The sequence below is a fragment of the Haliotis cracherodii genome, unplaced genomic scaffold (genome assembly GCF_022045235.1).
Source record: "Haliotis cracherodii isolate W230 unplaced genomic scaffold, xgHalCrac1.p SCAF_6, whole genome shotgun sequence".
Lineage (NCBI taxonomy): Eukaryota > Metazoa > Mollusca > Gastropoda > Lepetellida > Haliotidae > Haliotis > Haliotis cracherodii.
This window is the reverse complement of record NW_027266319.1, coordinates 56,534,777-56,606,865: the sequence shown is the minus strand read 5'-3', so window position 1 is coordinate 56,606,865 and position 72,089 is coordinate 56,534,777.

Here is a 72,089-nt window from a genome sequence, read left to right as displayed (position 1 = left end):
AAACAGTTGCCATGTCTTACACGGAAACAAGGCATTCATTCATAATCTTTGATCAGCCGAATACCCGATGTGATTGAGTAGATGGATTTAAGGTCGTGTTTCGCAGCAGTGTGTTGTAGTGCCATGATGTGTGTCCTCTGGGGAAAAATCTAAAACAAATTGTTGACGTACGCAAAACTCCATCTCTTCAAGAATACTAATGTGGTATTACTCACCTGTGAAAAGATCAACCATTTAATGAGAATACACCTTTATTAATACCTATTTCCTCGTCATTCAAAGGGGCCGTTGGATACAATGAGCAAATGTACTCTTGAATCATGTGTTGATTCTCGCGTCCAGACACGTCTCACAATTTTTTAAATGCTTATAGCTAAATCAAGAAGTCATATGTCCCATCCGACAACACAAAAGTTCTATTTGAAGTCATGCTGTATAAATGGATCTTTACTTTTACCATTGTCGACCCCGTCGGCCGTGCGGTCTACCCCAGCCGACCGTACCGACCAGCCGGCCAAGTCACGGGTATCTAGATGTCTGCTTTGGTCCCGTCAGAGTACCGCAAGGCCATAGTCCCGAGCTTAGACCCCATACGGTCACCGCACGGACTCCACAGTAACCCAGCCAATCGTCATGTCATAGACTAGGTCAGACAAGATAAAACGGAATGTTTTCAAATATCAACTATCAACCTAGCTGCCAAAGCACATGGATCTTCCCATTCCCAGAAGCGTTCCTTGGATAGGAAGGACTCGTCATAAAACAACCTCTTAAGAAGAAGTTTGTTCCCTCTGGGGTACATTCCCTCCAACTGGGTCGTAGGGAAGCCAAGCGTCAACCTTCTCAGGATTCTTTTCGTCAGTCCGACTACAAGAAACAAGGATCCTATCACCGGGGAAGATCTGGTGGCAAAAGTGAACGCAGATTCTGACTTCCTTTCCACCCACTCCATCGTTTCGACCTGGTTAATGTCTATGGACTGCAACTTACGTCTAAGCCTTTCAACATAATGCCAACTCTGGTGCCAGTTGGAGGGCGTTTTCTGTCATACGTTGAAAATTGGAAGCAGACTACGCCCGACCGATGGATTCTAGACGTTGTTGCTCACGGATACAAACTGCATTTTAAGAAAAGGCCTCCAGAAGATTGATTCATCCAGCCCATTACGATGATTCAATCCCTATCAAGTCAACCCAGCAGGTCTCTAAGGTGGTGGATGTCTCTTCTCGGCATACTAACGTCTCTACAGGATATGACCTTCAGTGGAAGGTTGATGTTACGCCCTCTACAGACATGGATTGACTCACTACGATTCCACATCCTAGAGTTCAAGACTCAGTTACCTCCCAACTGTTTACAGGACCTGCAGTGGTGGACTCACAGAGAGCATGTGATGAGCGGCATTCCTCTGTTTCTCCGACGCCCGAACACCATCTATTCACAGACGTGTCAGATTCGGGATGGGGAGCCCATATGGACGATCTCACGGTACAGGGATATTGAAGCACCGGAGAGAGGATCATTCATATCAACTTCAAGGAAATCTATTACGACATCCTAGCATGGAGGATACGTCTCTCCAAATCATCCATCCTCAAAGCCACGGACAACACAACAGTAGGGACATACGTCCAGAAAAAGGGAGGAACCAGATCCAGTTCTCTGATGATGGAGACAACATGATTGTTTGCCTTGGCAGACTCAATCAGTTGCCGGATGGAAGCGAGACATACCCCCGGGTAGCTGAACATCCTTGCCGACAGCCTTTCCAGCTAGGGGAGAATAGTGATCTTTGCTTGAATAACCATGTTATGGGACACACCGCACCTAGATCTCTTTGCCACCTGCCAGAACCATCAACTTCCGGTTCATGTCAGTCCAGTTCCCGACCAAACGGCTCACCAGATCGATGCGTTATCGGTGAATTGGACACGTCTATTTACATACACATTCCCACCATGATCCCTCCTAGACAATGTCATCCACAAGGTGGAGGAGACAGATTGCATGATAATCTTGATAGCACCAATCTGGCCCAGAAGAGCGTGTTCCCCAGATTATGAAGTCTATTAATGGAATGACCTCTACAGATACCTCTCCGTCGAGGTCTGTTATGACAGCCCAAGTCCAACAATTTCCACGACAACCTCCCCGCCGACATCTAACCGCCTGGAAGTTGGCGGACATCCGGGTACTCTGAGCTTGCCTCGGAAGCTGTGGCAAGATCATGGGGAAGACAACAAGGTATTATAACTAATACAATATCCATCCCTTTGGTAGTGGACTTTCTACTACATCTACGTCAGGACAAAAAATTCCGACATGGGACGATAGAAGATTGCAGATCAGCCCTTCACTCTGTACTTAACGGACAGACTTTCATTTGGAAACCATCCCATTCTAAACAGACTAATGAGATCCTTCTTACTAGAAGATGTGACTGCCTCCGTGGTCTAGTGGTAGAGCGTCCACCTGGAGATCGGAAGGTTCGGGGTCCGCTCCCTGACCGCGTCATACCAAAAGACATTAAAAGATACTTGTTGTTACACTGCCTGGTGCTCGTCCTTAAGGGGCTAAAACTGGTCGGCTCGGAGTCAGTATTCTGTGTACTGTGCTAGCACTATAAATCGGCATCAGTCCGTACTAGTACAAGCAGCCACAGGGACACACACGTCTCTAAATAAGTACAATAATCTTGAACGCGACGTTAAACCCTATTTCACCTCACGGAAATCCAAGATGGTCGCCATCCGCCACCTTCATGAAGTGGCTCCCATCAAAAATTGAAACCTATGGTAATGGAGAGCACCTAGACAAATGTTGTGCTTATATCCGGCAATACTCCATCATTTTGCTAAGCTGCCTGACTATAACATGTATATTATTTGATTTCTCAACAATCGCATATGTTAACATCTTGGAATTCATTTTACAAACAATAACACTTTCAAAACCTCCATAAAAGCAAATTGTGAATCTGCCTTTAAGGCAATGTACCATGTATTACGCAAAAGTAGAAATTTAATCTATCAATAAAATACCGATTAGCAAAAGATATAAAGTTGTATATCAAGAATCCTATATTAAATGTTATAAATGAATTCTGTACAAACAATAGTCATACATACATAACATTTTCGGAAGTATTTTTTAATGAAACGGGCTCTAATTTTCATTGATTAAGCCAACAAGCAGTTCTTCCTAATGCCATAAGATTTTTCTGATAAAGCAACTCAAACATGGAATGCAGAGATTGCAATTCTTCTAAAGGTATCACATATCGCATGTTTAAAACAGAACTCGGCTTTGCAAAGTATATATTATTTATATCTTTCTCTTTGGCTGTAGGGGGCACGGGTGGCCCAGTCGTGTAAGGCGCCGCGATTCGCCTATGATTGTGGGTTCGAATCCCGGTTCGCCCCGATTATGTTTTTAGGTTTGTCAGCACCATATACCCGTGCTCGTGGGTTTCACCGAAGTGGTAAACGTCTAAGACCTGCATCACTTCGGGCTTTTCTCCCACATTAAGCTGACACGCCGTGATATAACTGGAATACTGTTAAAAGCGGCGTTAAACCCAACTCACTCACTCACTCACTCTTTGGCTGTAAATTTCCTTTTGTTTTGCATCATGCCATCATTCAGTTAGGCAGGTGGCACAAAACAAAGGAATGACTGTGAAAACTTTGCGTAATGAGCGATGTTGGTGATGAATTCCATTATGTGTTTCTTTGTCCTTTTTTACACATCAATCTTTGTTAAATACATGAATGTGATCCTTGAACTTCCACTGTACATTTTCCGTTTGTATCAATACACTTGAATAAAGAACATCACATAGTGATTTTCGTCGTCATTATTTCTATATGATGTCCTTAAATGTCTTTTCTAGGAAACTGATCTATTTTTCTAGCCGCGAATAGCTGAAATTTTGCTCATGTGGCTAAAAGCAACATTCAACTCACTCACTCAATTTCATATGCTAAAATGCCAAATTTATAGAACTTTTTTATTGTAAAAAAATAGTGTTATAAAAAATCTTTGTACATTATGTAAAGGATGTTGTCGCTTTCATTTACATGGAAAAGTTGACAGTTTTCATGTAATGTTATTATGAAAGCGAAAAAAACCTTTCCCTATTCAATAAAAATCACTCCGAAAAGCAGAGTCGTTTGTATGATTCCGACTATAGCATGAGCATGTGTTTATGAATCACTATCAAATAGTGAATGATACCAGGTGTTCTAGTGAGTGAGTGAGTTAAGATTTTAAGTCACAGCGGCAATATTTCAGCCATATCGTGACTTTCAAAAGTTATATGTAATAAATACACGTAAACCATAAAGACCTGTCAACAAGGGACAGTAAAATAACTAGACTTATCACAGATTAGTATTTAAAACTAGCAGGGAAGCATAAAAATACATCACTAGACAGGACAATACATTATAAAATGGGCTATAGATCGCTAGCCACTGACGGTAGGTCACCATACTGGGGACCATGGGGACTTACAGTACCTTTGCTACCTGCATGGACCCAGGTGTTCTAGAAAAGTCCCACCGGTGCCACACTTCACATCACATTCCACCATCTAATGTCAGAGGACATTTAGATTTGAAACATTCCATTTGTTGTGTATAACACTGTAACATTAACAGAAGTCAGACAGGATATGATCAAGAAAATAAGAATAATGTATGAAGATTATTAGGCGAGTGTGTGTGTTGAATACAAATTGAAGCCTTAACCCAGAAGTAAGGCAGGTCCTACAATGTTGGTTGTCTTTCATTGTCATTTCATTTAATACTGATGCAATATTGCCAAAAGCAGCGTGAAACATAATTGTACTGACTGTAAGAAAGTGTGAACCGTCAACTGACGATATACATTTGGAAGAAAAGTTTTGGAGCTTGTTCCTGAACAGTCTCCAGTGCATCTAAATAATATATATTTGTGAAAGCATTTGGCATCGTTCTACAAAGTGCTAATGCTGATGCAATATTGCCAAAAGCAGCGTAAAAAATAATTGTACTGACTGTAAGAAAGTGTGAACCGTCAACTGACGATATACATTTGGAAGAAAAGTTTTGGAGCTTGTTCCTGAACAGTCTCCAGTGCACCTAAATAATATATATTTGTGAAAGCATTTGGCATCGTTCTACAAAGTGCTAATACTGATGCAATATTGCCAAAAGCAGCGTGAAACATAATTGTACTGACTGTAAGAAAGTGTGAACCATCAACTGACGATATACATTTGGAAGAAAAGTTTTGGAGCTTGTTCCTGAACAGTCTCCAGTGCATCTAAATAATATAAATTTGTGAAAGCATTTGGCATCGTTCTACAAAGTGCTAATGCTGATGCAGTATTGCCAAAAGCAGCGTGAAACATAATTGTACTGACTGTAAGAAAGTGTGAACCGTCAACTGACGATATACATTTGGAAGAAAAGTTTTGGAGCTTGTTCCTGAACAGTCTCCAGTGCAACTAAATAATATATATTTGTGAAAGCATTTGGCATCATTCTACAAAGTGCTGTCAAGTAAATATTATAATGGCCCTGTTTCTGTCTCATTCCTCATGTCAAGCAACGGGAAATGAGAGCCTACGCGTGAGTGTCCTGAGCAATGAAACATGTTTGTTCTGTTATTGATATTTAAATGTGACCATTTAAATAAGAAGGATAACTTCCTGACGGATATGATGGTCAGCTAATCCCTCTGCTGGAGCTCTCAAATCACATATGATACCATATTAAATCAGGGGCCTAGCGTTTGATAGTGGGGGCTTAGGGAGTGGTGGTTACGAGCTGCTGGGTTTAAAATATAATAACTGTTTCCCAAAAGTGACAGCAAAGGATGATTGGTCCTCAAGTAAAACCACAAAAATATCGTTCACTGGACATGTTGGATGCTAAAGATACTGTGTTTTATGTATGCCAATGTTTGGATCTAACTTTCAGAGAAATGCAATTGAAATTGTTTTCAATCGCAGACTGCAAAAATAGTCCGTCTCAAACAACGTCCAGTTTTAATGCGTCCTATTGCAGCACGTTCAAACACCTCTTAAAAGATGTATAGCTCCTTGTAAGCAAAATCTTTAAGAGTATAATGGCACGTATAGAGAAAGAAAACCAGAGAACAAGTAGCAAAACTTCTCAATCCACCTGTCCTAACAGGAAATTCATACGGCTACTTTGTCCATCCAAATCTTAATCGCCTCATTCTACAAGCAAGGGGGATTTGCAGATGATAGTCTCCATGTCATTACTTAACAAATTATTTGAAATTCAATGTTGTCAAGATCACTTTCGTGTGAGAGATATCAGAAGTTCTGTTCGTGAAGGTTGGTGTTACCAGGAGTAAGGAGTTTTACCTCCTCTCTCACAATAACGCATCGCAATAGCTCTTCGATCTGGGAATGCACAGCACAGTGTTTAGTACTGCTCAGCCGACTTAAGTTCTCACAGTGAAAAGAGTTTGGTCAGCAATTATTCCTTCCTGCACTCAACAATAGAATGATGCTTATAAATATCAACAAGAGAAACATGTCCATTCTCGGTGGTAAGCAGTGATGATAGCGGCTTACTGTCTAGGTGTGGAGCAATCTGTATCATTGACTGGCACAGTCGATACAGATTTAGTGCTACCGTGTCACTTCTTCATATTGCAAGAGACAAATTTGGGGATGCTATACATGCGACTTTTTTTATCCTTGAACAACTTTTTATTTGTTTCTAAGACGAGGGGAAAACGTTGTGGTATAAGTGTTTCGGATCAATTCGACTTTGATGAGTAGTCAGTGAAGCTTAAAAAGGGTATAAATTACTGTTAACAAATTAACACATTTACACAGCACATAAGATCGGACATTTTCTTGATCAGCAGTATTCATTGATCATAGTAACATGAATATGTTATACTGTCTACAACTTGCCATACCCTGGCATTATCATTGCCCGCAGATATCCGTTGTAGAAAGTCCGCCATTTGGTCACAGCAATGCGGAATCTAATGACATTTCTGGATTTACAAGTGGGTTTATTGCATCCTTTCGTGAAACGTATTCATCATCCAAACATGTCTTGAATATCATATCCAATAAATTCCATAATGAATTTTTTTTTTTTTTTGCACTTTAATACATATTCTCGTTTTTCTTTTATGAACATGAGTTCTAGTAAACATGTCTTATTATCCAAAGATATCTTCTCAAGAATGTCTGTACGATAAACATTAGTGCTCTGAAGACCAGGTAGCCGATGACTTCACAATCAAATAGTATCACGATTCACACTCAAGACACTGGTTATTACAGTTTATAAACTGATAAAAGTTGGAAGTAAAATAAAATGTTCGTGTCTTTTGAAAACAGAAATATACATTCCAGTCTATAAAAGTATATAACTTGAGCGAACAGCACATCTAGTGTTTTAAAGTTTTATCGGTTCGTGTTCATATATTTGAAATCAAAAGACGCTCGTGTGAGATTCCCTACTACATAGCCAGGAAACGGATTCTAGTGCAATAATAATGGTTTCTTATGACATGCACTACAAAAAGAAATTTGTGAATATCCATTTCGTCATATTACGTCCAGGTTATACCATCAAACATTTGCGCTAGTGGACAGGTTGCAGACGTCGACATTGTAGAATTAGAAACAATATCCGGTATAAGGCTTCCAAAGTGCATGAGGCTTTGGTGATGTATGTATTGTGGCACTGTGTTGGGAAATAGTCTTTAATTGGCTTCAGCATGTCTCACAAGTTTGTCTGTTGATGGTACATGTATTCCTCCTCTTCTGTCTGGGTTAAAGTGACACTGGAACGAGATACTATCAGTCCTCTAAGCTTTACAAGTAGAGAAAAGTCGACAAAACTGAGAGGAGATGGTGTCGTCTCCATTAGCTCTCTACTTCAATGTAAGTGTTGTAATTTCCAACATGGAAATTATCCATTTATTTCAATGAAAACCCAAATGCGGTCTTGATTCCTGACGTAAAAGATTTATTTGTTTCAGGAACTGTAATCAGAGTTGGTAAGCATGTTTGGATATCGGTGCAGATGGCTAAGTGAGGTTGACATAATGTAAGAGATATATTTGTGGACTAAAGTAGGAATAAAAGGATAATGGTTCCACGGTCTATCACATGTGCCTACATTTATACTCAGTACAACTATGGGCTCCTGAAAATCCGGGCTAGAATAGGTCTTCAGTAACCCATACTTGCCGTAAGAAGGCGACAAACGGGATCGGGTGGTCAGGCTCGCTGACTTGGTTGATACACGTCATCGATCCCATTTTCGTTGATCAATGCTCATGATATCAGTCACTTGATTGTCTGGTCCAGACTCGATTATTTTACAGATCGCCGTCATATAGCAAGAATATTGCTGAATGCGGCGTTAAACAACAAACAAGCAACAAACAAGATTTCTGTCATAGTTAAAGATGAATACCAATCGTTTACTTTTGAATAAAATGTTTCAAACGGATCCCCTGCTCATCTAATCAGGAAGTACATTATGCTATAAGGGCGACACTTATTGTTCCAGGCAGGATCCTAACGAAAATCCAATCCGTCTATTTGATGGCATCCTTCCTATCTTGCCTGTTATTGTGAAGTGGCGTGGATCTTATAAGAAACTCAATCCTCTCTACACTGCTATCAATCAGGGATAGTGCTTTGATTCGATCTATTTGCCACATGAAGTTCTTCATAATGCAGACAGATAGACTCTAATTGACGCCTCGTTTCCTCGCATGCTCGTTTGTTGATGGTAGTCCTTCTCTTCTGCCCTTGTGAAAGCGACACAATGCTGAAACCTTAACCTACGTGCCACCCACTCCTTCCGCGGTAAACACAGCTGTAGTCGTCTCAGTCTACAGCAATCAGGACAGTCGCTAACCAAAGTAACAGTTGTGATTTCGAACACAAGCAATTCATTCATGATCTTTGATCAGCCTAATTCCCGATGTGATTGAATAGATGATACCACTTTTAGCAGCTGTGTGTTTCAGTGGCATTAGGCGTGTCCTCTGAAGAACAATCTCAAAACAGTGTTAATAGTAACAAAACTTAACCTATTCCGAGCTACATATATTGGAATCATTGAACAGAAGAGAAACGTTTTATTTCTCACCCCAGAAAAGATCACCCTTCGATAAAATTACACCTTTATTAAGCAGCGTGTACAGACAAGCTGGTCATTTGAATGGGGGCGTCGGATGCACTATGCAACTTGACTCTGCAACATATAGTTTGCTCCAAGACAGGTTATCTACTGCAGATATAACTGTCTAAATTTCACATTTACACAATGTGCAAGCATCTCAACTTTCGCTTGATTTTTATACCTTACTTGACTTTGTCCTGAGTTTTTTCGGTAAGCCTTTGATACACCCCTGGAACAAATACGTTTGAATAGAGAGGGTGTACAGATACACACTGTTGTACTGTAGTGTTATAAAGGTTCAGAGACTAAAAAAAATCAAGCATCATGATCATCACAACATTCATCGACCCGTGAAGATCCGGGGAGGATAAGTCTTCAGCAACCCATGCTTGTCTCTCCGTGAAAATCCGGGGAGGATAAGTCTTCAGCAACCCATGCTTGTCTCTCCGTGAAGATCCAGGGAGGATAAGTCTTCAGCAACCCATGCTTGTCTCTCCGTGAAGATCCGGGGAGGATAAGTCTTCAGCAACCCATGCTTGTCTCTCCGTGAAGATCCGGGGAGGATAAATCTACAGCAACCCATGCTTGTCTCTCCGTTAAAATCCGGGGAGGATAAGTCTTCAGCAACCCATACTTGTCTCTCCGTGAAGATCCGGGGAGGATAAGTCTTCAGCAACCCATGCTTGTCTCTCCGTGAAGATCCGGGGAGGATAAGTCTTCAGCAACCCATGCTTGTCTCTCCGTGAAGATCCGGGGATGATCAATCTACAGCAACCCATGCTTGTCTCTCCGTTAAAATCCGGGGAGGATAAGTCTTCAGCAATCCATGCTTGTCTCTCCGTGAAGATCCGGGGAGGATAAGACTTCAGCAACCCATGCCTGTCTCTCCGTGAAGATCCGGGGAGGATAAGTCTTCAGCAACCCATGCTTGTCTCTCCGTGAAGATCCGGGGATGAAAAATCTACAGCCACCCATGCTTGTCTCTCCGTTAAAATCCGGGGAGGATAAGTCTTCAGCAACCCAGGCTTGTCTCTCCGTGAAGATCCGGGAAGGATAAGTCTTCAGCAACCGATGCTTGTCTCTCCACGAAGATCCGGGGAGGATAAGTCTTCAACAACCCATGCTTGTCTCTCCGTGAAGATCCGGGAAGGATAAGTCTTCAACAACCCATGCTTGTCTCTCCGTGATGATCCGAGGAGGATAAGTCTTCAGCAACCCCTGCTTGTCTCTCCGTGAAGATCCGGGGAGGACAAGTCTTCAGCAACCCATGCTTGTCTCTCCGTGAAGATCCGGGGAGGATAAGTCTTCAGCAACCCATGCTTGTCTCTCCGTGAAGATCCGGGGATGATAAATCTACAGCAACCCATGCTTGTCTCTCCGTTAAAATCCGGGGAGGATAAGTCTTCAGCAACCCATGCTTGTCTCTCCGTGAAGATCCGGGGAGGATAAGTCTTCAGCAACCCATGCTTGTCTCTCCGTGAAGATCCGGGGAGGATAAGTCTTCAGCAACCCATGCTTGTCTCTCCGTGAAGATCCGGGGCTGATAAATCTACAGCAACCCATGCTTGTCTCTCGTTAAAATCCGGGGAGGATAAGTCTTCAGCAACCCAGGCTTGTCTCTCCGTGAAGATCCGGGAAGGATAAGTCTTCAGCAACCGATGCTTGTCTCTCCACGAAGATCCGGGGAGGATAAGTCTTCAGCAACCCATGCTTGTCTCTCCGTGAAGATCCGGGGAGGATAAGTCTTCAGCAACCCATTCTTGTCTCTCCGTGAAGATCCGGGGAGGATAAGTCTTCAGCAACCCATGCTTGTCTCTCCGTGAAGATCCGGGGCTGATAAATCTACAGCAACCCATGCTTGTCTCTCCGTTAAATTCCGGGGAGGATAAGTCTTCAGCAACCCATGCTTGTCTCTCCGTGAAGATCCGGGAAGGATAAGTCTTCAGCAACCGATGCTTGTCTCTCCACGAAGATCCGGGGAGGATAAGTCTTCAGCAACCCAAGCTTGTCTCTCCGTGAAGATCCGGGGAGGATAAGTCTTCAGCAACCCATGCTTGTCTCTCCGTGAAGATCCGGGGAGGATAAATCTACAGCAACCCATGCTTGTCTCTCCGTTAAAATCCGGGGAGGATAAGTCTTCAGCAACCCCTGCTTGTCTCTCCGTGAAGATCCGGGGAGGATAAGTCTTCAGCAACCCATGCTTGTCTCTCCGTGATGATCCGAGGAGGATAAGTCTTCAGCAACCCCTGCTTGTCTCTCCGTGAAGATCCGGGGAGGACAAGTCTTCAGCAACCCATGCTTGTCTCTCCGTGAAGATCCGGGGAGGATAAGTCTTCAGCAACCAATGCTTGTCTCTCCGTGAAGATCCAGGGAAGAATAAGTCTTCAGCAACCCCTGCTTGTCTCTCCGTGAAGATCCGGGGAGGACAAGTCTTCAGCAACCCATGCTTGTCTCTCCGTGAAGATCCGGGGATGATAAATCTACAGCAACCCATGCTTGTCTCTCCGTTAAAATCCGGGGAGGATAAGTCTTCAGCAACCCATGCTTGTCTCTCCGTTAAAATCCGGGGAGGATAAGTCTACAGCAACCCATGCTTGTCTCTCCGTGAAGATCCGGGGAGGATAAGTCTTCAGCAACCCATGCTTGTCTCTCCGTGAAGATCCGGGGATGATAAATCTACAGCAACCCATGCTTGTCTCTCCGTTAAAATCCGGGGAGGATAAGTCTTCAGCAACCCATGCTTGTCTCTCCGTTAAAATCCGGGAAGGATAAGTCTACAGCAACCCATGCTTGTCTCTCCGTGAAGATCCGGGGAGGATAAGTCTTCAGCAACCCATGCTTGTCTCTCCGTGAAGATCCGGGGAGGATAAGTCTTCAGCAACCCATGCTTGTCTCTCTGTGAAGATCCGGGGCTGATAAATCTACAGCAACCCATGCTTGTCTCTCCGTTAAAATCCGGGGAGGATAAGTCTTCAGCAACCCATGCTTGTCTCTCCGTGAAGATCCGGGAAGGATAAGTCTTCAGCAACCGATGCTTGTCTCTCCACGAAGATCCGGGGAGGATAAGTCTTCAGCAACCCATGCTTGTCTCTCCGTGAAGATCCGGGGAGGATAGGTCTTCAGCAACCCATGCTTGTCTCTCCGTGAAGATCCGGGGAGGATAAGTCTTCAGCAACCCATGCTTGTCTCTCCGTGAAGATCCGGGGCTGATAAATCTACAGCAACCCATGCTTGTCTCTCCGTTAAAATCCGGGGAGGATAAGTCTTCAGCAACCCATGCTTGTCTCTCCGTGAAGATCCGGGAAGGATAAGTCTTCAGCAACCGATGCTTGTCTCTCCACGAAGATCCGGGGAGGATAAGTCTTCAGCAACCCATGCTTGTCTCTCCGTGAAGATCTGGGGAGGATAAGTCTTCAGCAACCCATGCTTGTCTCTCCGTGAAGATCCGGGGAGGATAAATCTACAGCAACCCATGCTTGTCTCTCCGTTAAAATCCGGGGAGGATAAGTCTTCAGCAACCCATGCTTGTCTCTCCGTGAAGATCCGGGGAGGATAAGTCTTCAGCAACCCATGCTTGTCTCTCCGTGATGATCCGAGGAGGATAAGTCTTCAGCAACCCCTGCTTGTCTCTCCGTGAAGATCCGGGGAGGATAAGTCTTCAGCAACCCATGCTTGTCTCTCCGTGAAGATCCGGGGAGGATAAGTCTTCAGCAACCCCTGCTTGTCTCTCCGTGAAGATCCGGGGAGGACAAGTCTTCAGCAACCCATGCTTGTCTCTCCGTGAAGATCCGGGGAGGATAAGTCTTCAGCAACCCATGCTTGTCTCTCCGTGAAGATCCGGGGATGATAAGTCTACAGCAACCCATGCTTGTCTCTCCGTGAAGATCCGGGGAGGATAAGTCTTCAGCAACCCATGCTTGTCTCTCCGTGAAGATCCGGGGATGATAAATCTACAGCAACCCATGCTTGTCTCTCCGTTAAAATCCGGGGAGGATAAGTCTTCAGCAACCCATGCTTGTCTCTCCGTTAAAATCCGGGAAGGATAAGTCTACAGCAACCCATGCTTGTCTCTCCGTGAAGATCCGGGGAGGATAAGTCTTCAGCAACCCATGCTTGTCTCTCCGTGAAGATCCGGGGAGGATAAGTCTTCAGCAACCCATGCTTGTCTCTCTGTGAAGATCCGGGGCTGATAAATCTACAGCAACCCATGCTTGTCTCTCCGTTAAAATCCGGGGAGGATAAGTCTTCAGCAACCCATGCTTGTCTCTCCGTGAAGATCCGGGAAGGATAAGTCTTCAGCAACCGATGCTTGTCTCTCCACGAAGATCCGGGGAGGATAAGTCTTCAGCAACCCATGCTTGTCTCTCCGTGAAGATCCGGGGAGGATAGGTCTTCAGCAACCCATGCTTGTCTCTCCGTGAAGATCCGGGGAGGATAAGTCTTCAGCAACCCATGCTTGTCTCTCCGTGAAGATCCGGGGCTGATAAATCTACAGCAACCCATGCTTGTCTCTCCGTTAAAATCCGGGGAGGATAAGTCTTCAGCAACCCATGCTTGTCTCTCCGTGAAGATCCGGGAAGGATAAGTCTTCAGCAACCGATGCTTGTCTCTCCACGAAGATCCGGGGAGGATAAGTCTTCAGCAACCCATGCTTGTCTCTCCGTGAAGATCTGGGGAGGATAAGTCTTCAGCAACCCATGCTTGTCTCTCCGTGAAGATCCGGGGAGGATAAATCTACAGCAACCCATGCTTGTCTCTCCGTTAAAATCCGGGGAGGATAAGTCTTCAGCAACCCATGCTTGTCTCTCCGTGAAGATCCGGGGAGGATAAGTCTTCAGCAACCCATGCTTGTCTCTCCGTGATGATCCGAGGAGGATAAGTCTTCAGCAACCCCTGCTTGTCTCTCCGTGAAGATCCGGGGAGGATAAGTCTTCAGCAACCCATGCTTGTCTCTCCGTGAAGATCCGGGGAGGATAAGTCTTCAGCAACCAGTGCTTGTCTCTCCGTGAAGATCCAGGGAAGAATAAGTCTTCAGCAACCCATGCTTGTCTCTCCGTGAAGATCCTGGGAGAATAAGTCTTCAGCAACCCCTGCTTGTCTCTCCGTGAAGATCCGGGGAGGATAAGTCTTCCAGCAACCCATGCTTGTCTCTCCGTGAAGATCCGGGGAGGATAAGTCTTCAGCAACCCATGCTTGTCTCTCCGTGAAGATCCGGGGAGGATAAGTCTTCAGCAACCAAGGCTTGTCTCTCCGTGAAGATCCGGGGAGGATAAGTCTTCAGCAATCCATGCTTGTCTCTCCGTGAAGATCCGGGGAGGATAAGTCTTCAGCAACCCATGCTTGTCTCTCCGTGAAGATCCGGGGAGGATAAGACTTCAGCAACCCATGCTTGTCTCTCCGTGAAGATCCGGGGAGGATAAGTCTTCAGCAACCCATGCTTGTCTCTCCGTGAAGATCCGAGGAGGATAAGTCTTCAGCAACCCATGCTTGTCTCTCCGTGAAGATCCGGGGAAGAATAAGTCTTCAGCAACCCATGCTTGCCGAAAAAGGCGACTATGCTTGTAAAGAGGGGACTAACGGAATCGGGTGGTCAGTCTCGCTGACTTGGTTGATGCATGTCATCGTATCCCAATTGCGTTGATCGATGTTCATGATGTCAGTGACTGGATTGTCTGGTTCAAACTGGATTATTTACGGACCGCCGTTATATACCTGGAATATTGCTGAGTGTGGCGTACAACATACAAACAAACAAAAACACAACATTCATCGCCGCGCCCACCTGCGACCTTGAACATCGTGTTGCAAATGAGAGTACCCACCTTGAACCAAGAGGCCCGTCGATAGAAAAAGTCATCCTCATGTCATCCTCATGGCATCCGATGCAATCTCGAGCATCGTTGGTACTCCGTAATTGGTGTTGCTTATGCATCATTACAATATATTTCATAAGACGTAAACCACCTGTTAACTCGAGTGAAAACACATGGCCAACGCGACATGAATCGATGAAACGAGCGTCTCTCGGTCTCCCATCGCCTACTCTAAACAAAATTTGATAAATTTAAACAGTAAACTAGATTTTTCAGTTCAATAAAGATGTTTCTAATTTAGTCATCTTTGTGTTTATAATATATTTTTTAGAATCTGCATCGTATCATTTCTAACACCAGCGATCATATGTTTCAATGGTTAATTTAGATTATGTGCAAAGTTTATGTGAATAATAAATAAATTACTGCATACGATTCCGTTAGATACCAGTTTATAAGAACTCGCTCGTTCATTCGTTCGATACGTTTTGAAATACCTCTGTTATTGAATGTTGTTGGCAGGAAATAACGAATGTAAGGGAAAAAGTGCATATCTTTTCTATCAAAGGCCAGATAGCCAATACCATATCGTTGCCACTCTAAGCAATAATCGGAAGTGCAGATAAACATCACTTTTGATCGATTCGTAGATATTTCACAATGCCACGCAAAAGGGAAAGGACATCAAGCCATATCCGGTACCTTCAATGTCGCACGTCAATTCAACATAAACAGAAACACTGTATGACGCTGATTGAGACGCTACCAACCACGTCAAAAACCAACCACGCGTGATTTCCCCTCGTCAAAATGGATATTCGAACCACACACCTTCGACTCAGGTTCAAGACAGCAACTCTCCCATCCTGTATCATCCCTGGGAACAGAACCGATTCTGTAAGGACAGTCTACGCATCTACGGCTTCCGTGCCTGGCGTCCGGCCAGAAGGCCAATCATGACGGCAGGACATGAACGTCAACGTCAACGTCTCCAGTGGTGCAGGCAACACCTACGTTAGACAGAAGGTCATTGAGGAGGGTCCCCTTCACTGATGACTCACGTTTCCTTCTTCATCGATCCGTTTGTAGGACACGAGTCGACAGGCGTCGAGGTGAACGTTACATGACTCCCAGTAAGGGCGCTATGATCTGCGATGCATATGAAATGATGGATAAGAATTTGAAGGCTGCGAGATACCGGACTTTTGAAAATGGCTGTTTTACCATTTTTATGCAGCTGAATGAATGAGTGTGATTTTACTCCACTTGTAGTAATATTCAAACAATATCTCGGTCGGGGACACCTGAAAATGGCTTCACACATTTAACTCATGTGGGGAATCGAACCCAGGCTTTCGGCGTGACGAGCGAACGCTTCAACCCACTAGCCTATCCCAACGCCCTTATTTTTGCAACAGAACGGTTCTGGCCAAGGAGTGACCCCACCTGCTGCCAGCACGATAACGCCAGACAACATGTAGCTAGAGCTCTGCAGCAGTATCTGATTCAGACCAATGATGATGATGATGATATAACGTTATATAACTGTAAACCTGTTCAAGGCGTTAAACCCAACACTCACTCACTCACTTACTCACTCCTTAGAAATGGAATACCATTCCAAAGACACTTCTTCAACGTGTAATTGCTTTAACGGCTTGATATTGTGGGAATATTGTTTAAAGCGGCGGAAAATCGTATTCACTCACCCATTCAATGCGGCGAATATTTCAGGCCTGCATCGATGCACAAGATGAACACACTGGCTACAGACGTGAACAGATGTGACCTCGCATCAATGCCATCGTTCACTCACTCGCTCACTCACTCTGGAAAAGCAAATGTTTTGACTGATTCTCCATTTCTTTGCGTATTGTCACAATAACCTTTGCCTAAATGCGGATGACATTCCCGTGTTTCTTCAGGTGAACAAATGACTTGCTTTGCATGTGTTTGAAAATACTCATTACTCATAGAAATACAAAATGGTCCATAGTTGTTGTCACACCTTCTCCAGTCCCACCTGACCATCCTGTCTGTTGAAAAATCAATGGCACAATCTATTAAATAATGGGATAAACACGGTTCCTTGTTTAATACCGCCCCCGTGGCCCAGTGGTAGAGCGTCCGATCGCAGAGAGAGAGAAGGTCCGGGGTTCGATGCCCAGCCGCGTCATTCCAAAAGACGTTAAAATATGGTACTTGTTGTTACCCTGCCTGCCTGCCAGAGTCAGTGTACGGTGTCTGAGTGGGATATTCATGTTAAACTGCGACATGGAATATCACTGTGCTAGCACTATAAATCGGCATCAGTCCGGACTAGCAGAAGCAGCCACACACACACACACACACACACACACACATGCACGTCGCTATATAAGTGCAATAATCTTGGACGCGACGTTAAACCCCATTTCACCTCAACTCATCTCCTTGTTTAATTTTGAAATATTCTTATTTTCCGGCACGTGGGACACTACCAGTCAGGAATAATAACCCGACACTCGGTAGACTGGGAAATGATAACCCATCCGCACTGTAGTAGCCTATCTACGAAACGCAATGAGCAAGGCTGTTGGGAAAATCTTCCTGTTGTAGACCAGGTAACAGTACCACATGTTGTAGGTATCCCAGTGCAATGTATAGACACGATGGATGATTACATATTGGCTGGGTTAGACTCAGACAAAGCTCGTGTTCGTGATGCTATAAATCAATTGAAGGTAGATTCCTGTCTGGGTAGTCTCAGTGTAATCTGCTTCTATTGTTTCTATTTTTTTCACGCCAACCAGACACTGTTTCAGATGAGCTAATATTCCTTCAGTCGATTTTGACCATTTCAATGACTGCGGGTCTAATGTGTACTTATAGGCTGACGTTTGCACGTTTCCGACATTATCCAGATTCGTAACAATTTGTATAAATCACCATGGCAGAGCTGTAGTTATGTAGGGGGACATTGTATAGAGCAACCCAAATAACACGGACAGTTGCTGGAGAAACAGTACTTCGAGTGACTATCGAGGTCTTTTTCAAAATGAGAATAATAGTGCATAGATAACACAATGGTATTGCAATATTAATTGTTTAGTGACTTTTATTCAGCAGAGATTTCTTATTACCATGGAAATGTTTTTGTTGATTTTATTTAGCAGAGATTTCTTATGATTCTTGATATGTTTTTTGTCGCTTTAATGTGGCAGAGAATTCTGATGATTATTTAAATTGTGTCTTTTATTTAGCAGGGAGATTTTATGCTCATGGAAATGTTTTTTGTCGCTGTTATTTGGCAGAGATTTCTGATGATTATTTAAATTGTCGCTTTTATTTAACGGGGAGTTTTTAGGCTCACGGGAATAGTTTTGTCGCTTTTATATCCAGTCTAGCGGGGTTTCGGTGATGCGGAAGTAGAGTTTGATTTTCCTTTAAGAATGAGTCGGCATGATTAATCTTCACGTCAAGCACTTAACCAATTTCTCAACCAAGGTTGACACGCCTTACTGGCATCAACGCCTATCTTGAGATACGCAGACACACACACCAAGTCAAATATGATCTTTAATTCTTCAAATCCGACAGACAATGTGTTCTTCAAAACCCAAATTTCGCCTGAGAAGGATTGTGTTTCTAATTTGGAGGCATCCAAGAGACAGATATGGTTCTGACAAACCAAGTGTCTCAATAGGTGGGCATCTGATATTTGAACGAGAGGCCAAGGGATACTTGTAGCTGGACGTCCCCTTTTGATGAAAGGGACTCGATCGCCGTGTTGGAGAGTCTGGCCGGATTATCAAGATATATCACTGTCAGCGCACAGGACCACAGCGACAACCACACGTGCAATATACCGGATTGTCTACCTTAAAAGACGTTCGACCTGTGCCCATCCCTTATATGTTCTGGAGGTGTGGGGGTTTGTTTGAGACAGATTATTTTTTTAAGTCAGCGCATCAAGACAACAACGTTTCAGTCTCTGAAACATATCATTATTTTGCACATCAACCCTAGTTAGTATGTTGTGATATTTGTCAACGAGTTTTATCCGTAACTGAATAAAAAAAATTGTACGAATATTTACCGTGTTAAAGTGTTTAAATATACACATTTGATAGTTTATAAGGTACATATAAGATCAGATTTTTATAACGCGTGGAATATTCGTAAGGTCTTCTGATTCTTGTGGACAACAAATAGGATGTCGGTCTCTTGCATGATACATTGTAGCTCAGTGGCTACAAGAAAACAATATTTAGTCTCTCTGATTCCTCAAGTCCCACGCATTGGCAGACAACAGACGGTGAAAGAAGGAGGCTATTTTGCCATGTTTGTTCTGGTTTTCATTGATTGATTGTTTCATCACAACAGTGTACATGTTGTTTGTTTGTTTGTTGTTTACCGCCACACTCAGCAATTTTCCAGCTATATGACGGCGCCTGTAAAATAATCGACTTCGGACCAGACAATCCAGTGATTGACAACATGAGCATCGATCCACGCAATGGGGATCAATGACATGCATCAACCAAGTCAGCGAGCCTGACCACTCGATCCCGTTAGTCGCCTATTACGAAAAGCATAGTCGCCTTTTACGGCACGTATGGGTTGCTGAAGACCTTTTCTAACCCGGAATCTTCACGAGTCCTGTGTACATGTAGTGGGAAGTGATCACATTTAAAAGAGAAAAATTAATTAAACAGATTGTTCCTTTGCCAAACTTTCCTATTTTCCATATTGTGTTCATGTTGAGTTAATTTCTCTATTTAAAATGAATCAGTTATTTTTATCGAAGGATTCAAATGACAATTTGTCACCCGAGAAGATTCCAGGGTAGAATAGGTCTTCAGCAACCCATGCTTGCTGTAAAAGGTGACTATGCTTGTCGTAAAAGGCGACTAACGGGATCGGGTGGTCAGACTCGCTGACTTGGTTGATGCATGTCATCGATCCCAATGGCGTGGATCGATGCTCATGATATTAATCACTGGATTGTCTGGTCCAGACTCGATTTTTTACAGACCGCCGTCATATAGCTGGAATATTGCTGAGTGCGGCGTTAAACAACCAACCAACCATCCAACCAACCAACCAACCAACCAACCAATCATTACCCCCGAGGTAAAAAACATTTCAAAGCACATATTTCAGATTGCACAGTGCGTACATTTCACTTTTCAGTGATTCTTGAATTTGCTTTCAAAATAGAAGACTGTATTTCATCAGACTTCACTTGAAAATTTTCAGCAGGAGCTATCGGTGACCTCCAGCTGCGATGTTACTGGAACACGCTGTCTACTGCGCATGCACAGTTATCTGTCTTGTGCTCAGTTATTTCCCAGTTATTATAATGCGTTACGGTATTATTGAAACACTAATGCAGCCTTTACAATTTGACAACAGCATATCACTTTGTCCTGTACCTGTACTGCAGAAACAAAATGAACGGGAAACTATTTTTGAAGCCCCATGACTTCACTAAATTCCTCTGTGGTATGTTTGCTTAACAGACATTGAAACCTTAAACCTTTTCTCAATTGCTGTATAGACGGAACTGGAACTGTCCGTTTTTGTTGATTCCCCTTTAAGTTACGTCTGTGGTAATACGTGAAATATTACACTCGCTTCAAGCTGATAAGAAGTTGACGTTCCTCTTACAACCTCGGGCAAACTGTAATTGTTTCACTCCGGTTTGGAGATGATATTAAATTGAATCTCGTGTGATATCCTATAGATATTTTGTTACGTCTACAATGTTGTTAAAGCGACGGTAAACCCACTCACCCAGGGATGTCCAATTATTTTCTTATTGATAAGTTGTTGAATGGAAACTCATTAATTATATGACCTTATCAGTTTATTTCTAATATATCACAAATACGTAGATTGTGGATATTTCGTGGGGTGTTCTTAATTATTGTATATTTGATCTTCTAACAAATAGCACTGGCCATGAGTTTTATTGATGCTCGAGAATCAAATGAATCATGCATTTTGGAAGCGGCGATAACCATCTTTTTCCGTTCCAATAAGACATTCTCTGACGCCATGCGCCTCTATGTCTGCATGTTGTGTTGGATGGAAGTTATCAACCTATTGCATTTAAACTTGTACAATAAACATATATATATATATGTTCTGAAATAAATAAATCTGTCCCGGTATAATCAGGTTTATTGTCAACTATATATACTGAGTCAAATTAAAAACTTAACATTTTTAAAAGTAATCCCATATATAATATACAACGGACAAATGTATCAGAGGAGGTAATTTTTAATCATTAATGGTGGTAACCATAATTTGTTCCAAGCACCTACGGTATTCGGTAATAACATCAACAGTTTAAATCATAAGTCCCAAGCACGAGAATATGATGGCACACAAGTTCAGTAGCGTGTATGGCCACCATGTGCGTTGACAACTGCCACACAACGCCTCCGCATGGACCTTGTGATGCTTGTGAACACATGATTGGGAAGACGACGCCATTGTTGCTGCAAAATGGTGCCAAGATCTTGCAAATTCTGTGGTGGTTCTGGAGAGTGCGCAGACTTCTGCCAAGAGCATCCAAGACGTGTTCGATGGGATTGAGGTCGGGAGACCTTGACGGCCAGTCCAAGACGTTGACTCCCGCATTCTGAAGGAAATTCCTTGTCAAAATTGCTGTGTGGGGTCTTGGCATTGTCGTGATGGAAGATCAAACCGGGTCCATGTGCTGCCATAAAAGGCAGAAGTTCTGTGGTAGTACCTGGTCGCGGTGAGCAGCAGCGTTGAGATTGCCACGGATGACAAGAAGCCTGAAACGTGCATTGACACAGAAAGCACCCCACACCATGACACTTCTGCCTCGAAATCTGTCAACTTCCTGTACAGAACACTGGGCGTAACGTTAATGGCGGCACCTCCACACCCTCGCCCTACCATCAGCAAATCAAAGATTAAATCGGGATTCATCACTGAAGACGACTTGATTCCAATTCCTCTGAGTCCATCGTAAGTGTCGCTGTGCCCATAATTGACGTTGACATCTGTGTAATTGAGTCAGAATCGGCCCGCAGTATGGCCGTCGTGCTTGAAGGTGAGCAGTTCTCAGACGGTTTCGAACAGTTTGCGCACTCAGTCTACCCCTAAACAGTTCATTTCTGGTTGATGTAGCCGTCAAAAATCGGTAACGGAGATGACGTAAGACAATCTGACGATCCTCTGCATGTGACGTCACACTTGGTCGACCTGGCCGAGGGCGATCAGCGGTGGCACCCGTTTGCTGTAGACGCGTCTGTAAATCATAAACAGTCCGTCGACAACAATCCATCGTCCTTGCGACCTCAGCTACGGACGTTCCCGTCCGCAACATGCCGATGGCATGTTCACGTTGCACATTTGAAAGGCGTGGCATGACAAATGGCCATTTCTTGTGTTTTTCCTTTTTTGTTAACAGCTGCTAACAAGAATGGCTGAAAACACGTGCGGTATTATGGCCACGTGACCAGTTGCACGTGAAAAAAACACTTTTGCCACTATATTGCTGTGCACATGATTTTGATCGATTCACTGGTACAAAGACGGGTGTTATCTGAAGATAATACGTGGCCATTTCTGTTTAAATACACAATAAGGGCCCACAATGATAACTGGCCAAAATGTTAAAATTTTAGGATTGTGAAGTTTTTAATTTGGTTCAGTATATATGTGCTCTACAACCTTTGGTGATAACTCAAATTCAAGGTTAGTTAAGTACACTGGTCATTGTTATATCCCGTGCTCCGTTTTCAGTGTCTCAAAAGGAACGTGGTATATGATCTTGTGTTGGGAACCTATTAGCTTTGTCAAAGGGAAAGAAATGCATGGGCGAATACGGCTTTTTTTAAAAGGGGGGGGGGGGGGGGGGGGGGGGGTGTGCTCAATTAAGATCTATTTTGTCTTTGGTGGTAAACAGGAAATCAATAAATGACACTGACGTCGCTGAGAACGGATCGTTGCATTATATTTTCTTCTAATATATTAAAACCGAATCCGTGGTCTTGTGTATAGAGCGTCTGTCCGGAGTTCGGCATTTATATTAGTCCGGACTAGTACAAGCAGGCGCACGCACGCACGCACACACACGGACATGCATGCACGTCACTATATATGTGTGATAATCTTGAGCGCCACCTCACCTCACCTAGTAGAATTATAGGTCTTCTCGTAAGGGTCAGGGTCGCTGACTTGGTTGATGCATGTCATCGTATCCTAATTGATTGGACCGATGCTCATGATGTCAATCACTGAATTGTCTGGTCCTGATTCGATTATTTACATATCGGGTTCGATTCCCGATATGGGGACATTGTGTGAAGCCCATTTCTGGTGTCCCCCGCCGTGATATTGCTGGAATATTGCTAAAAGCGACGTAAAACCATACTCACTCACTCACTAATTACATATCGCCGTCATTAAGCTGGAATTATTATTATGTACGTACAGATTAATTTTTTTAAAATGCAGCAAAGAGGGTTTGGTTGATCCTGGCACTGTCAGACAGGTCAGGCATTATTATTAGTATTAGTAGTAGTAGTAGTAGTAGTATTATTATTATTATTATTATTATTATTATCATTATTATTATTATGTACGTACAGATTAAAATATGAAAAATGCAGCAAAGAGGGTTTGGGTGATCCTTGCGCTGTCAGGCAGGTAAGGCTTATCATCAGCTCAGGGCCCTTGCCCCCTCTACACGCAGCCCAGACAGCGAATGGGATTTCTCCCAGGAAGGGCTGCCTAGTCAAACCCATCCATACCTTTTCATGGAATGTGAAGACTCCCCAACACTGCAACCTTCTGCATTACCCAGATTGTCAGAAGGGCTGTATTCCTGGTAGCAAACCCGGGTACTCTCCCAATCTCTAACAACAGATTGGGAGGTACCAAACCTAAGGCACCAAGAACAATGGGGAGTCGGACAATTTGGTACTTGGGATGCAAGCGTGACATTTCGAAAGCGAGGTCTGCATATTTGCAATGGTTTCCCTGAATCTTCTCAATCACATAAGTGTCAAAAGGGACATAAAATGCAATGATATAAATGATGTCATTGGACTTATCAAATAGGACAAGATAAGGTTTGTTGGCCGGGATAGGTTTAAGGCTGTATACGGGCCTATTCCAAAGAATATTGTATTTGTCCTTTTCCATGACGCCGTCTACATATTCTGGGTCGTACCATGTATGGACCTCTGTGTCAAAGCCAGAAACATGGCGAAGACGGTAATTAGATGATCGCGCCACGCCATCATGTCGCTTAAGATACTGTGTTTGTGCCACAGCTAGACATCAACTGACAAAGTGTTGGATAGTCTCATTAAATCATTCCATATTCTACATTTCATATTTTCATTTTGAGGCAAAATCACACATTTTATCATTAGTTTTATTATAATCATCATTATTCCTTCTCAGACTTGATTCTCCGAATAGGACCACAGGGAACAACCCTTATCGAGACTATATTACACATGTAGAGAATAAAGTTCAGGATCTGGTATTCGTTAGTCTGATAAGCTGTCCACCAGAGTCTAGACTTCTGACGTGCTGGTTTTGATGACTTGGTCGTGAACGATGCGTGCACCACCTAAGGGTCATGGAACCTAACAATCCATACCATTAACTACACACTGTCAACGTTGGGACAGTGCCATGTTTGGTTCGATTTTTTATCAACATATCTGGGATTATAGTAGAAAATAATTTCATTTACGTAAAAAAGATATATTTGCTGGTACACACTGGTTGGTAACACACTTATCACTGAAAGTTAGATGCATTGTTAGTCTCAAGTAAAATCCAGGCATCCCTCTGTTTCAGAAGTTTGACAAGCAGTATCAGACTGTCACAACATGCACTGGATTTGTTCCAAAGATCAACACTGAATCATTCTGTGAACTGGAAGATCAGTAGCTAAGAATTGTTGTATATGATTATTTACGGGGTGGCAACCAGCAAACCTGTGTACACCACTCTGAATATATTCTATCGTACCCAGACGGCGTGGATTGATCATCCACTACTAATGTCCCTGATTAATGCTTGATTGCAATACATGTACCTTGCAGACCTCCATGATGTCGACATGAACATCATGATCATCCACCCCTTAAATATGAAGAAGTAACCGATAAGGTCAGATTGGAAGAAGTTGTATTTGCTTGGTGAAGGGATAAAGATGGCCGCCATGATACCAACATATTACAAAGTGAAATACCCCGGCCATTTTATTTATTTATTGTTAAGTATGAAAAACAAAGCTAGGTTTAAGAAATATGCATGTTCATATCATGAACTATTCATAAACATTTACAGTTACCACCTTCTCATTTTTGGATGAATGTTTTTATTAATGTTTGAATTGGTAATAATGTTACTGTGGAGAGAGAGAAAACAAAAATATATATGATCTTACAGAAAACTTGGATTCGCTTTTCAAAAAACAAAAGAGTTCCCGCAGGCAGGATATTAAAACGACGAGAACTCCAACAATCAGAAAAAACAATCGTTCCTTCCATCCCTAGGTTATAGTCCAGATTTCATGATACAGATTCAGTGTTTTTATGTTTGAATAATAAAAATGTTGATCTTTACGTTTTTCCGACTTTCTTTGGTGGTTGTGGAAGATAACTCTCGTTTCTCGTAAGGTTTTTGTCAGTTTATTGCAGAACACTTCATAAAGGTATCCTGGCGGGATTTATCGTGTCAGTAACATTATATGCATTGGAGTCATCACATTAATTGTAATGGACATTTCCAAAAAATGTCAAATTGCATCGCTCAACCTGTCAAAGTTTGTCAATCTAAAATAATGTCAAGATAACTTCATCCCCAGATGGTGGCTTGAAAATAAGTTTTAAAACTTTATGCAATGAGTCTCTTTCAACGTATCTGCATTGCGTACAGTGGGAATCTCACTCCAGTAGTCCCTGATTGAGTTGTTCATCACTATTAAACATTGTTCCAGCTATATCATTCATAGAATGGGCTACCATCACAAGGCCTTTGGCGCATTGGAAGCATTGCATTGATCTCTGAGCTTCCCAAGCCCTCTTTTGGTAGTCATCCATGTATATTTCAGAAGGGTTATACCAACTCGTAATACTTGTTTGTTTTAAACATATTTTATTGACATATATTGTCAGCGGGATTGGGCAAAAGGTGGAAAGGGCCAAGTTACGTAAAGTAATATTTTAAAGTAAGAAAAAGAAATATATTTACATGAAAAACATAAACATATTTTGTAACATCATGTTTGCAAGAGTAACATAAACATACATAAAATGCCTATATGAACACATTTTACTTGTATATACACATAAATACAAAAATACAAGAGCACAAATACAAATGCAAACCTACATATATAATTACACATGCATACACTTATATACATAAGTCCTCAGCAATACTTACCTGTGGTTTCATTCAACAGAAGCATCCTGTCCTGAACTCCTCCTAGATGTGAGTGTATTGTCTAGTACCATACACATACGACTATATCACATGGGGATAGAATACAAAGGATGTGATATTTACCCCAGTACGTTTTGGATCAAAATACTTTCAACACACAAACTCACACACCGAAAAGGCAAACCAGGAAATAACAAACACAAGGAGAAGAAAAAAGAAAACAGCTCCCTTAACAGTAATAATTAATTAGAGACATTAAGTGACAAGTCATAAGTTTTTTCATGGTGTAATAATATCAAAAACTAAGTACCACCACCTGTAGCCATGGACTCATCGTCGGTATCTCATTTCTACCTTTCACACAACAGAATATGTTTTTCATATCATTTTTTATGTCTCTTGGGCACCACATGATTTCATTTAATAGGCGCGGAGTGAACGGAAGAACAGCATATATCAGATTTACACCTTATGCAATCAATTTAGTGACAGTGCATCGACTTCATTAATGTTAAATGTAGGTCTCAAGTGTCTAGGCTAATAGATTACTGACCGATTATATTCAGACTCTCTCTGTGTGACGTTACAAAATGGGTTAACTGAAAAAATGTCGGTCATAGAACAGCGTTTGTTTGAGATAATAAAAAAACACCTTCGGTCAGCATTTCACGATACATGCTACTCAAAGAAGTTAATGAACACCCGATTCTTTCATATTACTATAGTTAATCTGTCATGCCGTGACAGATGGCACATGGTTAATTTGATCAGAGGGTGTTAGGGTAATTCATTACCAATGAACTAGAGCTGGATTCGAATCCCCAATTGAGTACAGTGTATGAAGTCCATTTCGTGATGCCCCCGCCATTGTGCGCCTAGAATATGGCTAAAATGGGGGTGAAACAATGCTCACCCCCCTGCAGATTTGATCACGATACTTGAGAAATTGTTAAATTGTGAAGGACATTCTGAGTTAGCTTCTTTGGAACCACCCAACAATGCGTCTTCTCTCCATGTCATTTAACAAATTTATCAATCGTGATCTATTCCCTTACACCTTTAAGACAAAGCCAATCAGGAGAAATGATTTTTAAAAAGTGGATATTTTTTTATATGCCATCCACGCAAAAAACGTTCATGACAAACTAAATGCTGTAGGTGATAATCTATTAAATTAAAAATTAGAACTTTATGGCTCTTGATTTTTCGATCACTGACAAACTTTGAAATCTCACCCACCAGCCAAATAACAATAATTTACTTCATACAGCTTAAAAATTGCATTTATGACATTATTTATTCATGTCAATATTTTCCCTTTCATTCATACAACAAAGAGGCACCATATACAATGCACAATGCACTCACTACCATATTCGTGATTTATATGTAATGCAATGCAATTTCTATGTTGACTGTTTTCATTTTGACTTTGAATAGCTGTATTTCATTTGGCATTTACATGATGAAAGTGTCAAAGTAGGTCACAATTAAAGGCTGTTGAACCCAGAAGAACCTACCACTGTCTCAACGAGGACGCATTTGGACAAACAGAGACTACTCGAGGGGTATCTTTAGTCTCGGTGTTGATGTAGAGTTGATTTTGTGTGTCGCGTACAGAAGGCTTGGTGAATGAGGGGTAAAATTCAAATTGTGCAGCCCAATTCCTTGAATCTGTGTCTGATTGATCCAGGCAATCAGTGTAAAAGTGTCAGCGAAGTGGCTGTAAATGGTGTCCAAAATGTGATCAGAGGTGTAATCAGAGATGTAACATTGGGCTTAATCGACGTTCGCGAGCACTGGTAATGTTATCTATAACACATCGATCTCACTCCCACTTCACATTTGAGATGTTTTGTCGTTCAGCAAATGCACAAAAAATTCCATGACTGTCCTGATTTACACCAAGATGAGCCATTATAACGAACCACGGCTACAACGAACTAAAATTAGTGGTCCCTTTGAGTTCGTTATAACCGTAGTTTACTGTATATGAACCGAGCATCAGAAGGTTTGTATTTCCCCAACAACCAGAAAAAAACTTAATTCTTCACGCATCGAGATACACACTTCATTCGTGAAGCATATAACATAGGATTTGCTGTTGTGAACTTCAATTGTCAACATACATCATCAGTGATAGTCTTTGATGTTGCATATGGGGTTAGAAATGTTGCTGGGCGCATGAAACGCACATAACACGAATTCTTCATTTAGTTTCCCATTAACTTAAATCAAGTTTATCTTGGACCACATGGCCATTCGATATGTGTGAAAAGACGATCGTTTCACCTTGCTTTGATGTTATCAGTCATTATTCCAAAATGTGTCTCGGCCCAGGATAAATGGGGCATATCAAGATTCACTGGAGCAATGTCTGAAGAAGAAAACATATCTGGTAAATCTTGTAACCCCGCCAAGAGGACACCATTGTATGTGTTAATAGAAAAAAATGGACAAGCATGTCCCTTTTGTTGATAAAACCATTCTGTGTGTTTAAATTATTTTATGTTGGAATGTAAGACTTACTTCGACCGTAATAAGTGGTGTGTCATCACAAGGTCTTGTTTTATACGTAAGAGTTTAATCAAATCTACTTCTGGCTGTATTTACTCAAAACTTACCCTAAAAATAGAAATATAACGTGAATCGTTGTTTTTAGTACAATTTGTAAATGCTACAGATGCGACTTCGTGTGTTGTCATATATTAACCTACGCCACAATGGTTCCACGATGAACCAGCGTGGCGAGGAAAAAGTTCCTTTTTAGTTCGTTTGTTAGGTTCTTTTCACTTAGTCTACCAACAATGTATTTATTATTTTCCTTAGTCCTAGACTTTCATTTAAGGTGAGTTGAAATGGTTTAATGTTGCGTTAACTATTATACTATAGCACTTATATAACAGCTTGAGTGGCTCCTTGTACCAGTCCGGGCTGATGCCGGGTTTATAGTGTATGCCCACTGAGACACCATGCTGTAGTTTTACAAACATGGGCACCTCACTCAGACACAAAAGTATACGGTCTCGGAGCCGACCACTCATACTAGGATGATTTTAATCCTGAGCACAAGGCACGGTAACAACAAGTACAATATTTTAACGTCTTTTGATATGTACGCGACCGGGGTTCGAACCACCGACCTTTCACTCTCTTGGCAGATGCTATATCCACTTCACCACGGGTTTGTTTACTTAAAACCCATGGCAGTGTTGCTACATGTTCTTGGTTGAGAACATTTCAAGACATGGGCAGTTACACGTCAGCCTTTGCCTCACCTTAATTATAAAACCATTGAGTGGACCTCACGAAACAAGGGGCTATTCAGAAGTCTTCTGTTTCGCCACAAAACCCACACATTTAATCCTAGCTTCAAAACGAACGGGACCACAGGCTATTCTTCATTTAGTCGTGACCTTGAGTGCACCTATTGACGCCTTGCTGTGTTCATCTCGGTTTAGAGCACAGTCACACGTTTATAGTGAGTGAGGTTTTACGCCGCTTATTCAATATTCCAGGTTTATCACGGCGGGGGGCACCAGAAATGGGCTTCACACATTGTACCCATGTCAGGAATCGAACCCGGGTTTTCGGCGTGACGAGCGAACGCTTAATCCACTAGGCTACCCGACCGCCCCAACAAGTTTATAATGAACCGTTAACAGCGTTGATACCAACACATAAGGTAGTGACGACAGGACTACAAGCACTATGGCTGGCATGACTGAGAAGTAAATCAGCATTTTTTATGGGCCACGGTCCGTGGAACTTAGGTTAGACCGTTTGTCCTTTTTCTTGTATTTTCAACATTTGTTCACCTTTGTTTGTATTGATTCAAACCCCTGAGCCCGCAATACTTCTTCGTTGAACAATATTTTCTCAAGTCTACATTCGAACACATAACCATCAATTAGAAACGATACAAGGCGACTATGCTTGTCGTAAAAGGCGACCAACGGGATCTGGTGGTCAGGCTCGCGGACTTGGTTGATACATGTCATCGATCCCAATTGCGTGGATCGATGCTCATGATGTCAACCACTGGATTGTCTGGTCCAGACTCGATTATTTTACAGACTGCCGTCATAAAGCTGGACGGGGCGGTCGGGTAGCCTAGTGGTTAAAGCGTTCGATCGTCACGCGGAAGACCCGGGTTCGAATCCCGACATGGGTACAATGTGTGAAGCCCATTTCTTTGCCCGCCGTGATATTGCTGGAATATTGCTAAAAGCGGCGTAAAACCAAACTCACTCACTCACTCATATAGCTGGAACATTGCTGAGTGCGGCGTTAAACAACAAACAAACAAAGAAACGATACAGCTACCTGAATCTGGAAACCAGCGCCTAACAAGTAATGGATGGTACTGTACGTACAAGCGGTAATCAATTAATGGGGATATTGCTTTAATTAAAATAAGTGACCATGTCAAAGTGGACAATCTATTACGACCGCTAAACCCTTTCCCGAAGGCAAAGCTTGGGCTGTTATTGATGGAGTGACCTTCTCACTTCGACTGATGACATCTTTCAATCTATCATGTGTGGGACATACGTGCCTGGCGCGTGCTGTTGTATATAGTGATGAGGGAGTGGTTGATAGTGTTCCATGATGTTAGTACTCATGCCGTTACTTGGTGCACTCGGCACCGACTGTTGTTTTGGGGTGTTTGGGCTGTGGTGTGAGTGAGAGAGTGAGTTGGGTTTAACGCCGCTTTTAACAGTATTCCAGTTATATCACGGCGTGGCAGCTTGATGTGGGAGGAAAGACCGAAGTGATGCAGGTGTCAGACGTTTACCACTTCGGTGAAACCCACGAGCACGGATATGGTGCTGACAAACCTAATCGGGGCGAATCGGTATTCGAACCCACCAATCATAGGTTTCTGGCGTGCCCAAGGGACGCAACTCTGCACAGCGAATCGCGGCGCCTTAGACGACTGGGCCATCCGTGCCCCCTTGGGCTGTGGAAAGGGTAAGGGGAAATGTGGAATGTGTTCATTTCAAAACATCCAATTTTTGCTCGGTCACACACACACACAAACACACACACATTCTGGTGCTCGGAGTAAGTATAAACCGACATGAGAATGGACTAGTCACACATGCACGCACGCACGCACGCACGCTCACGAACGACACTGTCAGCTATGATGCCACACCTTCAGACAGGTCACCAATATTGTGCCGGGGAGTCTTTCTAATATGACTATACAATTAAACCACGCAACATTCTTTTGAGGACCACTCTAATTAGAATGTTTAAAATAATACCAGTATATGATTGGCTTTCTACAATTTCATAAACAAGATTTGAAGCGTTTGGGAAGACATAATTTTATCATTACACCCACAGTGTGTCCAAGCTTAATTATACATCAAAGGCAAGATTAATGGTCAAGAACCGAATAGTCCTGAAGAGGTGATCCAGTTGTGGGTGGTCATCAGTAAAGGTTTTGCTCTCTGGATAATACCTATCCATGTTATGCAATGGATATACTAAATGTGCAAAATTTATTTCAAGGACAATCATACAAAGAAGTTCCTCTCTGACAGAAATGTGATGGCGTAAATAAGTGACAACAAACAATTTCCTAATCATAGTTAGTATTGTTTTACACCGTTTTTAGCAATATTCTAGCAATATCATGGCGGGGGACACCAGAAATGGGCTTCACACATTGTACCCATGTCGGGAATCGAACCCGGGTCTTCGGCGTGACGAGCGAACGCTTTAACCACAAGGCTACCCGACCGCCCCATTCCCTAATCATAAGAAATCAAGACTAAAAGCCTTGTACGACTCCGACTATATCACAGGCATATGCCTACGAGTCATTGTCAAATAGTGATGTGCCAAGTATTTGCGAAACGGTTGGTAGGATATATGGTACAAGTCAAAATGGGGTTGGTTTTTTTGGATGGTTCGTTGTTTTACGCCGCACTTAGCAAAATTCCAGCTATATGACGGTGGCATGTAAAAAAAAATCGAGTCTGCACCAGACAATCCAGTGCTTGATATGAGCAACGATCCACGCAATTGGGATCGATGATATGCATCAACGAAGTCAGCGAGCCTGACCACCCGATCCCGTTAGTCGCATCTTACAACAAGCATAGTCGCCTTTTACGACATGCATGGGTTGCTGAAGACCTATTCGACCCCGGAACTTCACGGGCCTCAAAATAGGGAATACCTACCTCATGTTTACCAATAAAGCCTGTTCAAACAATATCGCTTTGAAAAGAATTTCAGAGCATGAGCGCTTCACTCGCGAAGACGTTATGGACGTTATTGACAAGTGAAACCAAGGGTACAGACAAACTAATGATTATACCCGGTCGAGTTTAAGATTCGAACCCCGGACAGCATGGCTATAGGACACGAATCTGGGTTTCTTAGCACGTATCTATATGTATCAGATAGCTACGCAATAAATGACAGAGAACTATGAAGAACGAAGCGTGGCTTATTTGACGATAAAACATTGTTCTATCATGACGTCATTTCTGGAGAATTGAACATGCGCTCGCAACGTGATGACGTCGTATATACGACGACGATATTGGTGAGAGGGGAGTGTCTAGTGAGTTGTTCCCAATACATGTAGCTGGGCAACGAAGATAAACGCGATAGCCTAACGATAGCATCCCAAAGCGGGAGAGATATGACAATCGGTATTTGGAGAAAAGATTCAGGTGATCGAAGCGATGGTCGTGAGAATATGCGGGAAATACCCACCTTTGTATAAAATGGACTTGTCCGACATTACCGAGGTCGGATTTTATTGAAGTAGTCATCATTATCTAAATACGGGTAAATGTTTTTAAGGCTTGTATAATTTATCGTCATCCTTAAAGAGGCTGTACACAATGATGATATCTCATATAAAAAATAAACAACTCCCACTCGTCGTTTATTTCTTGAATAATGGTACACAAGCTCAGCAAATAAATTAATATTATCAAAGTTTGTTTGCTCGATTGTTCTATAACGCCCCACGCAGCAACATTGCATCTGCATGGCGCAAATAATTGGGTCTGAACCATGCATTATCATATATATAGGTCTAACTTTTCATTTTATCGCACAAAAGCGTTTTGAGAAAGACAAGTAGCTGGAATGTCCGCCAAACACAATTTTAGCCCCTTTAAAGACGGGGGCCGGTGAGCCAAGTTCTAAAAGCGTTCGCAGACAGACAGACAGTTTATTCAGTATGCAAGGCCAAATGACCTAAAGTACAGTTCAGTTTTAACAGATACATAAAAATCAACGTGAACTTGAACATAGTATAACATATTCACCTGAGTCTAAATACATGTTTCAAATGCATTGCTAAAGATTTGATAACATCTTCATTGGTCGAATTTAACAAAAATGATTAATTAATTGCTTTGTGTGTAAAATCTAAATTGGATAGAAACTTTGATCTCAACGTTATATATTTTCACATATAAAAAGAACACGAAACTCGTCTTCAATCTCCTGGTTGGTACAGCTAGTACATATGCAATTTACAAAATCACTATCTATGGTTCTACGACATCTATTGACAAGGAAGTTATATATATTCTTTATTTACAAAGAGCTCTGGGGGCACGGGGGGGGGGGGGGGGGGGGGGGGAGTCGTCTAAGGCGCCGCGATTTGCTGTGCAGAGTTGCGTCCCTTGGGCACGCCAGAAACCTAGGGTTGTGGGTTCGAACCCCAGTTCGCCCCGATTATGTTTCTAGGTTTGTCAGCACCATACCCGTGCTCGTGGGTTTCACCGAGGTGGTAAACGTCTGAGACCTGCATCACTTCGGGCTTCCCCCCCACATTAAGCTGACACGCCGTGATATAACTGGAATACTGTTAAAAGCGGCGTTAAACCCAATTCACTCACTCACTACAAAGAGCTCTCAATAGAGATTTATCTCGTGATATACATGTACCTTAATATTTTTCTGGTTGTAACAATGATTTGATACTAGCATAATGCTTGAGACGGTGGGGGCGGTCGGGTAGCCTAGTGGTTAAAGCGTTCGCTCGTCACGCCGAAGACCCGGGTTCGATTCCCGACATGGGTACAATGTGTGAAGCCCATTTCTGGTGTCCCCCGCCGTGATATTGCTGGAGTACTGAGATACCATGCCGCATTTTAACATGAATACCCCACTCAGACACAGTATACTGACTCCGAGCCGACCAGTCCTTGTTTTAGACCCTTAATGCCGAGCGCCAGACAGGGTAACAACAAGTACCATCTTTTAACGTCTTTTGGTATGACGCGGTCGGGGACCGAACCCCGGACCTTCCACCCTCCGAGCGGACGCTCTACCACTAGACCACGGAGGCGGTCTATTGCTGAAAGCCGCTGAACACTATACTTACACTGAAGACACATGTGGAAACACACTACAAGCGTTGATTGTGGTGCAGGGAAAATTTGATAAGTAAGGATAAAATAAGATTCCAAAGATTGCAATTATTCGTCGTGTCCCCTTTGGGGGTACAATTTCAGAATCCCGACTTTACGTTTGTTAAGCTGTCTATGTGATGTTCTGTTTAAGGGTCGTGATGACCTAGAGAACTTTCCAACTTGACAGACTGAAGATAAATTGATAACCCACAAGGGACCGGATATGTTTCAATGAATACTTCATTTAGCTCCCAGTAGAATTAGATGGTTTATCAAATTCGGTGTTTCCGCTGTCTGCTTTATTCGATTGTTATGGTAATACGTCTTCTTCCAGTCTGCTGGTGCTCATTCCGTCCCATGTCACAGTAATAATGTTATGTTTGTTACCCAGTGGTTGCTTGTATGTTAACATGGCAGCTCTAAACCAGCGTGTGTAATTGAAATATTGTATAGAAATTCTCTTGATGATCATGTAATGCAAAGACAAATACCTCCGTTTTGGGGAATGTAGTTGCACTTTTAAAAGTGATAACAAATGCTTAAAACAAACTGAAATTCTATTTCAAAACATCATTAGAAATCTGCCATCACCGTAATTTGTATTTTAAAATCTCTGCCTTCGTACGTTATTTGTTTAAACAAAAGCTGTAATGGTGTGACAGGATTTCTTGTTCATCACTTTATTGTCTGGTTGGTTTTTTTTATTTACATGCCGCCATCGCATGGCAATGGTACCCATGTGCGGTGTCGGGAAACAAACAATATTTTTTTATGCAAATTGTGTGATTGACGGAAGCTGCCGGAAGTGCAGGGGATGTTTACTCCTTTAGCGAAGACCTTGTGTCATCACTGATTTTTAGTGATCCATTCCCATTTTTCTCCGCTATCTTGCCATTAAACGCCAAATGGAAACTGTCATCGTCGGATAATCGAGACTAGATTCTGGCATGCGTTGATTTTTATGTGTAATGAAAGGAAACACATGTTAATTATCACATTTGTCCATCCATTCATTTTAATGCTTCCATTCACCTTCAAGAGCGATTAGGGGCGGTCGGGTAGCCTAGTGGTTAAATCGTTCGCTCGTCCCGCCGAAGACCCGGGTTCCGTTTCCGACATGGGTACAATGTGTGAAGCCCATTTCTGGTGTCCCCTGCCGTGATATTGCTGGAATATTGCTAAAAGCGGCTTAAACCATACTCACTCAATCAAGAGCGATTAAAATATAGCTCTTAAGACAACCATAAGATGTAAACAGTAACTTCATATTTGCATCTTATGTCTACGAAGGAAGGTTCCTATGACTGTCTGAATGTAATATCATATGCAATGTACTAGTTCTTTGTATTATCACATTGCGAGACTTGAATTTTTTATCTTATCACAAAAGACAGAGAGTAGAAAGGCAGGACTGGACGAAAGACAAATGTTCCCAGTAAAGCAATACCCTTGACGTCTGTAGATAATAACATAGAGATAATTCGGATGCAACGGTTTTTATCGTTTTTTCATATGTCCACTTCACCTTTCATTCCGTATAACATAGTTTGGTTACACCACAGCAACCGCTTTTTTGCCAGTTGGGATCGTGTTTTGCCTGTAAGCCTGTAAACTTCGAATTTCAAGATGAAACAACGTTTACCGCTTAGTTTTGGCGGGTTTAGCTAACACATATGTATTGGCATTCACTGAACATAATACTGTTAGACATTCTCATATTTATGTATGTTAACTTCAGATACAGATACGTGGGTCAAAAAGGGTCCTGAGTACCCTACGCTTGTAAGGAAAGATTCCATTGAGGACCGGGTGGTTATAGTGTGCTACGTGGTTGATTTGTGTCGTGGGTCGTTGGTCATGATATCAACCACGAGCAAGTTTCGATTTTGAAACCCTGGTTTTTTTAACCCAAACCAAAATAGACTCGAGGATAAAGATACTGATATTGGTCGCGACTGTGTTATGTATTTGTCTATTAAAGAGAGAGACTGTTTAGAATTAATATTAAATTATTAACAGAAGAACTGTTCGACATGTCCAACACCTCAAGAGCGGTCGGGTAGCTTAGTGGTTTAAGCGTTCGCTCGTCACACCGACAACCCGGGTTCGATTCCCGACATGGGTACAATGTGTGAAGCCATTTCTGGTGTCGTGATATTGCTGGAATATTGCTAAAAGCGGCGTAAAACCCAAGCCTTATGTCTTACTCTTGTGCTGGGTATCGTTGACGATCTGATCACGACATGAACAAACAGATAATACGGGAATACCAAAATGTGTAAATAAGAAATACGCGACGAGTGGGAGATGTTTATCGTACAATAAAACACTGCAGGGCGAATAAACCAAGAAGGGCGCATCCCCGAGTGGTTTATTTTCCATGCAGTGTTTTATTGTACGATTAACAACGACCACGAGTCGTTTAATTATTTTATGTGATATCATCATTGAAACCTCTTTAAGTATGATATAACATGTGCAGTACAAGCTTAAAAAATATATACCCGTATTTTAAATATTGATGACTCCCTCAATAGAATCCGACTTCGGCAATGTCGGACAAGTCCATTTTATGCACAGGTGGATATTTCCCGCATATTCTCACAATCCTCATGTCAATTACCTGTACCTTTTCTCCCGATATCGATTGTCATCTCTCTCTCGCCTGTTGGTGCGATCGTTCGGCCATCACGTTTATCTGCGTTGCCCAGCTACATTTATGGGAACAACTCACTAGACACTCCCCTCTCAAAAATAACATCGTCCTGTATTTGACGTCATGAAGCTGCGAACGCATGTTCGAATCGTTCTCCGATGGGGGTCAATGGGTAGCCTAGTGGTTAAAGCGTTGGCTCGTCACGCCGAGGACTTGGGTTCCATTCCCCACATGGGTATAATGTGTGAAGCCCATTTCTCGGTTTCCCCCGCCGTGATATTGCTGGAATATTATTCAGAGCAGCGTAAAACCATACTCACTCACTCACTCACTTCGATGAACAAGGTAATCTTTTTACCTGATAAAAACTGCGTTGAAATCACTAACATAAACGCAGTGCTAACATGTTTCAGAGTTTCAGGGCTCTGTAATTGCTGCTTCATGAATATGTCACTGCCAAGAGCAGGTGCTGTCTTAGCGGCCGTGTGCGAAATTCACATAGGTCAAATGCACAGCTATCTTCCCAGAAATAGATTGTATTCAATAAAGGGCTAACAGTGACATTTTTATTGTGTAGTGATCGAGACATTAAGCTGATTGCCATCTCAATAATCTAATTTTGATACCATTTGTCTTGACACAGGCCATTGCAATATTGGTGCCAAGGTGTGTGTATTTCCATCAGACTTCTAAGGAGCAAGCATCGTCTTTTATGGTATAATCACTGCACAGAGGATCCATATCACAGTGCTGAGAACAATCGTTACCATCGCCTGTGATATGTATGGGGACGCTAAAAGATGTCGTTTTATTGCAACAGCTACCGAGCTATGATAGAATGCTCACAAACCTTGAACGTTATGAGGGGAAATCAGGTGTGTGTTATTATGGATTGCCTCGTTTTACTTCAAAGGGGCTATTACATTTGCTTTGAGTCAGAGCATAGTTGTGTTTCTCGTCATCGGGACGTTTTAGTATCTTCTAACCCTATCAGCTCATCAGGAACCTTATTTTATGAGTTTGATTTTACTGTTCTTTAAACCTTTCAGCAAAGTTTCATTGATAGGTTGAATAATGACGTCAACGTGGTTCAATAAAACTGAGTCTCACTCTAACATCTCAAACGTCATGCTATGACGTCAAGACATGTGGTTCACTTTAACCTTGTTTCTGGCAGTAAGACCTCCAACGATTCCAAGTCAAGTAATTACCAATTTAGCAAATATTATGTTTCATCAGCGGAATGTACTTCATTCAACTTCATTTTCACGGAGACTAAATGTTGCCCTTTGTTGTTTGCTAATTGTCATATGGTCCCTTGACAGATGTTGATGTACAATTAGCTAATGAAATGTTAATCATAGATCATTGATTTTAGATTTGAGTTTCTCCCAACTGCTGAACCTCAGCGATGGCTTTGTGTACATTCTGATCTAAATATAGTACACTATTCATGGTAAAACATAGCATCCCTTAACCCTGCCAGTAGTTGATATATTATTTCAACATTCGCTGGTGGTTGAGTCGAGTCCCAAATGTGCTCCGGACTATCACTTGAGAGCACCATAAAATGGCTCAGGGTTCGAAAACGTATGATGCAAAAGCGTATGATTCTGGAATAGGTTTTGTCACTTATATGCATATGTTATTCGTGTTTCCATACAAGTGGAATACTGTTCAGAACACCCTCAACTCACACATAACACGAGGAGATTCTTCGACAGGCAGTCAAAACCCTGCCCTGACTATAAATAGCCTGTAAGGTGGCGGTGTTTCATTTTCGAACAGTGACTGGCAATGTTAACAGTACCGAGTGTCCGGAGAAACTTTTTGAAAACCGTAAAACAAGAAAACCATTGACCGCCAAACTTCGTATCAACTTCAATTACAATCCCTGGATACCACAAATGGCTCCATATCTAGACATAAGTCAATCAATTTTCTGTAGTTTTATCTTTTAAAAATCGAATCGATCGTGTTTGGCGTCTGCATCAACCACAGTTGGCGGAGCTAATTTACGGTTGCGCTATAAATAGCAAAGCACATGGTCATGTCTACATGTGACACATTCAAGGCATTTGTGGTCAAAGTGTATTGTGTTGTATATTTTTACGGCAGAACAGCAGCAGAACATCGGTTTCGGTTAATGTGACAGTAACGATATATAAATACGTAATTGACGACTAGAGTCTTTCAGTTCAATCCAAACTTTACCGATATTTTTTAGTTTTGGCCATTTGCATTCAACAATTGGATCTTAAACCACACAATAATCAGATTATATTTATATAACTTAAATTATTACACAGATTTTTCAACTAGTGTTTAGGAAGGTACCAAATTTGAAGCACCAGAATATTTCTTAGTTTGATACAATGTATGAATATGTCACGTGTATCAAAATAACAATGCACATAAGCAATTGATAAAAAAGTAACGAAACATATAAAAGGCGCATCCAAATGATATTGTACTTACGATAAACGAAAACTCCAATACACACATATTCCAAGACAACTTTAAATATGGATTTCATTTTCATTCATAGAATTTTCACACACCAAACTGAGCTTTATCGTTAGATCCACACTTGTCCAATGTATGGTTTTTCGGAGGATTTGGATACGAATCGCGCAACAAATTTTAAAACATAATCTAGGATCCCAATCCTTTATCTGCTTCAACGTTTAATATTCGTTTCTTCAAGTCCCAGTATCTACGATCTCTCCAAACACTTCGTCCATTTAGCTCAGTCCAGAAGTATTGGCAACACTGTTTTCGAATCGACGAATTTCTGCAACATGGTGTCAGACTTAGTGCGATTGCCTGTGCTGTGTCACGCATGGTTGTAAAAGAAGTTTTGAACATACATATTCTGCTTCATCTGGTTCCACAATAAAATATCGCTGTGACACTGATTCACTTATCCCAAGAATTGGCACTGAAATTGTCAAAGTTTCTGTTGCACTTGCAAAGGCGGGAAAAGAGGCACCATCTTGTCGATTCGAGTTGACGATCGGAATGATGTCATCTTGAATTGGAACTTTCTCCACCATAAAGTCACCAATGTCATAATCGAAATGACCAAAGGCACCCTGATCATCTCGAACAACTCTCCGTCATATTAAGCTTCACATGAAAATGTTTTGTTGTTCATATTGAAGACAAGCGAACACGTCTTGACAGATGTAAGCAGCAATACCAATTCGGATGCGCTCAAGGGGCGTGGTTGCTAGGAGATCGCGTGGCCAGAGAGGGCGAAAACAAAAAGTTTAAGAAAGTAAATCCGCAGTGCAATCAAAAAGTAACATGTGCACGATGTGTTTTATTGACAAAAACATTTCATTTCTAAAAATGCAAATTCATTTATGAATTCATCCCAAGGTCATAACCCTAATCACGTGGTGGGTATTTGGAAGGAATCTTGTGATGCCGCCGTGAATGAGGGTGTGTGTATAACACTGTTGAAATCAACTGACCAGGAAGATTGTCGATGCATTGACATTATCAAAGATGCTTGTCATGGATGGAGAAAACTGAGAGAAACCTTACAGCTTCGAGACCAAACATGTGTTCATGCCGAAGTACTTTCCAAGAGAGGATGATCTGTGTAGCCAGCGACCTAAATAAGCTTGATGAAAACAATGTTGAAATCCATGGTCAGGCACATGACAGGATTAATGTGAACAAATAATTACCTGAACATCGTTTCGAAGTAGGTGAGGCTGTCCGTATTTTATTTATCTCCATTTCGACGTAAAATAATATATAATTTCATTTCGTGTCTCAATTTTTCCTGCCGCTGTGGAAAAATTGCTGCACCAATCAATTAAAAGAAATGCTACTAGATCTTACATTGCTCCGTCACAAAAGAACCAGGTCAACTTTATCTTTCTTCAGTTGATTATTAAAAAATTGTTTTTGAAGCATACTGACTCGATCTACATCATAAATTTATTCACAGACTAGATTCTAGTTACTAGTGTTTAAATATAAACTTTTTTTCATTATTGAAAGACATTTGTTGATATTTAAGTAATCTGTTATATTTCATTATCCCGCCCTCTAGTTGCATGTAGTTAAGGATTGAGGGGAGAAACACACCAAAAATATGGATGGCCTTACGCAAATGACACTTGGCATGCCAATCATCAGAGAATCTGGGTCACTGAATGGGACCCGCCAAGTTTCACGGATCGAGTGACTAAGGCATTAGGACACCACAGGATCACGATTGGGGCCGTGATGCATGTTATGGGTTTTTCATCAATTACCTTATTCATCATGACAGACATATTTCGTTCTCGTCCACAGAATAGGGCAGAACTATAATCTGTGTGTTGGACTGTGTTGGATAAATCGTGGACATTCCACAGTATCATTTTATGGAGATGTGAAAATGACATGGCAGGTAGGTTTTGAAACCCAAGACCTACGCGTTTGTTGAAAAGTCTTTGAATCGTTTGATGGATATTTATTACCATTTTCACTTACGTCCTTGTTGTCAAACGGCCCACGTGGGTGGCTGGTTACATGACGTCATCCGTGTCCGCATTTACCAATGAAATTTGTGTGTTGTCATGATTTCATATTGACCTGTCAGATCACTCGTATATGCTCCGCCCACTTAGAGAGCGGTTGTCACTACTGCATATGCCCCTTTAAGGTCAGATCCGGACCTAGGTTAGTACCTGTTATAATGTTACAAATAAATCTTATTATCTGAAATGTCAGCTTGAAACACAATTTGTATTGTTTGATAAATGACGAGAATTTGTGACAATCATTTCTGTTATTGGATAACAGTCTTTACCTAGCCTTAAGCCGTCATCCTCTTCTACAGAAGCTTTTAGCTGTGTCCCCCACGACAGTCAAGAACCACGGGACAATAAATTCTATTCTCAGCTCTTAGTAATAAAACATGTTCCTGTTTTCCATTCCATAAGCTGCTTACATGAATACCAGATATTATACCCTAAACCAAGAATTAAAGACCTCTCCTACATCTATATATCATACTAATTAGATATTGTAGCAATCGTCCATATCAGAGGCCGACCATTGTTGTACGTCACTATATACTAGTGATGCTTGCTCTTACATCCCACTTTTCTTTGTTTTCATATGGTTTTGTAGCGAATCTTAAGTTAATGCGTATAATTGTGTAAATATACGATGATATGACTTGAGGACTTTCTTTATGTTTGAGGAATAATCGACTGACAGTTATTACGATGTTACTATAACTTCACCAGAGTCGAAACATTCCTGAACTGAGTATAGAGAGAGTACTTTATATGTGCCAGAATCCCGGATCGTTGGTTTGAATCCCAGATTTGCCCTGATTACGATTCCTGGTTGGTCAGCACAAACAGGTTGCTCGTAGTTTCACCAAAGTAAATTGTTTAAGACCTGTATCACTTCGAGCTTTCCTCCCACCTTAAGCTGACACGAGGATACAACCGAAAGTGGTCCTAAGCCCAAATCACTCGCTATAATGAACTAGTTTTTATTGCTCTGCTTGCATACATCAAAGTAAGCATATACTAATACCAGACAATTAAGAACTCATCACAGCAAATGCAATGAGCCATAAATATCCGGAACGAGACTCGTCATTTCAACTTTATATTGCCCTACTGTAAACGGATAATAATTCGCTTCTACATGGATGTGTATGATGGAATAATCGGTGAAAAGCTACTCCCGCTTCCAATCTGGACCCACATCTTTCAGAAAGGTTTCTGCCTGAACTCAACGGTGGTCTCCTATTATGGAGAAAAGTACCCTTGTGGTTTCAATAGGACTATTAATGCAGGGGTTTCCAGCGTTCTCACGTCTGTGCTTCATTGCTTCCATTGAAGTGTGTTGCTTGTTGTGTACTTCAGTGTGGAAGAGACATCTAGACAAGATATGATGAGGGCCCTTTTTGACACACGTGATCTGCATAATTACATAAATGAGAGCTAGACTTTTTTAATTTCAATACTTTCATGTACTGAACTTACAGTGTGTACATAACAACATTAAATGTTTTGGTAATTTAAAGTTAAATCAAAAGGCTGATTTTGATTTTGGGTGATTCCAGATAGCTTTTTTTTGGTAATAATTGAACATGAGCAAGTCTTTAACCCAAACTAACTTTCTCAGGAGATGTAGATAAAGACAGTGCGATCATGTGGTAAACAGGTCATCAAGGGTCACGGACTTCCTCATATTTAGGGGGGCACGGGTGGCCCAGTCGTCTAAGGCGCTGTGATTCGCTGTGCAGAGTTACGTCCCTTGGGCACGCCAGAAACCTATGATTGTGGGTTCGAATCCCGATTCGCCCCGATTATGTTTCTAGGTTTGTCAGCACCATACCCGTGCTCGTGGGTTTCACCGAAATGGTAAACGTCTGAGACCTGCATCACTTCGGGCTTTCCTCCCACATTAAGCTGACACGCCGTGATATAACTGGAATACTGTTAAAAGCGGTGTTAAACCCAACTCACTCACTCACTCACTCCTCATATTTAGATTTTTATCTTGTAGTTGTTAAAATATACCCTTTTCGCTCTTTGTAGCAATTCATCAAGTGAGAGATCTTAAATTGGGCAAGTTGTCAACTATTTTAACACAGCCGATCATTTTCAAAACAACGTTTCAAAGTATTCCTTAATGTTTAAATGCAGTGTAAACTGTTACTGTTACGCTAGGCTCATCCAGTGTGTGAAATCATTTTTCAGCCGGACCAGCCACATGGTTTCAGATGTATTTAGCCATTTTTTAACCATATCAAATAAAGGGAGACTGGGTGCAGAGAAGGAAAACGTTTACAAACTTCATCGAGGTTAGAACTTCAGTCTGTATCAATAACCTATGCGATAACCTTTGGAAACACAATGTGCCTGTGACAATATGATACATTCGGATACAGCTTAGAAAACTTAAGAACTGATATTATTGTCTTTAGAAATCAGTCTTTTTTCAAGAAATAGTTTTTTAGACTTGTTTAAAGACAGAACGGTTTATATTTTAAAACTGACTAGATTACAATTAAGCCTCTACTCACTGTGGCTATTTTTAATGTTTTAGAGGGTACAATCGAGTGCATGGTGCCACAAACTTTCACGTGACTCATAGACACTGCAGACTGGGATGGTGGCCGAAGTTGCCTTTACAAACTGTCAGGTTCTTCCCATCAGTTAAAATATTGACATTGATACAAGCACCTTGGTGACATCAAGCCAGCGCTACGTTCCACTCTTAAAGTTACATGTAGGTGTCACATACACATAAGTGAGTGAGTGAGTTGGGTTTAACGCCGCTTTTAACAGTATTCCAGTCATATCACGGCGTGGCAGCTTAATGTGGGAGGAAAGCCCGAAGTGATGCAGGTCTCAGACCTTTACCACTTCCGGTGAAACCCACGAGCACGGGTATGGTGCTGACAAACCTAGAAACATAATTGGGGCGAACCGGGATTCGAACCCACAATCATAGGTTTCTGGCGTGCCCAAGGGACGCAACTCTGCACAGCGAATCGCGGCGCCTTAGACGACTGGGCCACTCGTGCCCCCACATACACACAAGGGTTTAGGCCACGTGAACTTTAGATATGTATCTATTGACTCGCGAGACCAGTGTGGCGAACACAAAATGTTGACAATCAAGTCATCAGCATCGCTGTACATAACAACAAGCGATAAGTGTGTTCTTTCCACCATGACCAAGTTGTTGTTGTCGTGTAGGGTTGAATCTTTTCAATCTGTTTAAGGCCCGCTGGCTGCTTGAAACTTCCAACTCTTGCTCTCCATACTTCTGTGGATATTCCCATTTTCAACTTGCTTGACAGTTGAGCACGTAGATGGATATAAATCGGTAGATTTAGACTTTTTTGGAGGAGCAGAAATTCAGACCAACTGCCTGGGAGCCTCGTTCTCGTATGCTTTAATCTCTTCTTGTTGTGTTGTGATGCTACTTATTTTTCACAAAATTGTACACGTGCACATCTCTGTGCATATAAGTCTGTTTATATTTGTACATGTACAAAATTGTATATATATAATGTTATTGTATGTATATGGGCCTATGGCCAGAATACAATAAATGATGATGATGATGATGATGATGATGATGATGATGATGATGATGATGATGATGACAATCAAGTCGCATGCCACGTAAAACGTCAACACACATAACATGCATCAGGACTTGATATACCGTGTCCATCCCTAGGTTGTTCTGGATTACAAAGCTCCATATACTGCTGGGTCCAGCAAATGTACCACCAATTTCCTGTTTCAGAGATTAACCATAGTCTATTATACAACCAAGGAAGGACTTTCTTTATATTCACAGAAAGTATTTGAAACGTGTGGAATTATTATCATGTGGATTATCATAAACTCGAAGGATTTGCTATCTCTAACATTCTCGGAAAAAAACCAAGCTCACTTCTGTCAAAACATATGATTTTTCAATTTTGTACACCACTATCCCACATGACAATCTTCAGGAAAATCCTCATTTCTTGATGCATGGAGCTTTTGTTTCAAAACGTGGTGGCCATAGACACAGTTACATATCTATCTCACACACATATATGTATTCGAATTTCCCTGTATCCTATCATGTGAATATTAATGTCCATCAATAAAATAAACACAGAACGTATGAGGACATATTCCTCGATTTTCGCAACAGATATTTTTTGTTGAATACGTTTTTATCCCTAATATTTTACTTTGCGGAATTACACCAATGAATTTAATACATTGCTCATATTATATGAGAACCAAATGAATCCTTCTTGCTCTATCTATTAAGCTATACTGTTCGCTGCAGCTTACTGTGTCCACGTCTTCAGTCTGAACACGTTGTTCAGTCTAAGGGTAGAGATCGTTAACATCTCCCGCAGATGGGATCATGCAAGTGTGAAGGTGGCACATCAGAAGGGTATTAAGGAAGATGTCATCACCCGGCTTTCATACACACGGCGATGAATGATGTTGGCATCCATATCTTGAAGACATTTGGAAACATTTTGCGAGCTGTCTATAACTTTGTCAGATATGATGGGATCGGAAGATGAGAATGACAGGAATCTGATTCTGAATAGTGGCATGGTGCAAGTTAATATAAGAGACATGACATAATGATAAAGTCGCACTTAACAAATTCTTAAGTTTGTGCTTCCCCATACACACATCCCCCCCCCCCCCCCCCCCCCCCCCCCCCCACACACACATTCACAACCACACACTCACTCAATCAATCACACACTCACTCTCACAATCACCACACACACCCACACACACCCACACTCACACACACACACACACACACACACACACACACACACACACACACACACACACACACACACACACACACACACACACCACACACACCATGTTTGGTCTTGGCTCTATTGTTTGCTATTGGTCACGATATGTGTATAATCAAGTGTGTAGTCATAAGTGAAGAGGCCCTTCATTTGATGTCAACAGACATATGAAGTGTAACTTGTCACCATACCATCATATCCGGAGAGGGTCAGAAATCAGATCCAGTATGATGAGCTCCTTCTGGCATGGTCTTGATAGGTTTTTTTTTATTATGACAACTTGTCAGGTATGCATCAGTATAATGGTTGTATTAATACCTGGAAGGAATATATTCATTATAACAAGAAGCATTAAGGGGCAAATATCGAGCTCACATTATAATTAATCACGATACACAAAGAACTCATGATGATTTAGTTTGGTGCGTGAAACAAATGCATTAAATACCAGATCTCTGACGCATGTTCATGCGATGACATATTTAGCAAGGTATCAACAAAGAAATAATTTGAAAAACGTGTTTTCGACTGCCAAATACGGTTTGTCAGCCTTCTTGCAGTTGTTTATGCTACTTTGAGCAGTTATTTATGGGCTGATCGTAAATATCTTCGCAGTTTGCTATTTTAGTTGGTAAAGAGGTATTGGAACTTTACCCACTGTGTAATCTTTGATGTATTGTCTGCATAGACAGTGGCTCTGTTTTTATGTTTTCCGTCAATGAAAATCATTTTTACAGATTGTCGAAATCACCAAGATTAGTATTTATTGTGTGTTTATGACAAATTTTTATTGCAGTTCACTCATTTTTTCAGCTCTAACAGTTCATATGTCTGCCTCCGTCTCTAATTCTGAAATATACAACACAGCTCTAAGGGTTCGTATTTACAAATCCATCAATTGATAACAATTGATATCATTTCTTAGTTACTGTTTGACTATCATGAAAAACAAGATAAGTTTACCAGGGCTATGTAAGTTTTAACGTAGTTTCACTTGCAGATTCTGTTAGTTTTCTCCGGCAATATATACATTGAAAACATATAGAGTTAATACTTTCAAGATGACTGTTACAAAGCTTTGTTCATCTAAGGTATAGTTTGGTTCGGTAAATGTACAGGAACTTTAGAGAGGTTTCATTCATATTTTATAGGCTTAAACATTTTTTTAAGTGGGGATGTATAAGACCACTGTTGACATTTGTGTGGTATATACAATCAATTTTGTTGCAGGAGAGCTTCAATCCTACAGAGATTGTGAAATTAGAGATTATGTGGTTGCATAAATTGCATATCTATCTTCTCTCAGCATAGATTGTCACCGGTCGGTCCTAATGGGCGGGTGTATTCTTCTATGTAATAGGGAGTAAGTCTCTTTTGTGACGTTTTATAATGTTGGTAATATTGACTTTTACAACTTGATTAAATAAATACGTTTAAGTATTTGTCTGATAATTGAAACAACCCGCGGCCTTGTCCCTTTCGTCATGACATGGTTCACGTCACTACTGAAGCCAACATTATGTCATGGTTGGTACTCATGTATCAGGTTCTTCTACCAGGCTATCATATTGGTAAATGTAGTGAAGACTACATTCTTTCTGGTCCGATTTGCGTTGTACACTCTAAATAATTGTTACAGTTGTAACGGCACTCATTCGTCATCCAACCATTGGTTAGGAAAGTATTCAATTTTGTTCTAGTCTTATATTTGTGACATAAATCATTTTATTTAAAGTCACCATGCATTCTTCATTCTGCAGACAATATTTCCGGATAACAGTTTTCTTTTCGATATATATTATAAACGACAGTTGTTTACTTGTATCACGTGTTAAATAGGAGAACTATGTTATGATTGTACATCCAGATGGGACTACCGAGTATAGGCCTGTCTTCCTCCTAGCCTTATTTATCAATGCTGTAATATATTCCCACTATCTGTAGGGTCAACCTCTGTTCGAAATCTACAAATCATACAGAAGAATCTGGATTAATTTAGCTCTGGAGTAATCCGAGGCGATAGAAGATGTCATGTCATCGTCTGGAATATATGTATTAAAATGATAAACTATTTTCAACAGGCCCCCAGAAAGTACCCAATTAACAAACTGTCTCCGAAACATGTACCTTGTCTTATCCCTGAGGTTTACGACAGGCTAGATCTGGCTGTGATATGTGCCTATCAAAGGCATGGCTAGTTTTAATAGGAGGGCCTTAATTGTGTCTGAGCATTTATATTACATCTACAATGTCCTCTCACTCTGTCTATTAATTGAAAATATTATTTCTGCGACACTGATATGAGGGATTGATCATTTGATCATTGAGGGGAAACATGTTTTCTGTGACAAGGATGTAAATGTTATCAATCCCGCAAATATTACTCGCTATATTGCTGAAATAATGCCGATACGACGTTACATTTTAACTCACTCATCCAAATATTTCGTTGTCGGTCCATAATGATGAGGGTATACTGATTTCTTTAAGAACGATTTTATAACGAAATTATATATACACACTCAGAGGGATATATTTATGTTAAACCAGACTTGACACACAGACATTGCCGTCGACTGGGATTGTGACTGGCATTGCAAAGAACAACCAGTTATACTTTTATACTTGAGGAACACTGTCAGGTTGATCCTCGTCTAGTGATGGACTGACTTTGATACAAGCGTCTTGGTGACACACGGTGATCAGTACATTCCGGTCTGACAGTTAAGTGATACTCTCATGAGAGATTGGGTCACTGGGTTTTGTAGTTATTGATTCACATGACACGATATTGGATCATGTCGTGACAAATGTGCTCGCTCGAATCCCCAATAACCAAACAAATGTAGACCTCTTTTGCCATTCTTACAGACATAACCACAGAAATGGACGTGATGTCAATGAAGTTATCCAAGGAGTGATTACCTAAAACTGAAATAAACATCTAAAGGGGCTTTCACACGGTGCAACTAGTTGTATACAACGGGTTGCATGCAATTAGATTTACGAACTTTGTATACAACTCGGCATTTTACGGAAGCGTAGTGGGGCCACGGTGAAATTGTTTTTGTCTAAGTATCTCCTACGTAGGACTTAGTATCTTCTACGTAGGACTTAGTATCTTCTACGTAGGAATTAGTATCTCCTACGTAGGACTTACTATCTCTCTTGATGCGGGAATCGCATATATACATAAATGAGTCATGTACACACGTAGATTAAGTAATCAGAATCAATCTGAAGTCAACGTTTCTATTAGTTTTTATGTATAATTTCCATTCTTTCTTTGAGAATGCGGGAAAGGCAGACAGACGAATTCTGTCGTCAGTGTGATTCAACGTCACCTGGGACAATTTCTGTTGACTTTTCCAAATCATTGTATCTTGAAACAACAATCGTACCATGCACATTTGCAATAATCGGAGCTGATGTTTACAACAAATTGACCACTTGATCTCTCGAAATAGTAGATCATGTTAACATTTAAACTAGATGTTTGATTGGTTTACATTTTCAAACGAGTAGGCCAACTGGTAGGTTTCAGAGTACAGGTTTGGTTCCACACTCAATTATTTCGCATGATTTCATCTGGTCCGTTTGTATTAGTAACTTAGACAATTTGCCAATTGAATGTTAATGGCATGACTACTTCGGGGATGTATACGTATCGTAACTGAGTGTAAAAAATATTGTTCTCTTCTCCTACCCACAACCCAGACACAGATAACAAACACACACTGTACGCCCCCTGCGGTACCAGCCGAAGGCCATTTATTGTCTACACCATATACATTTGATTGACTATTGTATTCCTCCACGAACACCTCTGGGTTCAACTGATAGCCATCTGAGCTCCCTTGCTCTGACGCCACAGTGACGTTTGTATCTTACTGTTAGATTATTGGCGAAGAGCCTTTTCCGCAACACCCCGTCTCTAACTTCTGAAATTAAAGCTGCTTGTTTTATGGCTAGACCGCAGGCGAGAATGAACTCCCTGCCCTATGACGTCACTCCATACAAGTGCCCTCAGTTCATGAGTTACTCCCCTTTGTATCTGGTTTGCGCATGAAGAGAAATCAATTTCATTCTAATTCATTCTATTTCACGAAATAATTTCATACATGATAGGCATCTCTGTACACGCGAAAGACATCGTGATTTTAAAAATAATACGAATCTATTCGGTTTCTTCTCATATTTATATCGCGATTTTGCTCATTCTCTTATGTTTGGAGCTAATCCGTAAGCGTTTGGTTTGGAATTTCTTTTTTTTACCTTTTTAAAACGTTTTTCACATTGCTTTAATTATACAGATCCTGTTGGAAAAAAGAACCATTGTCATATATTGTCTCAGTAACTCTGGTCGACGGTCTGTACCACACTGGAGTCCACAACTAGCCACACTTTCCTAGGTACAGGGGAACCCAGGCATAAAAACTCTTAGTGAAACCATTTGGGTACTTATCTCCATAATGGTCTCGAGGGGACCTCCGTTGAGGTCAGACAGAAACGTATATGATAGTTGAAGGTCTAGATTGAAAGCCGGAGTAGCACATCTAAGTAGAAGATTCTTCATTATCTTCCGTTTACAATGAGACAATATATATTCCTAATGACGAGTCTCGTTCCAGATATTTATGGCTCATTGCATTTGGTGTGATTAGAACTCAATGGTCTGATATTAGAATATGCTCACTTTGAGCCTTGCACTCAGAGCAATATAAACTGGTTCATTAAACGAGTGAATTGAGTTTACCACCGATTTGACAAGTATTTCAGCTATAACCCGGCATGTCAGCTTAACGTGGAAGGAAAGTTCGACGTAATATACTTATTAAACCTTTATCATTTTGATGAAAACCACGAGCAACCCTATTTTTGTTGACCAACCAAGAATCATAATCAGGACAAAACAGGGTTTCAAACCAACGATCACGGATTCTGGTACACGTGCCTCTACATCAAGTATTCAGTTTATCAATGTCATGTTTCTACTCTGAAAAAAAAGTTAAAGATCCTAATAATTGTTTATTGTTTATTCCTCAAACGTGAGTGATGTCCTCAAAATGAAATCTTAGCAATTGGCACACATTAACATTAGATTCTTAACGAAACCATAAGAAGAACAAGAAAATTGGGTTGCAAACATCCCTGGTATGCAGTGACGTACAACAATGATCGGCCTCTGGTATGGACGATTGTTACCGTATCTCATCAGGATGATATACTGAAGTGGATGAGGTCTTTAATTCTTGGTTTACGGTATAATATCTGCTATTCATGTAAGCAGCTTATGGAATGGAAAATGGGAACATGTTGCTTTATTAAGAGCAAAGAATAGAATTTATTGTTCTATCAGTGATACATTGTAATGCCCTAGACAGATATATGTCGTGGGGGACACAGCTAGAAGCTGCTGTAGAAGAGGATGACTATTTAAGACTTAGTGAAGACAGTAAACCACTAACCCAAATGATTTTCACAAATTCTAGTCATTTATAAAAAAAAAAACAATAATTGTGTTTCAAGTTGACATTGCAGATATTGTGATATATTTGTAACATTGTAGCAAATACTACCTTGATCCTGCTATCGCCCCAACTGAATCTCCTGGTAAATGTTAGTAAGTTTGAGTTACCTTGAGCATGCCTTTTCAAACAAGAGTTTAAAAAGTGTCATGCGACTCTTGCTCAAAAGGTGATTGATCAAGGTTACAACATTCAAGAACTCAGGAAAGCTTTCAAACAATTTTATGGCTCTGGAGGACATTTCCAAATTTGACGCATCAGTGACAAACATTATGTCCAATACAATTCCTATGTTCTCGTGTGTGTTTTTTCAGTTGAACAATTGACTTGTCTTTTTATGTGTTTGTGACGAGTGCCACCGGTGTATCGTTACTATTTGATAGCGATTCACAAAGCAATACTCAAGGTCGGTCGGAATCGACCCTGTTTTATTAATATTTCTTTTGGATACGGAAAGGATTTTGTTGCTTTTTTTTTTTTATTGTTGGTCTGGACAGTATTTCAGTTGTATCACGGTGCGCTATTTTAAGCATCAACTAAAATACACTGAACCGCAAAAGAAACGTCACCATGGATAGATATATATGAAACCTTATTTGTCCAAACACTGTAAACGTACTTTCAGACATATCAAAAAGATGAAACTTGGCAAAACTGATCATCAAAGTTGAAATTAAAGTGTCAAATGTCTTAAAGTGAAGCACAACACTAATCTATGAGAAAATGGCATCACAAGTCAGTATCTCGTGCCTCAGCCATGTGCATTGATGACTGCCGTGTAACGTCGATGCATGGAATGGGTGAGGCGGTTGATGTAGGCAATAGGCACTTGAGTCCACAATCTGAGGAACGCCTGACGCAGTTCAGATGCAGTTGTCGGCCTTGGTCGGACGAAATTCAGCTGTCTTTGAATCTCGTCCCACAGATGCTCAATGTGATTTAAATCGGGACTGAGGGCAGGTTCTGATGCCATTCTGTCTCTTGTTGCTCTCTCGCGGTGTGGGCACGGGCGTTATCATGCTGAAACTCGTGGTTGCGGCGACGTGCCAAATGAGGTATGGTGTTTGGTCGCATGACTTGATTATTGTACCGAGCTGCTGTGACACCATTGCCTCTCCCTCGACCGATGTTCTGGGAGACCACAGGGCCGACCCTCTGTGCAAGACCAATTCCACCCAACACCATGATGCTCGCACTGCCCCACGAGTCTCTCTCAACAACACCAGCACCCGAATAACGTTCCCCACGGCGTCGCCAGACTCTCTCCCTGACATCTGCGGTTGAGATACAGAAACGGCTCTCGTCTGAGAAGAGGACTCTTCTCCACTGCTGATGGCGCCAATGCTGGTGCTGTGCTGCCCACTGAGGACGGTCCCGGCGATGACGTGGTGTCAGAATGGGTCCTCGGTGTGGCCTGTTATAGTGGAGGTGTCTGCTGGTCAATCGCACGGTGTCCGCACTTATGTGTCGCTGGTGTGTCCCCATGGTCTGTCGATCAGTTTCCGCAGCAGTGACAAAGCGATCTTGAAGATGATGTCCCTTTGTCTTCCACTACGTGATCGGTCATCTGTAGTGTTAACGTTGGTGGTCTGGTACCGTTGCTGGAGCCTGTATATTGTCCTTACGTGGACTTGAAATGCATTGGCTATTTGCCGGGAGGTTTGTCCAGCTTGCAATCATCCAAGGGCTTGGTGTCGCTGATTCCTTGTCTATCTTGGCATGTGGTAGCAATTCAATAACGAATGAATCGTATCCGATCTGGGTGGATTTTTATAGGGCAAGAAATGAACGCATGTGCATTTCAGTTTGCACGGAACTAACGTGCATCGGGTTACCATGGCTGTTGCCGTGATGCGTTTGGGCGATCGGTTTTTATTGTCATCTGCTTTGTTTCTTTATCATTAAAGTTCATTTTTTCGGACAAGGTAATGTTAAATTTTAGAATACCCAGATATTTAAATGACAACTTTTCATGCAATATTACCTGGCGTGACGTTTCTGTTGCAGTTTCGTATATAATAAAGCGACAAAACCCTTTCATATCATACGAGTTGGGTCTGAAACGTTCTCGTAGAACTCTAAAGAACCCCGAGCCTGACCATGGTGCCGACCTTTTTTTTACCATGAATGGGGCACGCAAAATGGCTATACAATCAATATCCTGTGATTAGCATTTCATTTAGTAAATAGGATATTAACATACATAATGAGAAGGTATCACAATGGGTGATTCTTAGCAAACCATACATGTCAAATTACGTCTTTTAACGTTTCCATACATATCACAAGCGAAAATAATGATTGTTTTAAGCATTGTGATATGGATCCCCTGTGCATTGATTAGACAATAAAAGACGTTGCGAGCTCCGTAGAAGTCACAATGAAATACACTACACAATAAAAATGTCACTGTTAGTGCTTTACAATCCTCTTTGACCTGTGTGAATATGACCTTGCTGCAGAAATGTCCCACAAAACCACTAAGGCAGCACCTTCTCATGGTCAGGGAAACATTCACGATGCCTCAATCACAGAGGCTTGAAACCTTGAAAGTTGTAAGCACTGCGTTTACGTTAGTGATATCAAGGCCGTTATTAACAGAGTTGCAGTCATTTTCTTATAGAGACAGAGTTTATTGCAGTAAAGGGGCCACCGGCCCATTATATAATACATATTTCATTGATTTTTTCAATTCAATTGAGCGCCATTCAATATTATACATTGGTCAATCAAAGTGACAATTAATTAATATTGAGTTGTTTACATCTTTTTTTTCATTGACAGGAAAATATATTTCGCTAAGACATTTACAGTGTAGGCATTTTGTGATGACAGTAGTTGTTGGAATTTAAAAAGAGTTGGGTTTTGTACATAGTATTTCGGTAATATACTTCTTATATCATTGCTCACTGGAATCCTAACGGGGAACGATTACACGCAATCATCCAAGTCAGTAACATGACCACGGTATCCCATTTAGTTGCCTTAAACACCAAACAATCGAGTGCTTAAGACCTATTTGGGTATTGTTTGTGAAAACTGTTTTTGGTGTCCCTGTCGTAATAGCGATTTAATATAATTGCTAAAAGCAGCGACAACCATACTTCCGTACATGTTTTGGACATGCGGAATAGGTTATGAATTTGTTCATAACTTGGTTCATAAATTTGTTCATAGATAAGTTCATAAATGTGTATTTAATAGTGATTCATTTTGGTTTTCTCGTTTACGGTATGCGTTCATGCTCAAAAAGGTTGAAATGTTGCAAATGACGAAACGTTTTTTTCATAAATTAGATAAAATGTAATCTCGTTAAAAGACAAATACATAACGCATGCTGGGCAAATGTCAGTATCTTTATCCTCGACTTTATGTGGGAATAATGGCGTTAATATTGGTCCGCCTACTTTGAGGCATGTTTCCAAATAGTGACTCGTGCCCAGGTGCTGATAACATGGGTTGCTACTGAACATAATCAACCACGTGACACTTTGTACTGAACCACTCATTCCTCTACGGAATCGGCTCCTGGAAGCGTACACTATTTGTGACCCTTTCTGACCCAGGAAATCCGTATTTTAGAAGTTGACATACATATATATGAGAACGTCTGACAGTATTATGGTCACTGATCATGAATGCCTTTATAAGTCTTTAAATTAAAGCCAACGAAATGAAGTAGTTGCCGACGTTCGTCTTGGGATTCGATGACAACCGGTGTACATCCTAACTGGCAGATAGCGGCCAATGTGATTAACCGTGGATCGCGCCGTGAGTCGCCCTACACGCAATGTTTCCAAAAAGTTAATCTTGCCCAGAGGTTGATAACACGGCCAACGACTCACGACATCGGGTTGCGACAACACATAATAAACCACTGTACTTGAACCACCCGATCTTTAATGGAATCGGCTCTTACAAGCGTAGGTACTTGGGACCCTTTCTGACCCACGGAATCCGTATTTTACACACATAAATATGAGAACGTCTAACAGTATTATGGTCAGTGAATGCCTTTATAATTCTTCGAATTAATATTGAAACCAACTAAACTAAATGGTTGCCGTAATTTGCCTTGTGATTCGATGACAGTCAGATTACAGCCTAACTCAATCTAAACGGGCAAAAAGCGGCGGCTGTGGTTTATTCCTGAGCGCACCGTGATGCATATGCTACATGCCATTTTTTGTCATTTTTTTCAAACATCATCATGTTGGCAAACAGCATGCTCCCTAATTGTGTAACTGAACTTTTCCCGTGCCGTAATTTGAAAGGGGGTTTTCCTTAAAAACATCAGACTGATTTGGAAAATAGAAATACAAAACTGCTGTTGAGCGAATGTGATGCCCAAACTATATGCCATGGTTATATGGAAGGAAAGATGAAGGGGACGTGGTGATATGAAAGAGAACGTTGGATTCGTAGGATTAATACATGTAGGCTTCAAACTGTGATTAGATAAGAAATTCAAATGTTGCAATTTATATGTACAACAGGAATCTTCTAAATCCCTTTGCATTTTTGTAATGTAAAAGTACAAAGAACTGCGACAGCGTACCGGCGTACTTTGCATATGGTATTACGTTTCAAATAGTCAGTAATGGAAACCGTGTTGGTAAAGATAGCCAGATGCAAATACCATGATTGAATTGTCTATTACAAGTGGTTGTGTCAAGATCAATAGTCTCTCCTAAAAGTGAATGAAGCGACATAGTTAATAAACATGCGATACGTTTCACAAAACAATTGTAGCGACTTCTGAAACACAAATTGTATAAGTGTTGAGTTGTGTTGATTGTTTATAGTGCTTCAGTTTGTTTTAAGAATTTCTGTTATCCCTTTGAATGTGTAACTATTTGGTATTTGAATTAAATTTTCATCAAGCGCATTTCAAAACATTTATTTACACACGCTGGGTTAGAGCTCACATGACAACATGTTCATACAGGCAGACACTGAATTAGAAAAAAACACACCATTACTTTGACATGAGAAGGAAAGAGCACCGACAAACTGGAAGCAAATACATTGGCATAACAACCAGTTAAAGCAGAGAGCGGAAACACCAAATTTGAAAAACCATGTTATTCTATTTGGGATCTAAATGAAGTATCCATTTACAAATATCCGGTCCCCATTTGATATCATCCAGTTTTGTCAAGTTGTCTCCGGGTCAAGACGACCCTCTAGAAGTACACTAAATAGACACTTTTACAAACGTTAATTCGTGTTTCTGAAATTGTATCCCCAAAGCGGAAGTCACGCATTATTTCTATCCTTGGAATGATGTAATAACATGTCAACTTATCGTCAAAAGGTCTCGTTGGCGGCTATCACATCGCCAGCACCACAATCAACGCCTTAAGAGTTTCTCAACATCCGTCTTTAAAACAACCAATGACACCAATGGTTGATGTGAATAATCCACAAATGGACAGCCACCTTAGGCTAAAACGGTGGCCTGTATTTTTCACAATATGTATCCTGTTACGGTTTTCGGACAATCAAGGTACTTGTCCTTCTGAAAACCCGAGTGTTGGATAAATGAAATGTGAGAATGATATATGACTGTAGCCTTTAACAACACATGCAATAAATAATCATTATGAGTGAAATCATTCACTTTGATAATGGCCCCGGAAGAAGCGACCTGGGGTCGGGTCGTCAAGCTGGATGACTTGGAATCAACTCATTGCGTGCGTGTCATTGTGCCCCCACGATGTGGATTCTTGCTCATGTCAATCACTCGATCTGTAACGAGACAATCCAGTGATTGACATCATGAGCATCGATCTACGCAATTGTGATCCGATGACATGCATGAACCAAGTCAGCAAGCCTCTTACGACAAGCATAGTCCCCTTTTACGGCAAGCATGGGTTGCTGAAGACGTATTCTAACCCGGATCTTCATGGGCGAACCTAACAGTGGCGTCAATTAAACCATGCTATACGATGTTAAATACCAATAGCGTCCACAAATTTAAGTTTGCGATCATGTATATTTTACTGTTTCATCACCTGGAACTATTTGTTTTGTATTTGTACTATGTATGGCAAAAAAAGCCGTTAAACACTTCTCTCTCACTCGCTTAAGGTCACTGTTTATATTTTTGAAAGTGTATAATTTGTGCACGTTGCTGAATGAGATATCGCCGATTCGAAGATAAATTGCCCTTCCTCACCAAGGGGCTGGAGCTCGCTATGAGAACTCAACCCATCACCAGACCAGGCTCGTCCAGTTTGTGAAATCATTTTTGCAACAGCACCAGCCTATTTCAGATTTTTCTAGTCACGTATTTACCCTGCCAAATTACGGAAACCCACCAAACATGGGAAGACAACGTGTTGCAGAAAAAAAAGAAAACTTATTCAACAAGGTTACAACTTCAGTCTGTATCAATACCAATGAATTGGGGCGACAGCCTCTGGAAACACGGGTTACCCATGGTCATATTCGGATACCACCTGAGAAAATAACAATAGATATTATTATCCGTGACAACCCAAGCCACAGCATCCAGTATGAGAGAGACACCACCCTCGCCACCAACCTCAAAGACTCCAAGATCAGGAAGCTACAAGAAGCCATCAACATCAAAAGACTTCAGCCCTCAATAAACTGTGACCAAGGCCATTACATCAACTCATCAAAGATCCCAATCAGCCATAATCCCGTTGTTTACAATACTGGCTTCATCCTTTGTTTATGTCACTTCACCATGATTGTCATCACAGGCTTCTCTACTCCAGTATAACAATATCTACTTTACTGTATAAACATTGCCTCCTACTTGTACATATACTTGCCTACTACACACTCCCAGTTGCAGTTTGTACTCCAAGCGAGCAACACCTCTCCAAGCCTCCAGAGCCTCCTCAAGCCCACGCACAGCACCGCTGATAGCAAGCCCAGGGAGAACTTCAAAGGTAATTATATAACCACTCACCAATCCATTCACAACAACCTACACCTCCTAATCAACGCTCACACCCAAGCCCAAACCTAAAACTACACTCACAAAGCCCACCTAAACAAACTCAAACACTTCAAATTAAAACACAAGCCCTCCAATTAATCTCTTAAAGCTTTAAACAACTCACAAACCCTAAACAACCAAAACACCTCAAACACTACTCACCCCTTCCAAAACACTCCATCCACAACCCCTCACCTCAAACACCCAAACTCACACACATATCCTATACACCCAATCCCAGCATGACAGACCAAAGACAAATCGAGATATGCGAAATATCTGGCATTACATCCCCTACACCTGCGGAGGCGCACAACACCTCCGACAGGGCAACACCCTCACTCATTCCCGCAGGCTACGGCGATGAAGACCCTCAAGCCTCCTACATGGAAACTCAACCCAGCACCCCAGTTCCCCAAGCATGCAACTCAAAAAAACGCAAACTAGACGCATCGGCATCACCTACCTCACACACCCTCTCACCCGCAGCCCTCATCACCACATGGGCCCTCTACTTTTTTTCGGCCACCCCCTCAGTACAACTAGCTCCAACACTGACCATAAATAAAATAGGCATGTGGCTAAGGCAACAAAAAATCAATTACCTAAACATCAAACGTAGTTTCAAAGGATATCAGATAATCTTCCCAAATCAAGAATCCTACATAGCAGCAACTAAAATTAAACAAATATTCCAATTCACCGTAAATAGCTCTAAACCTAACTGGCAAATATACACTAGGGGAGTTATTCGAGTGCACCCAAGGGAAACCGACGAGGACCTCGACATATACGCCAAAGAAGCTAACACTATCCAAACCCAACCACAAATAACTAGCCTCCGCAGGATTAAATCAAACAGAAACGGGAAAACCACCCCCACACCTATTGTAATAATAAACTTCAAAAAAACAGCTAAACACCCTGAAGCCCCCAAACATATCACTTTCGGCGCTAACCATAACTTAGAGGTCAAACCATACATCAAGCAAGTAAAGCAATGTTCTAATTGCCTACAATATAATCACACCGCTAACCAATGTACTTTCAAAAAAACTAAATGCAAAAACTGTGCTCAAACGGACTGCCCAGGCATATGCACACCCTGGTGCATCCACTGCAAATCCATAAAACACTCATCACTCTCGAACCAATGCCCCCACAGACTATCACTCACCCAACAGGCCAACAGACATATAGACATAAACACGGCCAAAATCCAAACCAAAAAACCCACACCGCAAGCATACAAACCACTACTACCATCACCACCCCCAAACAAGAACACTCACGCACGCAAAACAGTATACCCAGTCTCCGTATGGGACCAAAATCAGCGAGACGCATACATCGCAAATGAAACAAACACCCCACACATCCCACAAACTCACACTCTCACCCTCCCCGCCTCTCACCCTACAATTACCACATCTACACCCGCAAGCAAAACCCAACGCACAACGACCACCACACAACCAGCACCAACACAAGCCATCACAGCCACAAGGGCAACAACACTCCCAAACCTACAGGCAACCCCCGAACACCCAGTCAACAGGGAAACTACAGAAACCACTCAGACTCTCGCACCCAATCCCAGCATGCAACCCACCACCGAACAGATTGACCAAACAAAAGACAACCTAACCGAAGAGGACGAGTACACATCCTCAGAGGAAATAAACGATCTTACCTTGTCAGCCCCAAAAACCAAAAGCTATAGAAAAAAACTCACCCAAAACGTAGCAAGCAAAAATCTAAACAACTTAGTCCTCCTACTAGCTTACGTGTTAAAGCAGTCTAATCCAGAAGCCAGCTCCAAAGCCTTCTTTGGTGTAGCACATAAACTAAACCTCGTCACCACCTCTTTCGACCGTTTCAGCAGCAACCTTAATAACCTACTAAAGTAAATACCTAAACCAAGCCTAAACCAAACATAAATCCACCCAGTTTCCCAATGGAAGGCCTAAACATTTTTCAATGGAATGCCAATGGCCTCGCCGGCCATGGTTCTGAACTCAAAGCTAAATTCAAAATAGATAAAGGTCCCCATGTAGCTTGTATTCAAGAAACCAAATTCTCACATAAAACTAAATTCAACCTACCAAATTATAACGCAGTGAGAACCGACAGGTCCAAAACCATGCCAGGCAGAACAGGAGGAGGTCTAATCATCTACGTTAGAGAGGATATTAACTACGAGGAAGTTAAAGTAAACACTCCTAATCTAGAAGCCAATGGAATCCAAGTCACCATAAATAACCAAAAAATAAAAATTATTAACATCTATCACTCAACACTAAAACCAATTAAAGATACAGACCTAGATGTCCTTTACCAATTAGGAAATAAATCAACCATCTTCCTAGGAGACTTCAATGCCCATCATCCTACCTGGGGCATTGCAGATAAACTAGACAACCATGGACAACTAATATCAGAGTGGATCGAAAAAAATGACCTAATACTATTAAACAATAACCAACCAACTAGATACGACAAAACCCACCACACCATGTCGGCTATCGACTTAACAATATGTACGCCAGACTTAGCACAAAGTCTGATGTGGGACGTCCACACAGTACCTCTAGGCAGCGACCACTTTCCCATAAATATAACCCTAGGAAATATAAAAATACCAAATCAAACCCCTAAACAGGAACCTAAATTTCAGTACAAAAACGCCAACTGGGACCAATTCCAAGAATTATGCAACGAAGCTAATCTAAACGATTTAGAAACAACAGACCCCGAAACATTCTGTCAAAACCTAACTAACTTCATAATCAACGCAGCCAAATCCGCAATCCCCTTCAAATCATCCAACCCAGGAAAACCCACTGTCCCTTGGTGGAATGAGGAAATAGAGCTAACTAGACTAAAACGCAAATCAGCTTTCAACAGAGCTAAAGGAGACCCCTCTCATCTCAAAACAGCTCATGAACTTAACCACCAAGTGCAAAACCTAGTTAAAACTGCTAAAACCAAAAACTGGAAAAAATTCTGTGAGGAGCTAAACCACCACACCGACGCCAGGAAGGTGTGGCGCAAAATTCACGCCATCCGAGGCATCAAACGGCACACAAAAAGCCCCAATATAAACAACTCAACTAACCCCACCCAAAAGGCCAACAACCTAGCCAAACACTTCTCTAAAGTTAGCAGCAACAGTAACTTCAGTAAGAAATTCCAAGATAAACTAAATAAAGAAACCAAATTCTCCAAAGAAAACAGACAAGACAACCTAGAAATAAATCAACCTTACACCATAGAAGAACTAAATCACGTACTAAACAACAGAAAAAAAGGAACAGCCCCTGGCCTAGACCTCACCTCTTACCAAATAATCAAACACTTACCTACCAAACTACTCCAAACTTTACTTAAACTATACAACCTAGTCTACCTAAACGGACAGGTCCCTTCCTCATGGAAGGAAGCTCTAGTAATCCCAATACCTAAACCAAATAAACCAGCAGATCAGGCAAACTCCTATAGGCCCATCTCCCTAACCTCAAATCTCTGCAAAATAATGGAACTTATGACTAAAAATAGGCTACAGCACTACCTAGACCAAAACAACATCATAAATCCTGACCAGAGCGGCTTCACTCCTGGCCAATCAACTCTCGATAACCTTGCCCGACTAGAACAGGATATAAAAACAGGACAGCTAAACAAGCAATACACCATAGGCATATTCCTCGACTTCTCTAAAGCTTTCGATATGGTATGGCACCACGGGCTAATACAAAAACTAAAAAAAATAGGACTAAAAGGTCAAATAATAAACTTCATCCAAGATTTCCTAAACAATCGCAAAATGACCGTGGGTATAGACCATACACTATCGGACCAGTGTCCCCTAGAAAATGGCACTCCCCAGGGCAGCATCCTCAGCCCAACCCTCTTCAATATAATGATAAATGATCTATTCGAGGGCTTATCCCCTAAACTAAACACTTCAAAATTCGCGGATGACGGAGCCCTATGGATCCGCACTAAAAGCATTAAAATGGCAGAAAACTTAATCCAAAAATCTCTAAATAAAATACAACAATGGGCAGACAAATGGGGCTTCTCCCTTAACTCAGATAAAACAACAGGAGTAGTATTCAAACATAAAAACATGAAACCTGCCTACCCAATCCTCCAGCTAAACAACCAAACAATCAAATTCCAAAAACAAACAAAATTCTTAGGACTTATTTTCGATCAACACCTCACCTGGGAGGCTCACGTCCAAAACCTAAAAACTAGATGCAGCAAAGACCTTAACACATTAAGATGTCTCACCGGCTCTAACTGGGGAGCCTCCAAAGATACCCTCCTCTCACTATATACAACACTAATTAGATCAAAACTAGACTACGGCTGTGCCATATACAATACCCTAAACAACTCTCTTTCTAAAAAACTTGACTCAATACAATATCAGGCTCTCAAACTAATTACACGCACCCAACATGGCACCTCCTACACCTCACTTCAGGCCCTTACAGGAGAAATGCCACTAAATCTACGCAGGGAACATCTAAGCCTTAATTTCTGGGCCGCGTCCCAAACAAACCCTCTCATCCAAAACCTAATTAACCAAAACATTAGCCCAAGAAACCAAGCTCTAGCTCGCAAACACCCCTTACTCACCCCAATATCCCAAAGAATAACTAACTACCTCAATGAACACCAAACTCAAAATCTTAAACAAAACTGCAAAAAATCAAATATCTTCACCCCTAAACTCAAAATACCCCAAATAGACACAACGCTAGCTAACCAAATAAATAAACAAACCGACCCAAACCTAGCTAAAACCACCACACTTGCATACATACACGAAAACTGGCCAAATTGGTGTCACATATACACTGACGGATCTTCAGACCCGATCTCCAACCACACAGGCTTCGGAGTCCATACCACACAACCAGTTATATCCACACAATCTTACCGACTCCCTAACAACCAATCTATATTCACGGCCGAACTTATGGGCATGGCCTCAGCCCTGCATAACCAACAATCTAAAAACAACAAAAAAATCCTAATTCTCACTGACTCCCTTAGCGGACTACAAGCCCTCCAAAACAAAAATACCAAAAAACGACCTAAATTAATAAACCAAATACTTAAAAGCTCCAACGACCTAACAAAAGCAGGCAAACAAATAACCTTCTTGTGGATCCCCGCCCACGTAGGAATTTACGGCAACGAAAGCGCCGATAAAGCAGCTAAATTATCTCTCAAAATACCAGAAATAAGCCTAAACCTACCCATCTCAAAATCAGAAATTAAAAGTGTAAACAAACAAAAAATAACCAAAAAATGGCATAATCAATATCAAAACTCAAATAGCCAAATCAAAAAAGTGCTCAGAAAACCACTAGCCAAACCTAAAATCCTACACCCCTCTAAAAAAATTGACAGATTAATTACAAAACTCCAAACAGGACACACTAACCTAAATAACCACCTAAAACAACTTAAAAGACACACCACAGGCAACTGCCCCCACTGCAAACAACCCGAAACCACAGAACACGCACTCATTCACTGCACCCACTATCAAACACACAGAACCACACTACAAACCACCCTCAATCTAAATAAGGTTCCTACTCTAGATGAAATACTAAACCCTCAAAATAAACTAGAAAACTTCAAGGCCCTAGGCGTATTCCTAATCAAAACAGACCTAATTAAGCGCATCTAAAAATTAATTAATCTACCAATCCAAAATCCAATAAACATACAAACACCCACCTCACCCGGCTCCCTTAGTTCCCTCCTCCACCCACCTCGGCATTTATTCCAAATTTAAAAATTTCAAAATATCAATATAAGCAACCCCTAAAAGCCCCCTCTTGGGTTGCACACACCACTTTCACCCTTCTCGGAATACACTAAATGGTCCGGCCAGGCCCGTGTGCGAAATACGCTGTAGTCGGAAAGCGCACGTTAAATCTTCTATATCAGTCAGTCAGTACTACACACTGTAACCACAATTCCATTACAATAAAGCTAACTGGGACCAATTCCAAGATATCTGCAACGAAGCTAACTTAAACGAAATAGAAAATAATGATCCAGAAACCTATTGTAAAAACCTAACAGACTATATAATAAACGCAGCCAAAACCTCCATCCCCTTCAAAACATCTAAGACAGGCAAACCGACCGTACCATGGGGGAATGAGGAAATAGAACAGACTAGACGAAAACGTAAATCAGCCTTCAATAAAGCAAAACGCGACTACAAACATCTAAACATAGCTCACGAACTAAACCACCAGGTTCAAAAACTAGTCCAAATAGCCGAAAGTAGAGACTGGAAAAAAATTCTGCGAAGGTATAAATAACCGTACAGATGCCAAAACGGTCTGGCGCAAAATCCACGCCATCAGAGGCTTAAAACGACATAAAAAAACACCCAGCATTGTCAACTCAACCAACCCCGCCCAAAAAGCAAATAATCTCGCCAACCACTTTTCGGCCGTTAGCAGTAACACCAACTCAGGCCTTAACAGGAGAAATGCCACTATGTCTACGCAGGGAACAGCTAGCTCGTAAACACCCCTTACTTACCCCAATATCCCAAAGAATAACAAACTACCTAAATGAACACCAAATTAAAAATCTTAAACAAAACTGCAAACAATCAAATATCTTCACACCTAAACTCAAAATACCCAAAATAGACACAACACTAGCTAGCCAAATAAATAAACAAACCGACCCAAACATAGCTAAAACCACCACACTAGCATACATACACAAAAATTGGCCAAATTGGTGTCACATTTACACGGACGGATCTTCAGATCCGACCTCCAAACACACAGGTTTCGGAGTCCATACCACACAACCAACTAAAACCACACAATCCTTCCGACTCCCAAATAACCAATCAATATTCACGGCAGAACTAATGGGCATGGCCTCAGCCCTCCATAATCAAGAATCCAAAAACCTCAAAAAAATCCTAATACTTACCGACTCCCTAAGTGGACTGCAAGCCCTCCAAAACAAAAATACCAAAAACCGATCTAAATAAATAAATCAAATATTTAAAAGCTCCAACGACCTAACTAAGGCAGGCAAACAAATAACCTTCTTGTGGATACCCGCCCACGTAGGAATATACGGTAATGAAAACGCCGATAAGGCAGCCAAACCACCCTCAAAATCCCAGAAATAAGCTTAAACTTACCCATCTCAAAATCAGAAATTAAAAGCGTAAACAAGCAAAAAATCACCAAAAAATGGCATAACCTATATCTAAACTCAAATAGCCAAATCAAAAAAGTATTCAGCAAACCACTAACCAAACCAAATATTCTCCATCCATCAAAAAAAATCGACAGAGTAATCATTAAACTCCAAACAGGACACACCAACCTAAATAACCACCTAAAAAAACAACAACAAAAAACTACAGGTAACTGCCCACACTGCAAACAACTAGAAACCCCAGAACACGCACTCATCCACTGCACACATTACCTCACACATCGAACCGCATTACAAACCACCCTCAATCTAAACAAGGCTCTCACTCTGGAAGCAATACTAAACCCACAAAATAAACTAGAAAACTTCAAGGCCTTAGGCGTATTCTTAATCAAAACGGAACTAATAAAACGCATCTAAAAACATTATAATCTACCAAATCAAAATCACATAAACAAACAAACATCCACCATACCCAGCTCCCTTAGTTCTTCTCCCCAACCCCATCGGCATCTATTCCAAATCTAAAAAAATCCCAAATTCTATATAAGCAACCCCTAAAGCCCCATCTTGGGTTGCACACACCACTTTCGCCCCTTTCGGAAACACATTAAATGGCCTGGCCTGGCCCGTGTGCGAAATACGCATCAGTCGGAAAGCGCACGTTTAATCTCCAAAGTAAGTAAGTAAGTAACTGTAAATCACTTGCTTGATAACGGTGTTAGCACCTACGCCGAAACGTCGCTCTTAATTGTAATAAAGAAGTTGTTCATGAATAAATTCTTATTCTTACTTAACAGATATTATTGTTTGTAGAAGTCGGTATTATTTTTCAAGTGAGCATTGTTTTTAGATTTGTTTGGTGAGAGGAAAGTTTATATATTGTAGATCACTAGATAGAAAATGAAGCTAACCAGCTGATTTTCCTAGATTAGAATTTCTCTAGCCAGAAAGAAAATAAAGCAGCAACGGACCAACGGACAGGCGCTTATTCTTCAGACTGGGCTTATTCCTTGCTCATTGGTTTCACGAACTAAAGACTGTTTGAGCGATGTCAAACCAAACTCACTCCATCCCGCGCCAGTGTCTGGTTCCGTTGTTCACATGTTAGGATCTTTTTAGTTTGTCGGCAAATAACATTACTGATCGTGGGTTTCACCAAACTGGTTGACGTCAACGACATGCAACACGTTGCGTTTACCTCCAACACCAGACTGACACGCCGTGATATAATTGAGGTGAGGTCAAACGGAGTTTATTTCACTGATATATCGACGTGGGTGGGTGTGATAAACAATGTCATTATAATACCATAAAAGTGCTAGCCAACTAAGATACCAACTGCAGTTTTAGCATACTAGACAGCACACACATACACAGAATATGGATTCAAGCCGACCACTCATTGTTTTATAATGTAATGTTGGCAGACATTCTACACCATGGGGGGGTCGTGTATAATTGAGACAAGCTGTACAGCTCGGTGCACCTGACTGCGTCCAAGTCTTCAATCTGAGACACGTTGTTAGACCGCTAACATCTCCCGGAAAATGGGATCAGGCTCGTGTTTTATTAGAAGTGGCGAAGCTGTCAGGCTGTCAGATAAGAAGGGTATTGAGAAGGATGTCATCACTTGGCTTCTATGGACACAATGATGACTGATATTCGAATCAATATCTGGAACACATTTGGAAACATTTTGACACGATACCAATAACTTTGTCAGATATGATTAGATCGAAAGATGAGAATGACAACAATCTCTGTTCGACATGGTGCAAGTTTATGGTGTAGAGAAATACGTCTACTTGTAAACACTCGTTTGCAATCTTCTGTGATGAACCCTTATTGTCGAATGTTTGAAGACATTATTTTAATGTGCATGTGCCACATGGCAAATGTGACTACATATCACACACACATACACACACGTTTGGTTTTAAAGTTTGCCATGATCAAATGCGTTCTCGCCCTGTATGGAAATAACATGGAGAGTCGTCGGTGCCCGAGGCCTTTGATTGGATGTCAACAGACGCAGGAAGTGTAACTTGTCACCATACCATCATATCCGAAGAGGGTCAGAAATCAGATCCAGTAAGAAGAGCTCCTGCTGGCATGGTCTTGATAGGTTTTGTTGATCATGACAACTTGTCAGGTATGCATCAGTATTAAGGTTGTATTAATATCTGGAAGGAATATACTCATTATAACAATAAGTGCCAAGTGTGCGACCATTATGCATCTTAAGGGCCAATATACTGCAGAGAATTCAAATTAAAATCTCATTTCTGATATGGTTGACAAGGGATCATTCAAGAATGGATCGAACTTGTTATTCTCTTCTCCATCAAAGTAACCTGACGCTAATTGTGAATGTCATTTGTAAAACGGTTTGAAAAAGATGTTTCCGAGTGCCAAATACGGTTTGGCAGCTTGCTTCCATTTGGACAGTTGTTTATGGGTTGAAGATTATATTAGTTTGTGAGAAAGTAGTGGAACTTTACCCATTAATCTTGTATACGTTAGCTCCTTAAATAATGTTTTTTACCCTGTATTTATAATTGAGACATCCGACATTGAAAATGACATTGATAGAACGACGGCATGACTAAGGTTATCATTTAGTGTTTGCGGGTTAACAAACAATAGACAGCTTCTCTCCGAAGCTAGTTTTTCTGAGTTGGCCGGAAAGTTGACCGGAAGAGATTGCGACTAATTATCAAATACGATAATTGACGCAATCAAGCGAGGTTGGAAGAAGGCAGGATTACTGTGAGGTAACAGTGACACTAACTGGTCTGTTTACACTGTCATTTGTGATGTATTGTGTGACCATTCTGCATTAATTTGTGTTTTTAACTTATTGAGTAACTTGTAGTTCTGGTTGATGATTTCAACATTTGATGACGTGTTGCAATGAATAAAGTATGTATGTATTATTACCGTGGAGTCGCCCTACATGCCATGTTTCCAAAAAGTTAATCTTGCCCAGAGGTTGATAACACGGCCAACGACTCACGACATCGGGTTGCGACAACACATAATAAACCACGCGACACACTGCACTTGAACCACTCGATCTTTAATGGAATCGGCTCTTACAAGCGTAGGTACTTGGGACCCTTTCTGACCCACGGAATCCGTATTTAACATACATGAATATGAGAACGTCTAACAGTATTAGGGTCAGTGAATGCCTTTATAATTCTTCGAATTAATATTGAAACCAACTAAACTAAGTGGTTGCCGTAATTTGCCTTGTCATTCGATGACAGTCAGATTACAGCCTAACTCAATCCAAACGGGCAAAAAGCGGCGGCTCTGGTTTATTCCTGAGTGCATATGCTACATGCCATTTTTTGTCAATTTTTTTCAAACATCATCATGTTGGCAAACAGCATGCTCCCTAATTGTGTAGCTGAACTTTTCCCGTGCCGTAATTTGAAAGGGGGTTTTCCTTAAAAACATCAGACTGATTTGGAAAATAGAAATACAAAACTGCCGTTGAGCGAATGTGATGCCCAAACTATATGCCATGGTTATATGGAAGGAAAGATGAAGGGGACGTGGTGATATGAAAGAGAACGTTGGATTCGTAGGATTAATACATGTAGGCTTCAAACTGTGATTAGATAAGAAATTCAAATGTTGCAATTTATATGTACAACAGGAATCTTCTAAAATGCTTTGCATTTTTGTAATTTAAAAGTACAAAGAACTGCGACAGCGTACGGGCGTACTTTGCATATGGTATTACGTTTCAAATAGTCAGTAATGGAAACCTGTGTTCGTAAAGATAGCGAGATGCAAATACCATGATTGAATTGTCTATTACAAGTGGTTGTGTCAAGATCAATAATCTCTCCTAAAAGTGAATGAAGCGACATAGTTAATAAACATGCGATACGTTTCACAAAACAAATGTAGCGACTTCTGAAACACAAATTGTATAATTGTTGAGTTGTGTTGATTGTTTATAGTGCTTCAGTTTGTTTTAAGAATTTCTGTTATCCCTTTGAATGTGTAACTATTTGGTATTTGAATTAAATTTTCATCAAGCGCATTTCAAAGCATTTATTTACACACGCTGGGTTAGAGCTCACATGACAACATGTTCATACAGGCAGACACTGAATTAGAAAAAAAACACCATTACTTTGACATGAGAAGGAAAGAGCACCGACAAACTGGAACAAATACTTTGGCATAACAACCAGTTAAAGCAGAGAGCGGAAACACCAAATTTGAAAAACCATGTTATTCTATTTGGGATCTAAATGAAGTATCCATTTACAAATATCCGGTCCCCATTTGATATCATCCAGTTTTGTCAAGTTGTCTCCGGGTCAAGACGACCCTCTAAAAGTACACTAAATAGACACTTTTACAAACGTTAATTCGTGTTTCTGAAATTGTATCCCCAAAGCGGAAGTCACGCATTATTTCTATCCTTGGAATGATGTAATAACATGTCAACTTATCGTCAAAAGGTCTCGTTGGCGGCTATCACATCGACAGCACCACAATCAACGCCTTAAGAGTTTCTCAACATCCGTCTTTAAAACAACCAATGACACCAATGGTTGATGTGAATAATCCACAAATGGACAGCCACCTTAGGCTAAAACGGTGGCCTGTATTTTTCACAATATGTATCCTGTTACGGTTTTCGGACAATCAAGGTACTTGTCCTTCTGAAAACCCGAGTGTTGGATAAATGAAATGTGAGAATGACATATGACTGTAGCCTTTAACAACACATGCAATAAATAATCATTATGAGTGAAATCATTCACTTTGATAATGGCCCCGGAGGAAGCGACCTGGGGTCGAGTCGTCAAGCTGGATGACTTCGAATCAACTCATTGCGTGCGTGTCATTGTGCCCCCACGATGTGGATTCTTGCTCATGTCAATCACTCGATCTGTTTGAGACTCTGTAACGAGACAATCCAGTGATTGACATCATGAGCATCGATCTACGCAATTGTGATCCGATGACATGCATGAACCAAGTCAGCAAGCCTCTTACGACAAGCATAGTCCCCTTTTACAGCAAGCATGGGTTGCTGAAGACGTATTCTAACCCGGATCTTCATGGGCGAACCTAACAGTGGCGTCAATTAAACCATGCTATACGATGTTAAATACCAATAGCGTCCACAAATTTAAGTTTGCGATCATGTATATTTTACTGTTTCATCACCTGGAACTATTTGTTTTGTATTTGTACTATGTATGGCAAACAAGCCGTTAAACACTTCTCACTCACTCGCTTAAGGTCATTGTTCATATTTTTGAAAGTGTATAATTTGTGCACGTTGGTGAATGAGATATCGCCGATTCGAAGATAAATTGCCCTTCCTCACCAAGGAGCTGGAGCTCGCTATGAGAACTCAACCCATCACCAGACCAGGCTCGTCCAGTTTGTGAAATCATTTTTGCAACAGCACCAGCCTATTTCAGATTTATCCAGTCACGTGTTTACCCTACCATATTATGGAACCCCACCAAACACGGGAAGACA